Here is a 72,089-nt window from a genome sequence, read left to right as displayed (position 1 = left end):
ATGGAGAGGGAGGAGTCCAGGATGAAGCCCAGGTTGCGTGCATGGTCTGTCGGTTTGGGTGCGGTGCCCAGGGCGGGAGGCCACCAGGAGTCGTCCCAGGCGGAGGGAGAAGAGCCCAGGATGAGGACCTCCGTCTTGTCAGAGTTCAGTTTCAGGCGGCTGGTCGTCATCCACTCGGCTACCTCTTTCATCCCTTCGTGCAGGTTGGCTCTGGCGGAGGCGGGGTCGTTGGTCAGGGAGAGGATCAGCTGGGTGTCGTCGGCGTAGGAGATTATGCTGAGGTTGTGTTTGCGTACGATGGCCGCGAGGGGGCTCATGTAGACGTTGAAGAGGGTGGGGCTCAGAGATGATCCTTGAGGGACGCCGCAGGTGACTTCGGAGGCCTCTGACTTGTACGGTGGTAGGCGGACTCTCTGTGTTCTTCCGTCGAGGAAGGAGATGATCCATTCCAGCGCTTTGTCCTGGATTCCGATGTTGCTGAGGCGCTGTACTAGGGTGCGGTGGCAGACCGTGTCGAATGCCGCGGAGAGGTCTAGGAGGATGAGGGCCGCTGTTTCTCCATTGTCCATCAGGGCTCGGATGTCATCGGTGGCGGCGATGAGGGCGGTCTCGGTGCTGTGATTGGCTCGGAAGCCGGACTGTGAGGGGTCGAGGGATCCGTTCGTCTCAAGGAAGGCGGCCATCTGCTTGTTGACGGTCTTCTCGATGACTTTGGCTGGAAACGGGAGGAGCGAGATGGGGCGGTAGTTCTTGAGTTCGGTGGGGTCCGCTGTTGGTTTCTTGAGCAGGGCGCTGAGTTCGGCGTGTTTCCAGCTCTCAGGGAAGGTGGCGGTGTCAAATGATGTGTTGATGATGTCTCGCAGGTGGGGTGCGATGACAGCGTCGGCCTTGTTGAAGACGTGGTGAGGGCAGGGGTCGGTCGGTGATCCGGAGTGGATGGAGTTCATCGTGCGGATGGTGTCTTCGGTGCTGATCGGGGTCCAGGCGTGGAGGGGGTGGTGGGGGGTGATTGTTCGGTCATGGTGTGCGTTGGTTGGTTGTTGAAGCTGTTGTGTATGTCCGCGATCTTGTTGTGGAAGTATGAAGCGAGGGAGTTGCAGAGGTCTTGCGATGGGGTGATGTCGTTGTTTCCTGCGCTGGGGTTGGAAAGCTCTTTCACGATGTTGAAGAGTTCCTTGCAGTTGTGTGCGTTGTTGTCCAACCGTTCCTTGAATGCTGTTTTCTTGGCGGCGCGGATCAGCTGGTGGTGCTTCCGGGTGGCAAGCTTGAAGGAGGTCCTGTTGTCCGGTGTGGGTTCCCTTCTCCAGACTTTCTCGAGGGCTCGGCAGTTCTTCTTGGAGCTCTTGAGTTCGTCGGTGAACCACGGGGCTTTCTTGCTTCCGGGTCTGCTGGGCGGGGTCCTCAGCGGGGCGAGCTCGTCCGCGCAGATGCTGATCCACTTCGTGAGGTTGTCGGCGGCCTGGCTGGGGTTCGCTGAGCTGGCAGGAGGGTGCTGGCTCAGGGAGGTGGCGAGCTGGTCTGCTGTGATCTTGTTCCAGCTTCTGCGGGCGGCCTGTTGCTGGTGGTGGTGGGTCGTCGTTCTCTTGAAGGTGAAGTGGACGCAGCTGTGGTCCGTCCATTGAAGCTCTGTGGCGTGGCTGAAGTCGATGTCTGTGCTGGAAGAGAAGACTGCGTCGAGTGTGTGTCCGGCGAGGTGGGTGGGGGTGGACACCAGTTGCTTGAGTCCCAGGTTGGCGAGGTTGTCCAGCAGGGTGGTGGTGTTGCGGTCGTTGTTGTTCTCCAGGTGGAAGTTGAGGTCCCCCAGGAGGATGTAGTCAGCGGAGGGGAGGGCATGCGGGCTGACGAAGTCGGCGATGTCCTCGCTGAATTGTGTGCGTGGTCCAGGGGGTCAGTAGATCAGGGTGCCTCTGAGGGTGGTGTTCGGGTTGGTGTGGATCTGGAAATGCAGGTGTTCGGCGGTGGTCAGGGTGTTGTCGGTGCTGGTCGTGAGACGGATGGTGTTCTTGTGGATGATGGCGATGCCTCCTCCCATCTGGTTGGCGTTGCGGTCCCGCATATGCGGAAAAGGCATAAACAGGGACCTCCCTCACCGGGAAAGATGTATTCACCGTATTCTCTGGAACTTTTACTTGAGGAAATACGTTCATTGAGACCATTCGTTAAAGAGACCAAAAAAACCATTCAGCACCTGAATGGCAAATGGTCAGCAATGAATATTAGTGTGTCTTCAGTTGAGCCAAGAGTAAGTGGTATCCAAAAAGAAGTGTCTAAAAAAGTTTCATTGGAGGTGGAGATTGCTCTTCTAAAATGTCAAAAAGAGGATATGGAAAATAGAAATCACTACAATAATGTACCTATTTACAGTTCGCTGGTGGGACTTGAGGGGCACAATCCTATTAACCTTTTCACCTTCTGGCTACCACAATTCTTAAATATGCCACCATCCACATCATTAAATATCTAGAGAGCACACAGATTAGGGCATCTTCCAACCTCTACGTCATCTTCCATCAGGCCCAGGGGAACCATTATTTTGTTTTTGGAGTTTACAGATCTTGTGACGGGGCTTGGAGCTACTAAGTCCAAAGAATAATTACTTTGGTCAGGTAAAAAGATTTATATTACTCAAGATATTTTATAAGCTACTGCATCTCATTAAAGGAATTGTTGAACTTTCAACCTATGCTCTGCTCTATAGATGTCATATATGGTCTATTTAATCCCTGCTCATTGAAGGTAAGATATCAGAACAACATTGCTGAACCTTTGGCTGGTTGATCTGTTTGGTTACAGTAATATTTCATAGTGGTTGTTTAATCCCGTAGGTACAGGATTATATTATCTGTTTTTTGTTGTTAATTTTTTTATACTTAAGTGTGTAATACTTTCTATGTTTGACTTCTATTTTCCATTTTTGTTCCAGCGATCTTGAGATTGAACTTCAACAACTTCACTGGTCTTCCCCCCAAGTTCCATTTTACTGTGTGGGTGGCCAACCCACCTTCATGATGGGCTGTTATTGTTGAGCATTGTCACCACCCCCTTTACATATAAGAGACTTTCCCAGAAATGTTTTCAAAGTCGTCAGTTATTCGATATGTTCTTCCTATTTTGTCTTGTGCTTATCTACCCTATCCTGCTCTTACTCTTTTTCATTTCTTTCCCTGTGCCCTCATGGGATGGTTTACTCTTCCTATTTTTTTACATTCATGATTGATTCTTCCTCCTATTTTTTCTTACTTATCAGTTTTTGAAGATCATTCTTTGTTTTTAGATGTATGCTTCACAGAGTATTGTCATGGAATATTAAGGGTTTATAAATCCCATCAAACAGCAGAGAGTTTTATCTTATCTTGCAAAGTACCTTGCTATTATTGGTTTATTGCAGGAGACTCATCCTATGGAAAGTGAGGCTCTAAAACTCCAAAGAGGTTGGGTGGGTTTGACTCCCAATCAGTCAATAAGAAAAATTAAGATATTCTTTGTAACAAGCACTTAGATTTTACTTTATTGACCCATGAATCAGATAATCAGGGTAGATGAATTATAGCTTGTTAGCTAATAAATACAATTCCAATAACTGTTGTTAATGTGTATGGCGCTACTCAAGTTGATTGTTATTTTGGTCTACTGTCTAAAAAATGCCTCCAAGTTGATGATTCTTATTTTATTTTAGGGGGAGATTGTAATCAGAAATATTGATCCATTCCTCGATTAACAATCCTCTGTGAGATTTGTCCCACATAAAATACATAAACAATTTTGCTCTGCTATCTCAAAAGGAGATTTGCTGGATTCCTCAAGGGTATATCACCCTACTTCCAAAGACTACACATTTTATTCCCCTGCACATGGGTCACTCACTAGATGTAATCACATCTTTTTGAGCAAAGTTTTATCACAATGCCTTACCTTTACTATTATTGACCCTATGATACTTTCTGATCATGCTCCCTTGATAACTGATTTGGATTGAATCCCTTCTAAAAAGAAACCCAACAGATAGAGATTTAATAACTCTCTTCTTCAAGGTGCCTAATTTTCTTCTTCCTTAGTCTCATTTGCACTGAATTTAATAAGACTAATTACACTTCTGGGGCTGTATTACACATAATCACTGTTTGCGCCCCGCGCACCTTTCAAAAGGTTTGCCAAACACAAACAGTGATAATGCACCCTATTATGGGGTATGCGCTGCCCCCAGGGCAGCTGCAAAACTGCACAGCCCCGGGGGCAGCACCTTCATGTGAAAACGCAGATCAGCCGCTCCATTTTAATAGTACAAGTAGATCCCGCCTGCACTTTCAAAGGGTTTTGGAGATCCCCTTGCAGGCGGGTGCAGTAAGAGACTGGGGGGTCTGGGCTGCTGTCAGGAGGCACACTGACAGTGCCCCACGTTTTAAATGGCACACTGTCAATGCGCCTCCTGAGGGATTCTTTGACTCTGCACCTGTGGCTATAATATGGTGCGGGGCAGAGTCAAAGGAATTTCCTCATTTACATTGGGCACACCCCTATGCAAATGAGGGAACACTCTCGGTTGATAGTGCTGGTGCCTGAATTGCACCAGCGCTATCAGTATTATAAAACGGGACGCACAACCGTCTGCGTCCCCTTCCATAATACCAAAGTGCCCTGGGGGAGCGCAAAACGGGCACAAACAACCTTTGTGCCCCCGGGGCACCATCTGTAATATGGCCCCCTGAAGTGTCTCCATTGCTTTTATGGGATGCATTTAAGGCAACTACAAGGGGATTTATCATAGATTATGTTTCCGGAATGATGAAACAAGATAAAGAACACAGAATGTTGTTGTCCTCCATTAAGAAGTTAGAATCTCAATTTTAAGCTTCTGAGACTGAAGAAAACCTGAAATAGAAATTAAATGCCAAATTATGCTTTATTGAAATCTCTGTGAACCAGGCCTCCTCTGACTTACTTAAAAGCGGTGCTAGATTTTATGGAGGCCACAACAAAGCTGGAAAGTTATTGGGTAATTATCTAAAGCCCAAGAAACAATGTTCTCACATTGCATCTAAATGTAATAGTAATTGTGATTCATCATTTGGAGAAAACTGGGGTGTAGCATGTACCTTTGCAAGATCTCTGGCTCAGTAAGTTGAAAGAGCGTTATCCTCTGTCTGTAGACCTGCTCCGCCCTTCTCCAGACCCTCTCTCCTGCTGCCTGTAGCCGTAGCCGCCTTGCTATGATGTAGAATGCCGCCATTATGGTCACACTGTTGCATTTTGGGGCTTTTTTTATAGCCTGCACCTGGTTACCACCTGCTTTCAATCCATGGTAATTACCGACTCTTAAATACCAAATTTCACGAAATTCGGTATTTTAGAAGTTACCTACATCTCAAAACTCATTTTTTGCCATTTCTTATTTACCGATTCGATAAATTCCGATTCAGTAATTTCCGATTCGGTAAATTTTGAATCGGTAAATTCCGATTCAGTAAATTCCGATTCGGTAACTTACTGACTCGCATTTACCGAATCGGTCTTTTTTGGGCTCCTACATCTCAAATCAACAAGAGAATAACGTTCCGTCTCCTCACCCACGCACACAAGGCCCTCTACAAACTAGGACCCGAATGCCTCAACACACAACTGTCCTTCTACACACACACCCACCCGCCAACTAAGATCCTCCAATCAAGCCCTCGCCGCAGTTCCGCGCATCCACAGATCCACCATGGGAGGAAGATCCTTCTCCTACTTGGCGGCCAAGACCTGGAATTCTCTCCCCACTCACCTCTGCCTTACACAGAACCACATTTCCTCCAGAAAGGAACTTAAAACCTGGCTATTCGATAAATAATGCACCCCCTCCCACAAGCGCCTTGAAACCCTCTGGGTGAGTAGTGCGCTATACAAATTCCTGAACTTGAACTTGAACTATGTTCTCCAAGTTTGCATTCAGGTGCCTCATCTGGCGTTGCACCAACTGGATGGCCTTCCCCTGCATTCTTTGTATCTTGACCATGCTGCCCTCCAGCCCAAGAAAGACACTGGGACCCTCCACATGTTGTAAAGCACTGCTATGTCTGGGCCTGCGGCGTCTGGTACCTGTGCCGGAACCCTCTGCGCTGGACTACTGTGTGGCAGTGCTTCCTTCCCCAGCCAAGGTTGGAGAGTCATCCCAGTCCATATCACCTGCTGATGTTTCCATTTCCACTAGTGGGGCAACAGCATGCATCCTACTTTTTTGAGCTGCAGGTGTTTTTTGCAGCAGTGACGCAGGCATTTTCAGGTGAGGACTGTAGCAAAGGGGATTGTGAACGCTCTGGGGAGGCCTGCAGCTGTGAAGACATTTCAAGGTCTTGGGATGGTGGCTGTGTTGTTGTATCACCAGTATCCTCTGTGAGACTGTGACATACCCTGCACTTTTGCCTGCCTCCTGGCTGTCATCCCTCTGTAGTGCAGTGCCTTCCTTCTCCCTGGTACGCCTGCGAGATGTCTCGCCTGTGGACATAAAAGCGTACATTAGCTATGTGCTCCTGCCTCAATGCTCATACAATTAAATTCTTCTCACTGACACACTGTACATATTGCGTCTGCTTGATTCTGACTGATATGTGTTGCAAGACTTGTTGTTTGGGGTGCTGTCTGACATGGTAGGTCTTTCAATGACTACATCTCCCATAATGCACTGCTCCTGTATACTGCTACTTCTACTGGAGTGGGGTTAACACTGCCACATAGGGGAAAGGGAAGGTGATGGGATGGGGGTGATTGCTGTGCATGCTTCTAACATTTTCTGGCGGCAACTCTGGCTGAGCTGTCTGCATCTCCCAGTCCACAGACGCTCTTGGGTTGTATGGTGGACTCCACCAGCTCCTCCAGCTCAGTCAGGGGAGGTGCACGGTTCTTCCCTCCTCCAGTTTTGTTTGCCTCTTTGTGGAGCTCTGCAATTTTTTTCTTGGTTATGCTGCAGAGGTTGTACCACCTCTTTTTCAGGTCATCTATGTCCATTGGAGTCACTTCTACAGCATTCACTTTGGACTGTATTACCAGCCAAACCTTTCTTTTGGCAGGTTGAGCCACAGACAGGGACTGCTTTCCAAACAACACCGTCACTCCCCCTCTCTCTGAGCGAGCAGTTGGCCAATCTTGCTACGGACTATAGGCGTCTTAAACTTCTGGTGCAACGATGAACTTCGCGGGCCCCATGCCACTGATCTGACTGAACTACTATCTAACCTCAACTTTACCCACCATCTCTCCTCAGCTACACATATCAAAGGTCATACTTTGGACCAGGTGTGGAAACTAATCTCACAGTCTCTACACCCACAATTTTACTGTGCATCTGGTCCGACCACCATCTAATAAAAGTTACAGTCGCAATACCCATCTGCAGTAAGACCCCCACGATCAAGGGGGGCCTGATCAGGAAATGGAGCACCCTTAATAAACCGGACTTCTTGGATAGTCTAACTAAATTTACCCCCGCATTCAATCTAGATGTGGATCTTTTTAAAGCCAACATCTCAGCCTGGCTATTAGCAGCCAGCAACAAACATGCCCCGCTCAAAAAACTCAAACTCGCCCGCTGTCCTGAAGCTCAGAAATGGTTCTCTTTTGAGCTAAGAGCTCAAAAAACTAGATCTATGCCAACAAGAGGGGAAATGGAGACCCACCAATACCCTGGAAGGAAAACATCACTACCAGACTGCCCGCAAAGATCATAAAAAAGCCAATATCTCAGCCAAAGCCACCTGCTTCTCTGCAAGAATCACAAAGTCAAACAATAAATCGAAGGATATCTTCGCCATAGTGAGCGAGCTGTCCAATGTAGAGGGAATTCTTCCTAATCCCATTGCGACCCCTCCTAAAGAAACCAGGAGCGGACCCCCAGAATCTATCCAACTACAGGCCAAGCTGCCTCTCCCCTACTTGGCTAAGGTCCTTGAAGCCCATGTAGCAACTTGCTTCTCTAATTTTATCGAGCACTCTGCCTACTTAGACCCTCACCAAGCAGGGTTCCGCTCTGCTCACTCTACAGAGACAGTAATTCTAGCAGTATTGGATGCCCTTCTAGGAAATGCTGATAAAGGAATCCCTCAGGGTCTGGTCCTTCTAGATCGTGTCATGTCATCTTGATGGACTGTGTCGAACAGGCCGGCATCTGTGACTCAGCTCTCAGCTGGATCAGGTCTTTCCTTTGCGGCCGCACTCAATCGGTACGCTTAGCCCCTTTCACTGCACCTAAGCTATCTGCTACATGTGGGGTCCCTCAGCGATCCTCATTTTCTCCCTTGCTGTTTAACTTGTATCTGCTACCCCTGATTCAGTCCTGGAAGGAACAAAAAACTACCACTTTTAACTATGCGGATGATCTTCAGCTGATCGTCACGCTAGACAACTCCCCTGAATCAATCCTGGAATTCCAGGGCACCATGCTTCACATTTGCCAGTGGATGAAACAAATCCATCTGAAATTGAATCCCGGCAAGACCAAGCTAGTCTTGAACGGGAACAGTCAAATCCTCTGGGGCCAACAATATTGGCCAGTAGAACTTGGCTCTCTCCATCCCAACCACCTCGATCAAAAGTCTAGGGGTGATCATTAACAATGACCTATTTTTAAAAACTCAAGTAAGCACAGTGGTCTTCACCTGCTTCTTCCACCTACGCAGGATTAGGAAGATCAGTTGCATGTTCACTCACTCAGCTCTGATTCAGGTTGGGATAGCCTTAGTACTAGCACACCTGGATTATGCTAACTCTATATACCTGGGCCTACCACTCTTCCTTAGTAAACGCCTCCAGCTAGTCCAGAACCAGGCGGCCAGATTGATCCATCAGCAACCTAGATGACAATCTGCCAGACCCCTGTTAAAAAAACTTCACTGGTTCCCCAACACACAGCATTCAAGACGGCCTGCATCTTCTTCAAGTCTCTTCACGGCCGGAGCCCCAAATTTATCAAACGAATCTTACCTAGGTACACTCCTTCTCGTAACCTTCGCTCCACCAACCTTCAACTTCAGACCACCCTGTCTTTTAAGGTACATCGTCAGGGTGGTCGCAGGTTTGCGATTTTAACCCCCAGACTCTGGAACTCCCTTCCGTTAGCGATCCGATCTTCTAACAACCGCCTGAGCCTTAGGAAAATGCTCAAAACATGGCTGTTTACCCAGGCCCACATGTAACTCCTCCAACCCTCCCGGCACACACTAGAGCTAGCGCCATGAAACCTCCTGGTGAACGTGCGCTTTATAAGAAACTAATAACATAACAGACTTAAGTTAACACAGGTACTGCCAACTGATTGCCTATTATATACATTTTAATAATAATGCATCCTCCCCTGTGGCTTTACCAAAGGCCACATCATCTATTGCTAGGGCTACTTCTGAGTCCATGATTGCTACTTTCAACACATCGTATTGCTTTCTTGGTAAGAGGTTATTGGTAAGTGCCTCAAAAAATCAGCTTCCACTGTCAGGTCTTCCACATCCTCTGAGCAAAAATGTGTTTCATAGTATGTCTGAAATTCAATGAGTATGTCCCATGGCTCCCATTCTAACTTCGCAGCATGAGTACCTATTGCTGGAATGTATCTGTCTGATTCTCTTTGCCCAAGTTGGAATGCCAGCAGCCTCCCTGCTATCTCCCCTTGTTTATAGTGTCTCTGGCAGACCCTGAATACGTTTTACTCAGCATTTGCGGAATACAGTACGTACAAATTATATTTTGCTCTGAACAATGCTTCTAACAAGGTTTGTGTCAGCGAGGAGATTGGTCTCGGTGATTGGTCTCGAAGTCAAAAAGTTTCCAAATCCTAATCCACAAAGGGTCCTTGTCATTTTTTTGAAGAAAATGCTGTCTCCCCTTGGAACAAATCTGAAATTGTAGCTGCTGTCGTGGAACAGCCGGATGGGTACCTACCATAGGTTAGTCCTGCTAAGCTCTGGAGCTTTTTGCTTAAATAGTTTCTATGTCCCAAAACAGAAAGAAATGTTGACAGTTTTTCAGAGATACCGAAGCCCTTCAGTGGGAGTGAGTCCGAAAGCCAATATGGTGCGGTGCAATTGTTAGTTGGGTACTTTTCTTGGTAGGTCTGGTGTACACTTAGACCTCAGGGGGCAGCTAGAGACTCTTAGGTTATAAGGCAAATTACACTGGAAAAGTCTAGTCCAAGTTCCAGTTGCTACTACTAAGTTGCGAGGTGTAGGGAAAAAACCTCTTGCAGATTTTTGTACTCCTGTAACCACATAGGAGGTCAGCCAACTGAACCTTGAAGATGACTTATTTGTCCTGTGTACAAGGGGGCAGGACTAGTCCTGCAGAGCTTATCACATCTCACAGTCATCAGGCTCAGTCTTCAGGTCTTCCAGAGGTCCAGAAAGTATTATGTGAAAATGCTTTGGTATGCCACGTTCCTGCCTGGCACCAACTAGTGGATGGGGTGAATCCTGGGCACTTCCTAACCAATGAGGTTATGTTCCTGGGACAAACCTGCCTACTTTTTTAAAAACTTCATGTTATGCCTTACTACAAACAGGCCAACATGCCACGTGTCATGGCATTTTCCAGGTGGCGATAGTCTTTGACCACACTTGAAGCCAGCCTTGTACTACCCAGGAACCTAGGGGAAAGAAGTCTGGTAGGACAAAGAAAAGGGTCCTATAGCACTGAGACAGGGAATACATAAGAATTGCCTTGGAATCCTCTTCTCTCATAGTTAAAGTGTTACATGTGGCTCATACTGAAAAGGAGGGTAGGATTGGGCAGTGTGATGGCAAAAAGAATTCCCATCAACCTTACTCTGGATATTCGGCTGAGCTCAGAATTGTCATCTTAGCCCATTCAGGACAACGCAAAATGTAGCTCCTGTGGGAATTTCACAATCTCACACCTCATTCGCACCTCATTAAAGGCTCAGGAAACTGCTCAGAAATCTACAGCCAGCAAAATAGGGTCCAGAAAAAAGGTAAAAATCCAGAGTGCAGAAAAGGCAGATTTCCTACAGGCCCTCACTGCCCCTAGGTTAGCTGGTAAAACACAGTCATTATTGGAATGCAGACCTTAGCCCCATGCCACTGACCCTGCAGCACTGATTATAAGTAACCCCTCCCAACTTGTAGCCTTGCGGGTGCAGCGAAAACGGAGCTATTGTAGTTTGTTTCCCACTCCCTCTCACTGATGCCACACATACAATGGATACTAAGGATTCTGGGGGTGAGGGAATTCGTCAGCTGCTGTGTCAGGTATGTGTAATGTGCATCAAGCTCCAAAGCTGTTGAGGCCAATCGAGATACAGTTTTGAAAATGCAGGTCTGATCCGACTGTGGTGTCATCTTTCTACCTTTCTGTTCTGAAAAACAGGCAGGTTGGGTCAACAGTGGTGCAAAAAGGCCCTGCTTTCCTGTGTATGAACAGTCAGGGTCATGTCGCCATTGCATCATGCTGCCCGGATGTGGGTTTGACAAACAACAACAGGTACAGGCGGAGGATTGCAGTCCTACAAGCCACCTAGGCAGTGAAAGGGAACCAAGCAGTCCCATTCACCATTAATAGTAACCCCGGGCGGGTAACTATGCTCAGGCTGCGGAGTTTGCATAGTTTTGCCTATTCCACATCCAGCTGCAAATGTGGAATTCACACAAAACTATGACTCCGTAACTCCGGCTCCTCTACTCTCCCAAAGTTATTAAAAAGAATTGAAAAGGCACTTACCTGCCGCGTCTTCCTTGGCTGCCTCATCCTTGCAATGGCTGCCCTCTCCTGCCTCCTCCTCGCACTGAATAACCCCTTTGTGTACGTTTTGCAAATGCACATGCGCACGCACAACACATACATCCCCAAAAGAGCCCTGAGATCCTCCAACGCTAATTTGGCTTGTGTTTCCCTTCTTAGAAGAGCTAGAAGTGGTGGACGATCCTTCAGCTTCAATGTAGCCAAACTCTGAAATTCTCTTCCCCAGACCTTGCAGACAGTGGGCAATGAATAGTCCTTTCAAAAACTCCTTAAAACTTGGTTATTTGAGAACTAACCAGATGGAGCACACTTAACTGTCGGTTTCACAAAACCAGTGCTGGGATGCCTATGGGTCACCACACACTCTACAAATGCAAATAGTATCGTATAGTACATTTGAACTTAGTCACATTTTTGGTGTTCGGATTCTGCCAGTGGGGCTGAAGAGGTCTTCCTGAGGCCATATACCTTATCTGCGAGGTCCTGCAGAATCGAATTTGCTGGTGCAGAGAAGCTCTGTGCAGGATTAACTTGAATCTTTGGCCAGCAGCAACTCGCCATCTTTGGATTAACTCGTTAGGTTGGTTCCAGTCCTCGGGAGGTCCTTGGAGATGAAATGTTCCAGGAAAAGTTAGGAGGGGCCTTCTTTTACACCAGCTATGGATCAATGACCTGGAGGACAGCTCTTTGGGGGGGTCAAGGCTCATTCCAGCAGAGGATAGCAACAGGGTCCGGCGAAGGTAAGGTTGCAACTAGTCAGCTGGACAGATGCAGAAAAAGGACTTTTGCAGTTTGTTATATCAGCAATTCAATATCTCCAAAATGACTAACACGCCTCATAGCTGCAAACTGACTTTCTCAGGCCCTAACCACACTAGGTGAAATGGGAACAGCACTGCAACCATCTACTCAAATGGCACGGTCCTCATACAAGCCAACAACGACAACCTAGAAATCTTTGATGCTCTCTTCCCATCCCTCCGGACCTCACCCTCTCACGCACTCCTCCCCTCGCCCACCCATCCTCCTCTCCCTGAAGAACCTGACACGCCAACAGAACCCACCCACCATTCCGGTGCACCAGAGAGAGAACAAAACCCCTATACCCCCCTCCGGCAACCACCCTCTCCCAATTCCCTCCCTCCTTCCCTCCCAACCCACTTCGAACGACCTCGACACACAGTACTCCCAACCCCCTCCCCAGTCCCTCATGCAATTTCACATCTATGCCCTAACATGACCCGCGCCCCCGCACCACGACCCACCTAGATCCCACACAGACGCCTCACCCACAGGTTTAACTATCCCGCTCAGAACACCCACACTGACATAGAGACTGGGCAACGGCTCACCCTGCTTGAAAGCCAAATACCCAGCATAATCCAGGGTCTTAGTGAAATCCTTACCAACCTCTCCGCACCCCTAAAGCCACACCATTACCCTTCCTTCCCCTCTCTTGCTCAACGAGGCTTCCCAGTGCTCCCTATCTGCAAGGAATCTCTGCCCTCCTCTCTCATCAGACACAGAGACCGAAATGAATTGGAGATGACACTTCTGCAAGTGGTACAAAAGGGGATGATGGACGGAGCGTTTGAGCAAATCAAACACTCACCCCCAGTCAACTGATTTGGGTTTGCTCCATTGAATCCAGTGGCCAAGTGAGCAAGGGACTCACGTCTGAGCATACCCTGCCAACCTAGGGCGAACAAAGCGATACAAAAGGGGATGATGGACGGAGCGTTTGAGCAAATCAAACACTCACCCTCAGTCAACTGATTTGGGTTTAATCCTTGCTCACTTGGCCACTGGATTCAAGATAGCCTGGCTGATGAGGATTATGAATCCGAAACCGGTCCCAGGATGCTTGTTTCCGGTCCAGGGAAGACATGGCTTGGTAGTTCGGGCTGGACTGTTCCCATGAGGCACAGGGTCAGACTGATTTTCATATGGCCATATCTGAACTGGGGTGGCTGAGTGAGCTAAAGAATGGTGATGGATTAAACCCAGATCATTTGACTGGGGGTGAGTGTTTGATTTGCTCAAACGCTCCATCCATCATCCCCTTTTGTATCACTTCTGCGAGTGAAGCGGCAGCTCTAGCATCCTCATATGACAATCTCACTACTGCCACCCTCCAATCCAAAATACAGGTGATCCCCGGACTGGGAAGGGAACAGGCCCTTCAGAAATCCCTTAGACCCCCAGCCACACGCACCGTCATCCCCATGGTCCCCCGAACAAAAAAACACACAACAGAGACATCCCCCACTAACTGCATGCTCATAAACTGCAGATCAGCCACTAAGCATGCCACAGAGCTGGCGGAATCCATCCTCACCCACGACATAGACATGGCATTCATCACTGAGACGACATGGCTAAATGACTCCTCATTTCCACTCATGGATACTCTTGTCCCCCCTGGCTTTGTTTTTTTTTGTTTTTTTTTTTTTGGTTCAAGACGTTTATTGAGCATTGTCAGGAATACACAGCGTCTCGCCAACAACCCGGAGGCCGGCCGCTATCAGTGCATACAGAAATACAAATCATTTTCGACATGTATGTGTGATAAAAACAATTTTGCCAATAGTTCCATCTAAGTGACAAGTGCCGCGTCTTCACAGCTAAATAAATGAGTCTCGATTTTTGTGGATTTTTATATAACCATTGACATGTGCAGTGTCTATACAAACTCAGGAATGATGGGGGGGGAGGGGCACACGGGTATCTAGGTGGGCATAACTACTCTCGGTAGGCACGGTGCTGTCAGAGTGGCAGAGTCACGAGACCACAGAAGAGGGAAGGCTGAGCCACAGTATCGGAAGCAGTGGGCAGACAGGCATCCGGGGACGTCGCTGAGGATGAGGTTCTTCACATAGGGTCTTGAACGGGGGGGGCAGGGAGGGGGACAGAGAGGGGGGGGGAGGAGAGTGAGGGGGAGGGGGGGGGATGGGGGGGGAAAAAGCGGGGGGGGGAGGGGGGATAAGCAGCAAACACATCATGCCATATCTAGCATTCTAGGTGCTATAGTGCAAGACCAAGACACACCACCGGAGGAACTCTACCGCCCACCTTCAATTGTTGTCATCCTCGGGCGGATCAGCTATCAAATAACATTGTAACGGGGCCCATATGTCAGTAGGCCTAGAAGTAGGCGGCATTAGTTCAGAATAGGTATTCAATTGTTCCTGACAGTATACCATATCACTCAACCAATCCTTGAATTTGGGCGCCCTTCCCCGCCCCCATCTACAGGCCACCCTGCGTTTAGCCAGAAGCATAGCTAGTGCCACATATTTGCGGTGAGCCGCTTGAAGAGGTGCAACATACCCCAGAAGGGCCACCAATGGGGAGGGATCCACCGTCATGTGTATCATTTGGAGAGGGCCTGAAACACCTGAGTCCAGTATCTGTTTACTGCAGGACATCCCCATGCAAGGTGAAGGAAATCAGCTCCTGGGGCCCCACACCTGTCACAGGCATCTGTAGGCCTAAGCTTGAATCTGTGCAGACGCGCTGGAGTGTGGTACAGCCTGTGCAGACATTTATAGTGGATTATTCTATAACGGCTGTTAGATGATATGCGCTCAGTTTGCTGCAGGCAAAATTCCCATTGTGTGTCCGTGAAAGTCAAGGTTAAATCCTGTTCCCATTTCTGCCTAGCGGGCAGTGCAGTGTATGTCGTGTTGGCCCGTATAGATTTATAGAGTGCAGACACTAGTTTAATAGGATGATCGTGAAGCAGCATGTTTTGTAAGGGAGGTAGCACCGGGGGCTCGCAGGGGAAATCAGGCGTGATAGCTTGTAGTCCGTGTCTGAGTCTGACATAATAAAACAAGTCCAGAGGTGTCGGGTGAATGCCCTCAAATAAAAGTTCGGAAGACGCCATCCAGATACAAGTCCCCCCACGTAGCGACACCAATCTTTGTCAATAGTCTTTGAAAGCCAGTCTCTTGTAGGAGCGGCAGCTGCGGGTGGTAGGCCAGCGGCAGTTTCGGTGCGTATAAGAAGTGCAAGTTCAGCTTAGACACAATAGAGTGCCATGCCGTCACAGTGCTCGACACAGTGGAAGGGGTCTTGTCCCTACCTTCCACCTGGGAGTAGAGCGCGCCTTCAATGGGGATCGGGTGTGCCAACCAGTGCTCAGCCGCCAGTTGAGGCATGTATCTTTGCTGGCGCACCCAAAAGTACGCATAATGGGCCTGAGCAGCCCGGTAATAGAGTTCAAAGTCAGGGATGCCAAATCCCCCTTGTGCGAATGGCCGGACAAGGATCTCCCATTTGAGTCTGGGCGTTTTACCACCCCACACTAGTCGGAGCAATTCTGAACGTAGCAGACGAAAAAAATAGGATCCTGGGTGGTACGGAATATTCAAGAATAAATACAGGAGTTGAGGGAGTATGACCATTTTGACCAATGAGGCACGTCCCGCCATGGAAAGAGGGAGCGTGATCCACCTAGATATATTGCCGCTCAACTTGTCCATCACAGTGCCATAGTTTGCACGCATCAGTTCTTCTCTACTCTTTTCCACATGTATACCTAGGTACTTAAAATCCCCTGTACTCCAGGCAAGTGGGAATTCCAGTGGGAATGGAACTGTCGAGGAAGTAAGGGGGAAGATACATGATTTCTTCCAGTTGATTTGAACCCCCGAGAGAGCACCAAACCGAATGAATTCACGGAGTATAGGATGTAAGTTATCTCTTGGGTGGCGAACATAGAGGGTGATATCGTCAGCATACATAGAGACGAGTAGCTGTCTCTGAAAGCAGCGCATTGCTCTGTCCTGATGATGCTGTCGCAATTTAGCTGCCAGGGGTTCAGTGGCTATGGCAAACAGAAGGGGGGACAGGGGACACCCTTGTCTTTTCCCCCTGGTGATCGGGAACTCCGACGACAATTTCCCATTGATGAGTACTCTGGCAGTTGGCTGTGTATACAATAATTTAATCCAGGAAATAAAGAGAGGCGGGAAACCCATTCGCTCCAGAACTTTAAACACATAGTCCCATTCGAGCGAGTCAAACGCCTTGGTGGCGTCTAAAAAAATGGCTGCCATAGGGAGGTCCTCATGGACGGAGTCGTATACCGAAAAAAAGGTACGGAGGTTATGCGATGTCGCCCTTCCAGGGACAAATCCGGACTGGTCCGGAAGGATAAGAGCAGGCAGGAGGAGGCCTATGCGTGTCGCAATCAGTTTCGCAAGAATTTTAACATCGCAGTTTAATAGGGATAGAGGTCTGTAAGAGTCGCAGCTGGAGGCGGGTTTCCCAGGCTTAAGCAGCGACGTAATTAGGGCAACTCTCATGGAGGCAGGGAGATGGCCCACCTCCAATGCGTCCTCAAAGACCTCCCGCAACACCGGTGCCATGAAGTCGATGAACGTTTTGTAGAATTCTATAGGTACGCCATCTAAACCAGTGGCCTTGCCCGACTTCATGCCCATGATGGCCTCCCTGACCTCATCCAGCTCAAAAGGGGCGTTCAAGAAGGCTCTCTGCGCATCACTCAACCACCCCAAGGAGACATCTGCCAGATAGTCATCCAACGTGAGTTCATTGTGTCTGCTAGTGGAATATAGTGTACTGTAATGCCGCACAAATTCGTTAAGGATTTGGGTGGTGTCTCTAAGTACTAGCCCCTCCGCCGTCTCAAGTTCTAATATTATCGTCGGCGATCGCATCAGTTTGACCGTTGCTGCTAGAGCCTTCCCAGGCCTCTCCCCTTCTCCATACCTCCTGGCCACCCAGTATTTGTCCCGAAACTTCACCTCACGAGCAGCCTCTTCCGAGAATTCTGACAATTTATCGCGGATGGTAGCGAGGGTCGCAGTGTCGGGGTGTGTCCTAAGACGGCTTTCAGCACTGCGTAAGTCAGCTTCTATGCTGCGTAATCGAGTGAGTATGCTCTTGAGCACTCCCGAGCCCGTCGATATACATAAGCCTCGGAGCGTGGCCTTAAAGGCGTCCCATATGGTCTCAACGTCTCGGACTGAATCTTTGTTGCGTTTGAAGAAGTCTAGGCATTCTTCACGGAGTTCCTCCTGGAATATCGTGTCCAACAACATAGCGGGCTGCATGCGCCACGCCGTCACTGGGGGGCCTAGCTCCGAACCAGCCAACGTGATCAAAACGGGAGAGTGATCGGAGTACGTCCTGGGGAGATGAGATGCATGTATTAGTGCTGTGTACAGTTGTGAGGTTAGGAGGAAATAGTCAAGTCTCGCCCATGACCTAGCTTGCGCAGTAAAGTGTGTACCCTCCTCTCTAGTCCCGCAGTGTGACCGCCAGGCGTCAATGAGATTGTTACCAGCAATAGTCGCTCTAAGGACTTCGCGCCCGTTAGTATAGTGGTGTGGGGCAGGGTGCGATCTATCCAGGGGGGGGTGCAGGGTCATGTTGAAGTCTCCACCCCATATGAGGTGTTGTGGTCCCGTCTCAACTATCGCCGCCCACAGTGAGGTAAAGAATTGCGGGTCATCCGTGTTGGGCCCATAACAACAGACAAGTGTCACTGACATGTGTCCCAGCCTACCCCATAGCACACAGTACCTCCCCTGGGGATCTACCTTGGAGCCAGCCAGCCGAAAAGGTGTGGATCTCTTAATTAGTATGGCCGTACCTCGGGCATATGAGGAGTAGTTAGCAAAGATCGAGTGAGAAGCCCACCTGCCCCCAAAGGCTCGCGATTTGTGGGGCGCAAAGTGCGTTTCCTGTAGGAAAGCAATGTGAACATTATGGCGATCCAGGTAGCTCAATATTTGTCTCCTCTTCCTATGATCTCCCAGCCCTCTCACATTCCAAGTAACCACATTCAGGCGTGTGTCATCCATGTAAACGTGTAATACCATAACTGCGGGATCAGAGCAGGGAAGGCTGCCAAGCCCACCCTCCCAACAAACAGAACATTATACATTCGGACCAGTCCTATGCCCTCAAGCGGAAGCAGAAACTGAAGCAGAAACGAATCACCCCCAACTCCTCTGTCACGACTCCTGCCATAAGTAGCGCGTAGCACACCCATTTCGCCCCCGCACCCCCCGGCCATAATCACGGTGCCCTCCAAAGGGCAAATGTGTGAGTTCAGACCACAACATGCACATGTCAAACTTGAAACCCAACAGTAACCCCAGCATTCCCCTCCCCCCATACCTCCCCCGATAACTCCAGGCATCAGACCTAGTTGGAAAAAGGACAAACAGTCCACAGCATGTAACCATAAATAGCGAGGCAGTCCAACAATTCCAACGGAAGATCTACATCGCCCAGTGCTAGTCCGTTCTACCAGATAGTCTGTCCACCACCCCCCACCCACTGAAGCCACCCCAACTCGCCAGTGTCCCTGTCCCGCCCCCCACCCGTTACCCAAAACAGTGCTAGATAGCAACCAACAAACAAGCAACAAAGTCAATGTCATTGGGGAACACCCATTAGGGGTCATCAGAGGTGCACGGTCTACCACCCCCAGCCATCCCACTCCGTGCATGTCCATTCCTGGGTTCACCCGTGGAGCAGAGAGGGACGAGGGGGGGGTGGGGCCTGGCATACATTACCACCTACGGTGCAGCACCCGTCCATGGTACCCCAGGGGCAGCGGCAGCCATCTCCAAGTCGAATGAATTCCCCCCAGCAGCGAGGGGAGTGAGGACGAATCCACCAATTGCAGAAGGATGTATCCGAAGAGAGCCAGTCGCCCCCTACTCAGGACCAGATGCATTTAAGTCTTGAGCGTCCGCAGGTTGCCTGGATCTTTTGGGCAAGGATTTAATGTAGTCTTCGACCTGTTGTGGGTTGAGAAAGAAGTGCTGCGTACCTTGGTGTGTGACTCGCAGCTTGGCCGGGTATAAGAGAGCATAGTCAATGTTCAAATCTCGAAGCTTCCTCTTTACAGCAAGAAATTTCCGTCGCTGTTCTTGGACCACCGGGGTAAAGTCAGGGTATATCGAGAAGGGCACGCCATCATATGCCAGATTTTGGTTTGCTCTGGCTGCCTTAAGCGCCGCATCGCGATCTCGGTAGTTTAGGAGGCGTGCAATTATGGGTCGCGGTGGGGCCCCCGGTTTGGGTTGAGGCCCAAGAGAGCGGTGTGCACGTTCCACAATAAAGTGAGCCGAAAGAGCGTCTGCCCCGACTGTTGCTGACAGCAGTTTCTCGACATATAATTCCATCCTCCCCGTGTTGGTCGATTCCGGAATGCCCGTGACTCGAATGTTATTCCGTCGGCTCCTAGCTTCCAATTCCTCGTTCTTGGCAGCGATTACCCTCAGTACGTTGTCCATCCTGGCAAGGCGAGTGTCATGAGCCGCGGTCGTGTCATCATGTGCCGATATCCTGCGTTCCGCCTCAGATATGCGTTCTTCATGGACGTCCATCTTCTGGGCTATGCCGTCCATCCTGGACGTGAGTCTATCTACTTTGTCGACCACCGTCGCAAAGCCCTGTCGCATTTCTTGCAGGATTGTGGCCATATCTGGGGTCAGCTGGGTCGATGTCGAGGCCTCCGTTACCGGGCTTCGGGGTGGTACCACGTCTCCAGTGTGTCTTGTCGCCTTTTTCTGCGCCGCGGTCTCAAACTGCAATTTGGGTTGGCGACTGTCCGGCTTCCCCATGGTGACAAGATGGATAGGAATTGTCTGCGCCTATGTGCCGTCTGCACCACTGTTGGAGGGAGGCTGACAGAGGATATAGTGATCCTGCTCTATGTAGTGCGGTGCAGCAATGCCTATCACGCAGCTGACGCGCCAATCACTGGGGGAAGTTAGCTGTCGTTTGTCGTTTGCGGGGGGACCCCCGTGAGAAGGAGTACAGTGCAGGAGCAGACAGGCCCCACAGCGCAGGAATGGCAGCCCAAAGATGTAGCGCCTAAAGGGTAAGAGCAGGAGCGCCAGGTGCTTCAAGCCGTCTGCTCTCTGGGGCACCGGCAACAGGCAGGCTCCGAGGTCTTGTATCTTGGCTGCAAGGAAGGTTACCGGGCGTCTCAGGCCTCCCCCTGGTATCCCTCTGCCAGTTCGTTATGGCGCCACGAAGGCCCGTCTAATACGGTAATTACGGATTTCGGCCGTATTGGGAGTCCAGCGGGAGCGTCCTGCTGTCACAGCCCCCGCGATCTAATTAATGCGTGGCGCCCGTACCTTCAGCCTCCGATCGTCGTCCGCTGCAGTGTCAGCCCCAGGCGCGACGCTTACGAAGCGCCGGAGGCCTATCCGCCTCGTGGTGATCCCCGGGCTCGCCTAGTTCAGGGAGCCGACAGCGGGCTCCGTCGCCGCAGGTCCAGTTGAGCCAGGGGGGTTCCGCATGCCACAACTCCGGGGTTCCTGGGAGTAGAGCCTCCAAATTTTCACCGAGTGTGAATAGTGGCCAGCCGCCCCTCCGTGGGATTTTTCACGTGGGTGCGTGCAGTGAGGAAGGATAAATTGTGGATAGAGATGCCAGGCTGCTGGAGCCTCACGCAAGTGCGGCCATGCAGCAGTGCGCCCTCTAGCGACCCCCCCCCCCGGCTTTGTTATCACCAACAAAGATAGAAAATATCGAAGAGGTGAGGGCAACGCCGTCATCCACAAAAACAATATTTCTGTGATGGAAATAGACTCCTTCACCTACAACACTTTTGAGTGCCTAACCGCCAACATCAACACTAGCAATAATGAAACACTCACCTGCGATTTCATTTACCACCCCCAAGCAACACATTCAATGAACACCTGTCCAAACGGATTGCCCACTGCTCTCTCTGATCTATGAACCCCCTATTCTGGGCGACCTCAATCTTCACTTGAATGAAGAAAACTACCTGCTAATCCAGAACCTAAAGGAGCTGCACACAGCAACAACCTTACCCAACACTGCTTAGAATAAACCCAAAACAAAGGAGCAATCCTAGACGCCATTATCGCCCAGTACAACACTGTCATGATAGACCGCACCCTGCCAGTGGACTGGTCCGATCACCACTTAATTCTTTTCCACCTCACTCAGCCCATCAAACCCAAAACCCCCCACCCAAGACCCTCCTAAATGGACTAGCAACTTCACCCAGATTAACATGACTGACCTAGAGGGAAGAGTTAACTCTCTCCTCACTGCCTACACAGACGATCTATCCACATCAGAACTCACCACCCACTACAACACAAACATGACATCCATTCTAGATCAAGTGGCCCCCCTGGACATTAACAACGAAAGAAGACAACTAAGAGCTACAGAAAGACTATGGAGGAGCAACCCCTCCTCATGCCTACTCGAACAACTCAAAGCAGCCCGAAGAAAATACAAAAAAACACATCAGCAGCGAAAAATCCACCTTCTTCTGCTCCTTCCTGGACAACACAAAAAACAGGCCCAATGAACTGTTCAAAATCATCAGACAACAAACCTCCAAACGCCCAGAATCCTCCCTACAGGCCACCAAAGACTTGTGTGAAAACTTTGCCAACTTCTTTGAAGAAAAAAATCACCAAAGTTGAGCTCTCACTGGACATCAAAGTCAACCGCGTTAGCAAAAACCTGCCTCCAGTGACAATAGATAGCTCGACCTAGCACCCCACTAAACCTGGAAGTCCTTCAACTCCATCCCGGAAACCGAAATCCTCAAACTGATCTCCACCTCCAAACCAGCCTCTCGTGTTCTTGACCCGATTACCACTGAACTGACCAAAAAACGGAGACTCTCCATATCACCGATCTGGTGCAAGATCCTTAACCATTAATAGCTCCCTGAAAACCGGCATCATACCTGAATGCACCAAAGTTGACCAAGTCACACCACTACTTAAAAAACAGGCCTTGACTGCAAGGAACTGAATAACTTTAGACCCATCTCCAATCTCCTCCTGCTATCCAAAATCCTTGAAAAATGCGTCGTCCAACAAGTGACTCAGCACATGGATAACATCAACCTTCTTGACCCCACCAATCGGGTTTCAGAAAAGGCTACAGCACCGAGACTACATCCAGAAATCCCTCGATGCAGACCAATGCTGCCTCCTCATTCTCCTAGACCTATCAGCAGCCTTTGACACAGTTGATCACCAACTTCTCATCAAGGCCTTACAAGAAAGGGTAAGAGCTGATGATGTGGTCCTACGCTGTTTCCTCTCCTTCTTACTTCATCCCTCACAAAGGATAAAAATAAAAAACTTTACCTCTGACCTACACCCTGTCTACGTCCCCCAAGGTTCAGTGCTCTCACCTAAACTGTTCAACATATACATGGAACCCCGCACCACCCTACTCAAAAATGCTAACATCCCTTTTCATCTATCTTGAAACCTCCTCCGTTGATGACATTCACAGACTAAATGTCACTCTAAAAGAAATCAAACATTGGCTGTCGCTTAACCACTTAAAACTCAACCAAGACAAAATCGAAATACTCCTCATCTTCAACAAAGAGGAGAACCCTCATATTTCAGAATGGCTAACAGCTTTGGTTGCTCTTAGCGGCAATCACACTCTGACCCACTCTGTTAAATCATTAGGAATTATCCCAAACTCAAAACTCGACATAAAGTCAAAGTCAAAGTCAGAGGGTCTTGTATAGCGCAGCATGTCACCGTTAGGTCTCAAGGTGCTGCAGACAAGATCAGACTGACCATATTCTTTCAATCGCTTTAATTAGGGAAACAGACAGGTTTTTAGTTCCTTGCGAAAACACAGATGATCTGAAATGGACGAGATATGTGGGGGACATGGCGATCACATCAAGAACTCCGCAAAGAGTACCTTCGTCAACATGAAGTTACTGAACAAAATAAAACCATTCATCCCAACCAACGACCTCAAACAAGTCACCCAATCACTGGTGCTATCCAGACTCAACTATGTGAATGCAACCCTCACTGGTACAACAAAATCTCTCCTGGCTTCCCTCAAAACTACTCTCAACACTGCAGCTAGAAAGGTCGCTGGAACCAGGAAATAAGACCACATCTCACCAGCACTCAGAGAACTAAAATGGCTCCCAATCGAACTGCGTGCCAGTTTCAGAACTGCTTGCCTCACACATAAAGCCCTGCACAGAGGAAAACCTGAGTATTTGGCTGCCAAACTCAAGAGGGCTGGTCAGATAAGAAACCTCAGGAGCTCTAGAACCCTACTTGTCATCCCCATGAAAACACGCAAACGAAAAACTGCTGCACGGTCCTTCGCCGGAAACGCGCCCAAAATCTGGAACGCCATCCCAGTCAGTATCAGGACTATCTCGTCCTTCACAAAATTAAAAAAACAACTTAAAGTCCTTTTCCTCAACCGCTCTCTCCCGAATGGATAGCCGCCATCAAAACACGGTTCCCTGCTCACCGTCTCTTCCTGCCATTGTAGCTCCAAGACTTACCTCCTCCCTGCTATTCGACCCCTTCACCCCCCCCTTAATTGGTTCAACCCCAAGACAATGCGCATTCTACGAGGTTATCTCCGGACTCACAGACTACCTCATTGCTGCTCAGCACACTTGGACTTCTGAACCTATATGTGGAATCCTGCTTTATTATATCAACCACAAGACAATGTGCTCTCAATGAGGGTATCTCAGTGCTCATGTACTACCTCAATGCTGCTCAGCACACTTGGTCTGCTGAACTTATATGTAAAATACCATCTCCCAGACAGGCTTTAGTGAATTGGGGCTGGGTGGGTGCACTTCGAGAGTGCTTTGAAGTCTGCACTGGGGGCACATTGGGTGTCCCTGTGCATAGTCCAGTTCAAACTGGTTGCAGAGGCTACCAGCCCCTGCTCTGGTGTGAAACTGGACAAAGGAAATGGGTGTAGCCACCCCTCTTTCCAGACCCTCCCATAGGTGGGTCCCCAGAATATGTCCAACCCCTTTCTTTGGTATAAGTAAGGACACCCTGGCAACAGGACTTTAGATTACATCTGGACGAAACTCTGAAACTGAATCCTGGAACTTCAACCATCTACTAAACACTAGAGGATGGAAGAATCTCCCCTGGGGTCAAGGAGTGACTCCCCTGCTTGGCAGGCACCAAAGAATCATCTTTCCAGTTTGCATTTCCGAAGCGCCCACCGGACTCCGAAGTATTTGAGACACAGGAAGAGGATTTCCAGACTTCTCAGAGACCAACTCAAGCCCTCAGCAAAGCTGAGACCTGCAGCCTTTGTGAGTGACGTGGAAAAAGAACTCCTGGGCACCGTGCACATTTGCTCGTGCATTAACTTGTCAACGTCTCCTGAAGTTGTGCTTTAGGATACTTGTAGCCCAAGCCCCGAACACCATATGTACCGAAGATTGTGGGCCTACACTCAACGAGTTTTCCGTGAGCTCGCTTCTTGCATTTCCATTTGAGGCTCCTTTGCAATCCCTGGTCTGTCAACTGGTGGGTCCCTGTGAAGGCAACTCTTATTTTCCTTGGGCTTCCCTGATTGCTCCAGATGTGCCCTGACTCTCCACTGAGTGGTGAGTCCTTTAGACCTTGCTGGTCTGCACCAAAGCATTTCTTTGATTTTCTGCGTGGGTTGCTGTTGCCAAGGCTTGTTGGGTCCAATCCGGGCACCAATGCTGCAGCACTCAACATCCTTTGTGGGACAGCTCGAATCCAGCTCCTAGTTGTCATGAACACCTCCTGGTCCTCGTGGCTGAAGAGTCAAGCTTCACCTCTTTCACCAGAAATCCCCCAACATCTGTGGGCATTCGACTATCGTGCCCCTGGCCACTGGCTAGTGATGAAGACTCTGTCCCCTCTGCTTTCAGGTTCTTCTCATCTTCAATCCAGGCTTGGATTGCACCAGACACTTTCCACTTCTTCGGCAGCAGCACTTTATAGCAGATCGCCATTGAAAACGACGACAAAACCCATCCACCAAAAGACTCCTGTGCACCCGGCTTCCCTGGGTAAGATAACTCGAATGCTCCGTTGCTCCCGTGGGTGTTGGCTCTAGAACCCCTTAAGTCTAAAGGGGTTTGCTCAAAGTCCTCCTCTAAGTTTCCTTTACCTTTAAATAATCCAACAGCGATTTTCCCTATAGAAGTTAATGGTGATTCGCTGCTGTGTTCTCACACTGCATGCGTCCCCCGTGGGTTCCCTGTGTCACTACCTTGGGTAGTTCCTGGTGGCCCCAGCGGTTCTGCAGGCTCTAGGCTTTGTGTCTATGCAAGTCTTGGTTCTCTTACCACATTCGTATTATATGGTTTGGTATGCCCCTAGGGCTCAATGTATATTGTGCTAATTTACTGTGTGCTATAAAGTTTTCTGTATGTACTTTTGCCTCTAGCCTCATAAAGAGACGAGGCGGATGCGTTTAGAATAAATACATATATTTTATATATATACCTGGTGTGGTTCTCCTTTCAATTGGTCATTCACGAGATTATAGACTGGTAAAACAAGCTGCTTTACTTTCCTCCAAGACTTAGCCTGAAGGCTGCTCTCCACAGTTACCACCAGGATAGCTTTCTATTAAGGTTGTCTTTAACCTACCATCATTAAGGGTCGTTTGGACTGGTGCAAGGTGCCCACTAGAATAGTGGACAGCATGTGCCAGGCCAACTTCTCACACTTACTGCAAAGAATGCCATCACCCCCCTAAAACCAAGGTGCCAGAACCTTTCTTCCCCTGTGCAAATCTTGTGGCCCACTCCAGAGGTGTGGCCAGGCAAAGGAACTACCTGTCCTCTATGGGCACTCTAAACCAGTTCTGGGGCAGTTGCTCTTCCACTGGAATTGGTGCATATCTGAATAGGGGAACAATGAAAGGTCCTGCCCAATTCAGGCGCCAGCAAATATTTGCCTGTGACAGAGTAGGATTATTTCGAGTTAATCACATTTCTGGGTATAGTCCAGATGGCCAACTTGCAAGAGAAACAGACACACCTCCCCCCACCCAAGCCTTGGTCTTGCTATGGAAGCAGTTTTTACACCTCATCAAGGGGCAATTCAGCTGCCAGCAGACAGTTTGTGCTCATGTAAATGGGCCCCCAAAGGCTTTCAGCAGGGAAAAGGTAGCTTTCTAAAACTACCTTTTCCGAAATATGTATTATAAAACCAACTTCACTTGTGATTTGGGCTTATAATAAATATTTCAAAAAGTCCAAGAATTACATTCGTAGGTGTTTCCTAGCCGGAGATAGTACGGTTAATGTTAATATTGTATTCCCATTCTTTCCAATGCAACAGCCCACCATTTGGTGCTTTACCATGTATCCTGCCTTATGAAAAGTATGGCCTGCTTATGGGTGAAATATTAACATTCAAAAGGAAGATTTAAGCCTGTCAAAAGGGATTATTTTGACAGGTCAAATCTAAAGTTTTAGAACTGCACAGATAGACTACAAATGTTAGGCCTGCAGTCAGGTTTGCACTGTCACTGCAGTCGGTGGCACACTTGGTGCTGCAGCCCCCTGGCAACATTACATTACAGGCTCTGGGTGTACTTTGTACCACAGACTATAGGTGTATAAGTAAGTTAAATATGCCAATTAGGGCTGTGACAATTTTATCAGGTTGAAAGGGGGCTCTCAGGCAATTTATCACTAATTAGCAGGGGAAAAGATCATCAGGCAGCAAAGGAGTCAAGGCAAAAAAAATGATCATTTCCAAAAATGTTTTTAATCTTTTGACCTGAAAGGCCATTGGCAAAAGGTTTTAAAATAAAATTGAGTAATTGAGAGATTCCTATAAGGGAAATGATATTAGACAACATGGAAGAGGCAGGTAATCAATCAATCAAGAAACTTGTAAAGCGCACTACATACCCGTGAGGGTCTCAAGGCGCTGTGGGGGGGGAGGGTGGGAGTGCTGCTACTGATCGAAGAGACATGTCTTGAGTAGTCTTCTGATGGCCAGTAGGTCTTGGGTCTGCCGTTGGGTGGTGGGGAGATTGTTCCAGGTCTTGGCGGCGAGGTGAGAAAAGGATCTGCCTCCGGCTGTCGTTCTTCGGATGCGGGGGACAGTGGCAGGGGCGAGGTTGGCAGAGCGGAGCATGCGGGTGGGGGTGTAGAAGCGGAGTCGTCTGTTGATGTACGGTGGGCCAGTGTCGTGGAGGGCTTTGTGTGCGTGGATGAGGAGCTTGAAGGTTATCCTCTTGTTGACGGGGAACCAGTGTAGGTCTCTCAGGTGGGAAGTGATGTGGCTGCGGCGGGGGATGTCGAGGATCAGACGTGCAGAGGCGTTCTGGATGCGTTGCAGCCGCCTCAGGAGCTTGGCTGATGTCCCTGCGTAGAGGGCGTTACCGTAGTCCAGCCTGCTGGTGATGAGGGCCAGGGTGACTGTTCTTCTTTATTCAGTGGGGATCCACTTGAAGGTCCTACGTAGCATTCGGAGGGTGTTGAAGCGGGAGGAGGAGACGGCGTTGACCTGCTTAGTCATGGTGAGGGTGGAGTCGAGGATGAATCCTAGGTTGCGTGCGTAGTCTGTGGATGTCGGAGCAGTTCCCAGTGTGGTCGGCCACCAGGAGTCGTCCCGGGCCGAAGGGGTGGACCCAAGGATGAGGACCTCAGTCTTATCCGAGTTCAGCTTCAGTCGGCTGTTTCTCATCCAGTCGGCGACGGCCTTCATTCCTTTGTGGAGGTTGGTTTTGGCTGTGTGAGGGTCTTTGGTGAGGGAGAGGATCAGCTGGGTGTCGTCGGCGTAGGAGATGATGTTGAGGTCGTGTTGACGGGCGACGTGGGGGAGGGCTGCCATGTAGATATTGAACAGTGTCAGGCTGAGGGACAAGCCCTGGGGTACGCCGCAGATGATCTTGGTTGCATTGGAGTGGAAGGGGGGAGGCTGACGCTCTGATGTTCTGCCGGAGAGGAAGGATGTGGTCCAGTCCAGGGCCTTCCCTTGGATTCCGGAGTCGCGTAGGCATGTGCGTAGGGTGTGGTGGTAGACAGTGTCGAAAGGGGGCTGATAGGTCCAGGAGGATGAGGGCTGCTGTTTCTCCATTGTCTAGCAGGGAATAGCATGTGAAAGAGAGATGTGAAAGGCTGTAATATATATCACACCTTCTCTCTGACCCAAGAAGAACAATGAATTTATTTATTTATTTAGTAGTTTGTAGAGCGCTCAGCTACCTCCAACGGAGGTGTCCCGGCGCTGAAGACACTATCTCCAAAGGGTCTGAAGGGGGAGGTTGGGAGAAGGTAGAATTAGATAAGGGAAAAAAGCCAGGTCTTGAGTTTTTTCTGGAATATAGGCTCTGAAGTCAGAAATCTCAGCTCTATAGGAAGCTGGTTCCACAGTTTGGAGGTGGCCACTGCGAAGGCTCTTCCTCCCGTGCGTGCCAAGCGGAAACAGGCGCAGATCATAAGGCGGAGATGGTTGGATCTGAGGTTTCGGGGAGCTTGTGAGAGCTTCATTCTGTGACGTAGGTAGATAGGGCCTCGGTCATTAAGAGCTCTGAAAGCCAAAGTTAAGAATTTAAATTGGATGCGCAGTCTCACTGGGAGCCAGTGAAGTTTGATCAGGTGGGGTGAAATGGAATGACGGTATGGGATGTTGCAAATCAGTCTAGCCGCTGCATTCTGGACTCTCTGTAGTTTGTTTATGAGGTATGCCGGAGCCCCTGCATACAGACTGTTTGCGTAGTCCTAATGAGCGGTGATGAGGGCATGGACTATTAACCTTTAAAAAGTCTTCCCACCTTAAAGGGCTGTACCTCTACTTTGCCCTCTGGTTTGGACCCCTCTTCAGAAGAAATGGGGGGATGACTGGACCATGGGTTTTATCTGTTACTGGCAAACCCAATATTCACCTAAGCAAGATTAGGAACAAAACGAACAATTTAATATCAACTCAGTGTAAATTGTGTACTCACTACCAAAGCCCATCAGCAGAAGCAATTATAAGAGTTATGAAGTTGATACCAACAATTTCTTATGCCCACCAACCTCTTCAGTTTAAGCTCTTACAAATATGGGATACTCCACAATGTCCAAGATATAGACATTTGTCCTGCCACAGTACACCCAACAAGCACATATCGTGGTATGTAGGCCATCATTCATTAAATATTATCACCTAGTAACAAACATTAAAGCAGACACACTAAGAGGGTGATACAATAAGTTTAAACGCCAGAGAACAACAACAACCCCCATGGTCAATCTAATTAACCCCAGCCACGAAAGACCTAAATCTGGTAACGGAAGCCCTAACAACTTCCCTTAAGTATGTTGCTCAAAAAATCATTCTCAAAAGCAAGACTTTTGTACCATCAAGAAATGCTGACTTGGAAAAACTTAAATCTGCTGTAGACTTTGTCCCAATTTGCAAATAATATGAAATAAACTGCTTGCAGCTTTATTTAAGAAAATGCGTTAAACTGATCCTGCAGAAACAACATATTGCGTGCAAGATTTATGGTCTTGCCCGTTGAAGAGTGCAGAGCATCCTGGCAGAAGAGAGCCACTGTCACTGCACCCATTGTAGTTTCTTCAACTATGGAACAGAATCTACCATGCATCTACCCTGCATATCTACTTGTACGCTGCACTTTTAAACCGATGTTCTTAAAAAAATGATTTTCCTCCTGGATGGTTGTCCTACCACTTTGTTTTAATATCCTCAATGAAACAGAACTTGCCGGTTTGAAAAATACATAAACATAACCTTGAATGAAATGAAATCCCTGATGATCAACAGCTATTGCAAGGTACATATGGTTAAGCTGACCTAACCTTAACAAATGTGTATTATTGAAGGTTGATCAATCTGTCACACTGAGTTTGTAGGCACATTTTGTACAGATTGAATTCGAGGTGATGGCCAAATGTAATTTAAAAATAAGCAAAACGTAATTGGATATTTTTTTAATGAATTTAATACTGTTCTATTTAGTCAGCGTTGGTTGTATTTATTGTAGCGTTTTTAAACAATCGAATAAATGAACTTATGTATTCATTAATGCATTCATTCCATGGGTCTTATCAGGCACCACCCTCAGGGAGCACATTATGGAATGGTGCTTTTTGTAAATTTGTGTAAATCAACTTAAACGTTGTAGAGAAATCTGTGTTTAAAGAGGTGCTTGGGTGGGGCTGAAGGGGTTAAAACGTTTTTTGGGCCATGCGAGAATCCTGTGGTACTGAACATGAAAAAAACAGAGCCCTCTGATTAGCTGAGGGAGCATTTCCTTCTGTGGACCATTTTAGTACTGCAGGACTAGGACAGATCCAACGGTAGCGAGTGTTGTGATTTGCAGGCCAACTCAGATGAAAATGCTGCAGCATCCGTACAAGTCCCGGGGACTCATTCCCCGTGTCATGAAAGTTTTCAAAAATAGGGTATAAAGGGGCAGGGTAGGGACTCTCCGACTCTCAGGCACTTGTGGGGGAGTTACAGGTGGAACCCCAAAAGGGTTGGAGGTCGGAGATACCGCAATACTCCCATGGGACCCAGTGTGACCCTCCAGTGAAGTACTGCAGTAGCCTTGTGGGAGCTGCCACTAAAGCTAATATCCCATGGTACCGCAGTACAATGCAAGCCTCACTGAGGAAGCTTACAGAGTAATGTGGTACAATAGGGTGGAATCTTTGAGGTGGGCACCACCAGAGAATTTCAGCAGGTTATGCCATTCAGGCCAGGCCCTGCAGCCAAACCCCGCCCCAGTGCACATGGCTGGAGCAAAACACAGGCCATGTGAAGCAGGGAGTTGGTCACCCATGTCAGAACTGGACTAGAGACCCGCTACGCATGACCTTCAAGTTGGCCTCCCATGCACCCATCATGGCTATCTGCCTATGCCCGCATATAGCCTACCCCCCCTGCATGTGACCAAAGGCCATGTTTAGCAGGCAAGTTGGCTAAATGTGGCTAAATGTGATTAAAAAAACAAATTAACTTAAAAAAAACAAAGTCTAAAGCGATAGTATAGTAAGGTAGGGTAAATTAATCCTACCTTACGTTTAAACAAAACCAGAAATTAACTGAAAAAAACAAAGGTTAAAGTGTTGTTACAGCTAAGTGTTGAGATGAGATAAAAACGAAAAGCATAAAATTAGTGAAATTCACCAGTTCTAGTTTACTGAACCAACTATAACTTGCTTCCCTGCAATGCACTGCTTATCGGTTCACATATTACATCACTCATGACATGTAAATTGACATACATGATAACACCACTCTGTAACACTTGTCACTGGATTTTTTGTAACGTTTGAAGGAAGGTTTTTTTGTTCCAATCTGCAGATTATGCAACAGAAGACGGATTATTTGGCAAATGTGGAAAATGTATAATTATGCGAAAATTGGTGCAGCCGAACAGTTGCATAATTCGAGTGGCCCTGTTCATACCTCTAACTAGGTCCAGAAATGCTCCTCAGTAGTTCCTTCTTTTTTGTTACATTGAGTGTATAGTTTAGCTTCTATGGACACGAGGAAGACTAAACCTGAGGGTACCACTACACAACACAGACTACCATACCACATACTTACTCTCCATAACACATAATCCCCCTCTACATAATTCCTTTAAACTAAATACCACATACTATCTATGCACATAATTTCACTGCACACCATACCACATAATTCCACTACACGCAACGTACATCCACTCCACTCCACTCCAAAAAACATTAGCAAAAACCTTTTACATTTACAATGCCAATAGCTCTAACTAATGTGAAACCTATTACATTGCAAATGCTTTTTTAACTAGTAGTCGAATTTGCAGAGTGGTGGAGAAACGGGGCTTGGGCCTCTGACCAGCACTCAGGGATTCCACTGTGTAGGACTTACAGGAGGTATGAGGAGGGCTTCTTGGCCCCCAAATCCCTCAGGATTAAAGTGGACTTCATCTCCTAACCAGTAGTGTGCCAGGAGTTGTGCCAGGATGTAACAGGATGGATAGTTGACACCCCAAGGACATATTTGAGGGCCAACTACCCCTCCTATTGGTAAACATCACTTACAACGCAAGCATTACAACGCACTACCATTACATCGCAACCAATACAACGCAAACCATTACAACGCATTGCGTTGGGGGGCGCTCTAGGATAAGGAATATATTTAATTTACTATCCAACACCTTCCCTACTATCCACGGGGACTGGAGTTGGAATAGTAAATTAAATAATTCACTATCCAGCGCCTAAAAGCAATATGCGTTGTAATGGTATGCGATGTAAAAACCGCGTTGTAACAGTAGGCGTTGTAATAGCCTGCGTTGTAACATCATAGATCCCTCCTATTACCTCCAATGAGTCCCTCAAAGCAGGCCACGCCCCTTTTGCCCATCACTCTGCAAACACACTCCCTGGTGCGCTCTTGGATGGGGAGTGAAGTCCCCTTTGCTGCTGAAGTCCTTAGGGGGCACACAAGCCACCTGTTACCTCCAGTAAGCCCCACACAGTGGGATTGCTGAGAGTTGGACACAGGCCTCGCCCCTTTCTCCACCACTCCGCAAACGCGACTCCTGGTGCGCTCTTGGTGGGGATGAAGTCCCCTTGCCTCTTGAGAGTACCTGGGTTCTGGGTGCCAACTAGCCATCCTGTTACCTCTAGTAGGCCCCGCACAGCTGGATTGCTGATAGTGGTCAGAGGGCACACACCCTTTTAGACCACTCTGCAAACATGCATCCTGGTGCACTGCTGCTTGCGGGATGTATTCCACTTCAGTCCTGAGGTCCTCTGGACATAAGGGGACTCATCTCCTGACCAGCAGTGCGCCAAGAGGCACGATTGCAGAGTGGTGAAAAAAGGGGAATGACCTCCTACCATCTCTCAGCAATCCCGCTGTGTGGGGCTTATTGGAGGTACATGGTGGGCTACTTGGCCCCTAAGGACCCTCACCAGCGCAGGGGACTTCATCCCCCAGCCAGGGTGCAGGGAGGGGGTGGGGCCTCAGGCAAGTTGCCAGTTTTTTTCCCTTCATTTTAGGAAGGGTGCTGTGTGGCCCCCCTTCCCTTGAAACATTTAGTCCCAGGGACCCCATCAACTGGGCCTGAGCCATTTAAAAAAATAAATATATATATATTGAAAAAGGAGGGGGGCATCGAAAAGAAAACAAAGCACTACATACTTTATTATTTGCTCAACTACGGCACCGGGGAACCCATCCCCCGGGGCATGGCCTCTGTGTTGGGGACCATGGGGGAGCCCCAATGCCCCCACGGTACCTACTGGCTCCCTGCCTCTTGTGAGAGCCTGCATTGGTTTTGAGCAAAGGGAGCTGCTAACATTAATCGAAGCAGAAGTTTGCTAAGGCAGGACGGAGTAGTGCTCCTGCCCTTCCATAGCAAACTACAATGTCCAGGAGAATGGCACTCCGGGACATTCCTGGAGCCAGCCTTGGATGGTTGCAATCCCCAGTGCCATCTAGGGCTCCAGGAAGGGGGCAGCATGCCCCCCCCTCCCGACAGGATTAAAGCCCTGGGCAGGTGGTGGTCCCCGGGCCAGGGGGCCGCTACAGACCCTGTATGCTAGTTCTTGAATGCCCTGGGGAGGTGGTGTTGCCAGGGCAGTGTGGGGGGGGGGGGCAGGAGCCCCCATATACATTATTTATTTTTAAAAAAGCCACAGTGAGTTGGCGGTCCCCAGAGCTGCGGGGGCGCAAGGCCCCGCATTTAAATATTAAAGTCCCAGGGAGGTGGCGGTCCCCAGGGCAGTATGGGGGTGGGCAGCAGGAGTCCCCGTGCATTTTTATTTAAAAGAAAGCCCTGGGGAGGTGGCAGTCCCTGGGGCTGCAAGGGCCCCACATGATATTTAAGCATTGCCCCTGAGACCTGGCTCACCAGGGTGCTTCATTTAATGAAGGGCGGGAGACGGCGCTTCATTTAAAAAAAAAAATTGGCAAGATTTGTTGACTCTACGTAAATTCCACCGTAGAGTCAGCGAACCGTAAAATCCCACCCTGACCCCTAGGACCTGAGCAGGCCTAGGGTCAGGGTGTTTCTACCCCGCACTCTTTTCTTGTTTTTTGTTTACTCTTTCTTGTAACTAGGTTGAACAGAGTCACACAATGGCTGCCAACACTTCCTGGTTTGAAGTGTTGGCAGCCAATCAGAGTCACTCTTGTTATCCGGAGGGTTCGCGAATCCACTGCGGTCACCAGATACAATTTTTTTAAATATGAATTTCTCAGTAACTACTGAATGGATTTACACCATTTAAAGCAAAAAGTGCACTCTGGGTCAAGAGCTACCTTTCTGGCAAATTTGGTGTAATTCTGTTCAGCAGTTCGAGCTGTGGCTGCAAAAAAAAGTTCCTATGGAAATTAACATGAAGAAAACACGTTTTGAGACCCCCCCTTTTTTCACGGCCCCTGCCTCACTAATCACGCCCAAACTTTCAAGACAGTAGCTGACCGGAGAGCCCCATTAGTTTTTACAATTTTGCGAAGTTTCATCAAACGGCGCCAAAGATATTGGCAAATCAAAAAATGCTTTTTGAATAGAAACAAGGTCCTAACTAGAGCAACCTACTGGAGACCGCCAGTAGGTAATATATATGTATATAACTCCACTGGAAGTGGAGAGTGAGTTGATATATGTATACTACCTACTGACGGTTGCCAGTAGGTAGTTATAGTTAGGACCTAATTTACATAGACAAGGTGTTTTTTATTTTGCTAATAACTTTTGCATTGTTTGATGAACCTTTTCAAAAGTAGTTTGCCACGCCACGCACTTACGCTGCTGCATAGAAATTGTAGGGGTGATCTGTTAATCAGAGGTAGTGAAAAAGGGGGGGTCCCAAAATGCATTTTCCTCATGCAATTTCCCATAGGGATTTTGAACACGACTAGAGCCCGAACAACTGGTGGAATTAAACCAAATTTGGCAGAAAGCTAGACCTTAGTCCAGAAAGAGTGCTTCTTGTAATTTGATGTAAATCTATTCTGTAGTTTGGAAGTTATTAAAGGATAATGAAATATAGATATCTAGGGATACCAACTTGTATACCCCATGAAGTCAGGCCTAGTTCCAGTCTTACTGCCTGAACCATTGCTGACCGGGGGAGCGTAAATAACTTTTTTAGGTTTTTACCTTCTTCCACATCCCAGTTTTCCTTTCCACTTAGGAACAACAGTTCAGCACCATACAAGTATTGCGGGGGTACAATAGCAGCATAGGCTTTTAGCACTGGTTTATCGGTCATAGCACCATAGGCTTTGTTAAACAATTTCAGACCGCTAATCGATTCAGAGGTTCTTACTTTAGATGCCTCTAAGTGGGTATTCCATTTCAAATTCTGCTGGAACCATAACCCCAAGTATCTATACTCTGTTATTGATTCCACTTTTTCTGACCCAATCCACCATGAGAACTCAGTTTTCCTCCGGCCAAAGCTCAATGTTTTGGTCTTATCCATATTTATCACAAGTTTTTTTCTTAAGCAGTAGTCATTGAAAGCATTTAATTTTCTTTGCAAGCCAACCTCGGTCTGGTCCATAATCACCAGATCGTCGGCATAGAGTAGGCATGCTATCTGCTTGCCATTTAGTTTCGGGCTTGCCCCAGTTGTGTTCCCCAACATTGATGATAGGTCTGTTAGGAACAAGGAGAACAACAGGGGAGCTAATACACATCCCTGACGCAGACCATTTCCAATTTCTATTTTCCCTGATAGACTACCATCTATGTCTAAAATTATCTGTGCCCAGTTTTTAGTGTGGAGCATTTGTAGCAGCCGCAGTATATCATTAGGAATTCCCTGACTAATTAGGGCCTCCCACAGCAGCTCCCTGTCCACTAGATCAAAGGCTGCACGGAAGTCAACGAAACAACAGAACAACCTACCCCGCGATTCCATTGATTTCCGTGCTATGGCCCAAAGAGCAAAACAATGGTCGATAGTAGAGTGGCCGGCTTTAAACCCACCCTGTTCCGGGGGGATGGTTTGGTTTTCCTCTGCCCAATCTTTTAATAAAATTAAAATTACTTTTGCAAAGACTTTTTCCCCTATATCGAGGAGGTTTATAAGCCTATAATTTTTCGGTATTGTGTGGCTACCCTTTTTATGAATAGGCCTAATAATTGCACCCTTCCAACTTTCTGGGATGATTCCCGTATCCAGGATTACCAGGAACATCTTTGCAAAGAACTCTGCCCACCATTCAGGCCTCATTTTAATTATCACTGCTGGGAGGTTATCTGGTCCTGCGGCATGGGTAAGGTTCAAACTAGCTATAATCTCCGTTACATACCTTGGGGTAAAGTGGTCCTTTATATCATCCCTCATCCGTGGCCAACCTAAGGTTCCCGGTATTGGTTGTGTCGGCCATCTTCCATAGATTTCTTCCAGATAGCTTACCCAATCATCTTCCGGGACCATACAAGCGAAGAAACCGGCTTTACCGCCCAAACTCTCTTGGACTAATTTCCAGAACCCTCTCACATCCTTGGATTCAATCACCTCCAACATATTTGCCCAATATTTCTCTTCATACCTTCTTTTTTTATTCCGAATTAATGTTTTATACTTTAACCTTAGTTGTTGAAGTGTCTGATATAGGTCCACTTTAAACATGGCCCTTACTCTTCTCTCCTTCTGTCTTATCAGGGCCTTAGCTACCCTGCATTCTTCGTCAAACCAGGGTTTCCTATTTTATTAACTACATAGCTGCTCAGTCCTGACTTTTTTACCTTGAATTCCTTCTTGAGAGAATCTGCCAGCTTACCTATGGTCAATTCAAACCACGGGATTCCTGCATTAGAATGAATTTCTTCGTCCATCACCACCCCCTTTTCTGAATCGTTTTGTCCACCATAAGCGTGGAAGGGTATACTCAGATGTGAGTCCCTTGCTCACTGCACTATCAGGATTCAAGCAAGCCGGGCCAAAGACGGCTGAAATGCCAGAAACCGGTCCCCGGAAGCTTGTTTCCTTCCCAGTATAAGAATTGGCTTGGTAATTTGGTCTGCCCTGTTCCCATGATGCACTGGGCCAGGGACAGACTAATTTGCATGTATCCAGGTTCTGAGCTGGGATGGTGCAGTGAGCTAAAAAACGGTGATGGATCAAGCCCTGATCTTTGGACTGGGTAGGAGTGTTCTGCTTAATTCAGATACTCTGTCCATCACCACCCCCTTTTCTGAATCGCTTTAGAGTGTTGGGCAAATCCTTCCATAACTAAGGAATTTAGGGTATCGTCACACAGTCATATCTCCTGAAGGCACACAATGTCGTTACTCTTTAAAATTTTATCGAACTCGATCTGTGCCGATATTTTCTTGTAGCCATTTATATTCCATGATAGAAATGAAAGGCCATTCTCCTAATCGATTTCACTTAGAAATCCCTCCTCATCATACTCCCTAGATTCTAAGGGTGCTAGGGCTTCATATCTATTTCTAGCATATATACCTTCCCCATACCCTGCAGCTTCACAGTCAGTTACAGTGAGTGCAATATTCTCCTTATTATTCCAGTTCGAATTAATTAATCTTATCTGCCGTAACCCTAGACCAGCATGGTTCATCAGGAAATACTGTCCCTGTATTTCCTCCTTCCTTACCAGTCTGAACCCCTCCTTTTGTAACTCATTTTTAGCTTTTTTCACCGCTTCTTTCACCCAAGCAGAATGAAAGAGGACTTTAGTCGCCTCTTCTCCTGTGCTGCTTGCAACAAATCCTACTTCTTTGAGGTCCGATGTACCAATACTCCTACTTGCACATTTACCCATTATGTATAAAAGCTGAGATCGATTTAATGGGTGAAGTTTCCTAGCTTTTTTCCCCCCTTTACCACCATTTTTGGGTTTTAGGAAAATCCATAGATCGTTAGAGCCTGTTTGCCTGGCCCCGTGGTTAACCCCCTTTGAGGTAGCTTCCCTTTTCATAGACATTTGGTTCCTCTTGTTGTCGTCAATCGCGACCCTGCTGCACCTTGGCGTTTCTCGAGATCCTGAAGGCTTCCTTTTCATACTTTCCTCCTCTATAACCTCTAACTCCCTTGTTATAGGAGCCAACCCACTTTTATCAGGCTTTGGTTTTACTGATCTGTTCCATTGTTCTTTCTGTTCCAATGGTAGTAAGTTTAGGATTTTGTCTTAAGTTAGTACTGTGAATCGAGCCCAGAGATCTCACAGAGCCCCAGGACCGAAAGAACTTCCCAATGCCGTATTCAAATACGATCAGGCCTTCTGAGCATCGTATTTCACCCCCCTATTCAGTTTGGCATTCACCTCTTATATATTTCCACCATCATAGAGAGGTAGCATTCTTCACCCCATTTTTAAATCAGGCTCATGATCAAATCCTGCAAATTATAGATTAATGGCCTTGATTGACGTCGAAGCAAAACTCTATGCCACTAATCTTCTGACAGATCTGGAAGCATGGGCATCGGCTGAAAAAATCATCCCGGCCACCCAAACGGGGTTCTGGGCAGGTATGAGTTCAATCACATACCTCCTGACTCTCACCCTCATGATTGAAAAAGTTACCCACAAGGCCTCAAATCTATACACCTGTTTTGTCGACCTAAAAGCAGCTTTCAACACGGTCCCGAGAGGCCTCTTATGGGCAAAATTGGTCAAATGGGGAGCACCTCCAAACCTGCTCAAAGCCATCATTATTCTATACTCCGATACTTGAATACAAATGAAAATAGGTAAGGGGGATAGGATGACCAGAAAGATTCTCACATACATTGGCCTTAAACAGGGATGCATTCTAGCAATGCGCCTTTTTAATATTTATACAGCAGATCTGAAGTCTCGAGTAAACCTCCAAAATACGCACTAAGACCATTGGCTTGCATCGCCAAATAACCACTCTACATAGTATAATCTAATATTTAGGCCTGAAGCTTAACTACATCAAAACCAAAGTCATCTGCTTCTTGCCAAAAAACAGACAGTAAGATTTCAAATTCAAATGGAATGCTGCTGGCAATAAGATCGAATAGGTGAACACCTACAAATACCTAGGGGTGGAACTGGACTCCAGACTAAACTTCTAAAAGTATCTTGCAAAACAAACAGTTTTTTGCCCTCAATCTAATAAACAAAAAAATGGGTACTTCGTCTCAGTCATACTTACTGTAAATTATCAGCGCTAAATTGTTACAGTCTTTGACTTATGGTTCGGAACTCCTCAAGGGCAAAGACGCAACTATCCTTAACACCCAACAGTCTGTCATGTTCAAAAGGATTCACAACATACCACAAAACACCTGCCAAGCTTAAGTGCACTTGGAATTCGGACTTAAGAATCAGTTCCCAGTGAGAATGGCTTCTCTAATTTAATTGTGCTGGAATTTGAGAGCCGACCCTTCGAAGACCTTGGCCACTTTGTGTTAGGTCCGAAATGGAAAGCCAGCATACGATCAAACACAGCTGGCCAACAGTGCTCCGCCAAGCATTGTCATCTCTCAATTTACACGTGGCCTGGGAGCTAAACATTAGCCATGCAGCATTTAAAAAAACACGGCAACAAAGCTGTCAAATTAAAGTCATGGTCAATGGATAAAGGTGAATTGGCAGGTAAAAACACCGCTGGTCAATCTTACACTCTTACAGCAGCTGGGGCCCCAACCATACCTTATGTGCCACATTTCTCAAACGATCCAGCACTTTTATTTAAAAACAAGAATGGGTGCCTTTCCATCAAAAGACCAGGTGCCGCCCTGGTATCAAAGATGGCCGAACTCTCTCTGCTGACTGCGGTAAATTTGACAAAAGCGTGTTACATTTTCTGTGCATCTGCCCGTCAGTTAACTCTTTAAGATAGAAATTACTCTGCCCTGCCTTCCAGGTACTCAATATACGATCATGCTGTTTTGCAGTGCTGACATTACTAAACAGCAAATTAATTCAGCTTTCCTGCAGAGCTGCCAAGTTCCTACTACAAGTGAACACTTTACTTTCACCAAATGGGCCACCCATGAAAGACAAAAGCAGCCCCAGGGCAGGTAACCTTGAAATGATGATCTTGAAAGCTGCCAGCTGAACCAAGCGTCAATTTCCTTTTATTGCTAAATAAAAAACCCTAGTTGTCAAAATTCTTAGAGCACTTGATGAACTATTGTCTCTTTTAGACTACCATATTTTCGTAAAGTAATGAAATCATAATAATAAATTCATTATTTTCACTTGAAAATGTGTTCTTACAAAGACATTTGATGTAAATTGCAATTATTTTAATTAATCTGCAAATAAAATATTACTTACTTACTTACCTATACCATGTTAGTGGCCTCATTACTGGAGGTAGGTGCATACATACCCCTGCCAACAACCCGATTTCCAACAGTTTCACAAAACCAAACTTATATTTTTTGAGCATATTTTCTCTGAAAGGGAATGACTCCTGAACAAATAACTCACTACAGATATGTTCTACTAAAACCTAAAATTAGAGTGGTGAATATATGAAAAAATATCCCTTATAATGGATGAAACCCTCACTCACCCAAAGGTGACATGCTTCATCACTGGGTTCCCTCCGCACATCGAGTTTGTAAGGTCCCTGATGTGGGCTACAACTCCCTACTAAATTAGGTAGGTGAGGGGGAGATGAGGTGTTCTTAGACAAAGGGACACTACAAAGTGAATCTGCGTGAGTGAGGGACAGAGTGCAGTGAAATTATATATGAAGATTAAAACTATCTCAAGGCAACAAACTGTTTTATTCTGTAGTGTCTTTGGATAGGTTTAAAACGCAGAGGACAGGAGGTTCATAACAAATATACCTCCTCAGAGGTCAACATGTTTCTGCCTTCCACAGACTCCAATGGAGTTCTTAGGCATTCTTCAAGACCAAATCTTTTAACTAGTCACTCTGTAAGATATGGAAATCTAACACACTCATATGTGAAAAGATGGGATACTGGCCGTGCCGTGAAGCTGACGCTAGCGACGTGATCAATTACTACGCTTCACGATCTGAAACAATAAAAAGAGCATGATATTCTACATCATTATGCAAAATTCACCTCAAAAATAGACACCACTCTCCATGTATTACTGGAAATGCCCAATGTGAGCATCGAAGGGGGATGGGTTACCTGTATTAAAGACAAACTTTGACTCTCAGTAGCCATAAGGTACCCCTCAATCAATTTGGATCTTCAAACTAAAAATGAACACAAGAAAGAAAAACACTGATGGCAATCAGGGCTGAAACCAGGCTATTTACATCATACAGTATAAAATGCCAAGCTCAATGAAAAGATCCATTGACAGGTAAAACATGCGAAGGTGGCCTTAGAGATGAAACAGGGACATGAGGATAAAGGCAAATTCAGACTATCACGGAAAGCTAGTGTTCTGTATGTTTATCATGGGGAGGCAGCCTTCCCGTCTCAAGATGTTAGGGTTAGGGGCCAGAATAACCCGAAGGGGCATAACAACCCTTGTATCTGTGGTCAGATATCTTGAGGTCAATGTGGATTTAAGACCTACATTATTGGATTCGATAGAATAACCCCCATAAAAAAGGGCACCGCGACAGATGAGCAGTATCTCAACCGCACTAAAATCCCCATTTGGAAATACCAAATATAACATGTGCACTGGGCACTATAATTTTCCAAGTTGTTTTAATGGGGTCAGATCTCGAGAGAAAACATGAACCACTGCGTAAAGCCAGACAGACCATGAGAGTCTTAAGGGTCTCCAATACGTCAGACTCGACAGGCCTGCGCCAAACTACGATGTACAGTGCCTGAATTTTGAGAAAATATTTATAAAACCACCAAATTTACTAGTTTCCACACTCACCACAGGCCTCCGCTGAGTGTCCTGTGAGCAAGGGTCCTGGCGAGAGAGACAAGTAGTTTGTCAATCGCCATTTTCCATAAAGTGCAATGCTTCCGGTCGACATGACGAAGACACATCATTTCCTGTCCGATAAACTGGGAATTGTAGTTCCAAAAGATCAAAGGGGGAACTACTCACAAGGAATCATGATCATGTAAAGAGACTACGGAAAAAGGCTACTCTCAAGGACATCCCGCAGGGAACTGCCATTCCTGAGATTACATCGATAAAGCATTTTTTACGAAAAATAGGGGAAAAGGTAGAAAGAAAAACACATCCCATAAACAACATTGAGAGACATTTACTTTTTTGAAAAGATATATTTTGAAAAGAAACATAGTTAAAAAAATGGGGGGGAGAAAAAGGAACAACCAGAGACATATATGCCGACCAGCAAGCAAAAAAAAGACCTGCATTAAATTAGCTCGCTCAAACCACAAAATGTAACAATCATTAAGAAGAAGAGTGATTCCCGTGAAGACAGTGATTCTTGAGGATGAAATGTGTAGTCTCTCAGAAGGTCCTACGAACTAAACAATGTCATAATTCCTCAAATAATGAGGGGGGGGGGGGTGACCATGTGTCCCTGTCTTGTCAAAAATAGGTTCAGGATGCAGACTAGGGATGGAAGAGGGACCAAGCCTAATGGCGTATACCTATCATAGTACAATTGGTTCGGAGTGTAGTCTCACATTGTAAAAACAGTCTAAGCATAACAGAGGAGTTGTTTGAGGCGAAGTCTTTGTATCGCAAAAGATGTTACCATGAACTCATTTGTCTAAAGTAAGTCATGGAATCTCATCATTCAGACCCTGAGTATCGCATCTGAGCCTTTAGATCCATCTTTGTTCCGTGCGGAAAAGGACTGACTCATGTTGGCCATTCTCCTTCACATATCTTAACCTTTCAATCATTATCTAAAAAAGATCGTTCTCAGAATGGCCTGCATTCAAGAAATGTCTGGTTGATTTTTTGTTTTCCTTCTTGCAGTGAATAGTGCTGCGATGTTACCCTATTCTTACTCTGACCTTGCATGTCATCATCCCTATGTAAAATAAATCACAGGGACACTGTGAAAGATAGATAACTCCTTCAGAGTTACAGTTAGTCAAGGAGTTAAATTGCCATGGTGTCTTAAGGCCCAAGTCTATATTCATGGACTTCGATGTAAATGGACAGACTGAGCAAAAGCCGCAGGGATAATGTCCCTTAGCAGGAGTGTTGGACCACAAAGTGTGTTGTGTGGTAATAGATATCATACTGCGTGGGCGTGTGTGCACGATCATGTCTTTTATGTTCTGGCTGCGTTTCAACACAAAAAGGGGTTTGTGTTGATTGATTTTTTTCACAATGTTTGTGAGATGACTGAAAGTACTTACACATATGAAACGGTTGGTAGGATTCCTAGTCACAGTGTCCAGAAGGGCATCTTAATTATTATTTCTCGCTCATTTTTGTGCCCTGCATATTGCTTTGATGGGATATTAGCATTGTTGTAGATGGAAATAACATTTTTGTGCATGTTCCTTAAATTTGCTTATTTCAGTACAATTACGACACAGTCTTAAAAAGTGGCCCACTGGTAGATTGTTCCTCAGAGAATGAGGGTGGAAGCTGGTGTATTTCAAAAGTAAGTTGCGAGCCATCAGTTTTGTATACAGCTCAGAATAGATGATCCTGTCCCATCCTTTATATATAGAAGTAGGTCTAAGGGAGACCATGCCTGGCTCATGGGTAAATCTTAAATGAGGATTCCTAGAGTTCAGCCAGACGGAGTAAGAGTCCAAAGTGGTGATTGAACCTTCCCAGATAATGAGGATATCATCAATGTATCTCTTCCAAACCTTCAGGTTGGAAGAGTACGGATTCTCTGTCGGATAAATATGCTTAATCTCAAATTCATGCATATATAAATTCACCAGACTGGGGGTGAATGTACTGCCCATTGACATGCCCATAATCTGAAGGTAATGTTGTCTCCATTTTGGAAAAAGTTCTCTTTCATGTCAAGTATATCACATTCTAGAACAAAGGGGGTTGGTGTCAGGTCTATTCGTATTCGTTCCTGCAATAGGGTCCTTATTGTATTGAGGGATTTATCCTGTGGTATATTTGTATAGAGCAACTCTCATCAAATGTGGCCAAGATGTCGGTCTCTGGATCAAATGGTATATCCCTTAATGTGTTCAGTGCGTGCTTAGTGTTCTCCAGCTATGATGGCATCTCTGCCATGAAAAGGTACAAGCATTGTTATCCACTTGCCCTCCTCAGGATATGACCATGCTGCGATCCTTCTTAGGCATGGCCAGCTATTGCTCCAGATATATGTGTGACTTTGCCACGATGAGTTCCCCATTAACCACATCAATGCTACAGCAATTCCCCCCCTGTGCTGAGGAATCTTAAACTTCATGGATCATGACGAGCTCAGCTCGTCATAAGCACACAAGCAGTGTACTGCATGACGAGCTGAGCTCGTCATGAGCATGGAAGGTGTTAAGAGAGTTGCCAAATAAGACTTTTCCTTTCCAGTGGTTCTCTGAATGTGACCAGAGTTTTAAGAAAATCAAACTCAAAATTAAAAATGCAATGGAAATGGCCAATTTTTGATCCAAAGTTACATATTGAGGTCATAATAGATGCAAGCCTGGTGGGGTTGGGCATGATCCGGTGTCGATACAGAGAACATCCAAATGCTCAGAGACACATTGTGGCACAGCTAGTAGAAATTTATCTCAGACTAAACATGCCTATTCTCAGCCAGAAAAAGAGGCCCTGGCTTTGGTGTGGACTTGTGAACATTTTCATGTGTTTCTGTATAGAAAGCATTCCACCCTTGTTACTAACCACTAGGCATTGCTCAACATTTTCGGAAATCCGAAAGTTAGATGCCCTCTCGCATTGATAGGTTGGTGTTTAGATTGTAAGAGTATGGCTATAATATTATGCATCAGCCGGGGAAGGTTCAAACCATGCAGATTACTTTAAAAAAGTGCTGTTATAGCGTCTCAGTGCAGCATCTGAAGCATATGTCAACTTCCTAGTAAGGTCTAGCACTCCTGTAGCTCTATCCACTGAGCAAATCATTGCTGCTACTAACTTAGACAGTAACATGTTCACACTCAAGGATATCATTGCAACACAGTCATAGAGGAAACATACTTGACCTCTCACAGATGACATTGAATAACAAAAAATCTAAAAAATGAGTAGCAAATACTTACCATCACAAAGGATGGTATTATACTAAGATGCATGAGAATTGTCATACCTGAAAGCTTGAGGCAACAAGTCATTCAACTGGCACACAAAGGACATCATGGCATTGCAGCCACCTTAGTGGAATATTTATCATTGACTACCCATTGACAAAGTCATCGAGAAGCTGGATGTTATTTTCACAGCCTGTGGTGTCCCTTCCATTCTCAAGTCTGAAAATAGTACACCCTACAATAGCAGAGAGTTTAAGAACTTTCTTAGTTGCTTGAATATCAAGCATCAGAGAAAAGAACACCTCTCTTGCCACAGGCCAACAGCATTGTTGAACGATTTATGGGCACCTTGAAGAAAGTAGTTCAGCACGCTGCTTTTGATGGAATCGATCTTCAGTCAGCCTTATGTCCAACCCTTCATGTCTATTGGTCAACTCCCCATTCTACATCAGGTGAAAGCCCTGCCAACTTGCCGTTTGGGAGACCCATTGGGACCACAAAGGACCATGAGTAGTGCAATAGACACTAACGAGATTTGTGGCATGGGCACCTCTCGCAAAAGTAAGATAAAAGCCTATGTAGATGAGCACAGATGCGCTTTGGACACAGTGTTCGAAGAAGGAGATTGGGTTCTAGTCAAACCAAAATAGAAATGCAAGACTGACAATTTGATGCTGATCCATTGAGAGTTGTGACAAGTAAGGGCATATGGTGACTACTCAACATCCCCGAAAGTCCATCACGAGATACTCATCATATTTCAAGCATCTACCTCGATGTTCATTAGTGCCAGACCTTGTGAGTGAGACAAGCCCACCTGAGTGCCCAAGTCAAGTATCTGAGTCTACATCTATGATGCCAGATGGCAGTGAAACTCCTTCACCTCATATGACTCGATCTGGAAGATTGATGAGAGCACCTAGACGACTAACTGAGGAACTTTAATGTAGATATGCTGTCCATACTTTTTATTTAACAAAGGGGAGATGTAATGTTGTGTGATCACGTGAAGCAAGACCAATGTGGTCCTCAACAGACTTCTTGCAAAGTTACATAATCAGTCAGGAGGTATTTATGTGTGTCTGGGTGTGGTCAGTATAGTCTGTGGCATATTGCGTTGAGTTAACGGTTACATGCTAAAGAATAAAGACGTGTGCTACAGAGCTCATGTGTGGCACAATCATGTGCGTGATCCAGAGCTGGGGTGGACGCGACAAACACTATTGAAGATATATTCAGTCATTCAATGCATTTGTGAAGCTTCCTGCAGCCTTAGCCCTCAGTTGACATGCACGAGACCTAGGTGGAAGGAAAGGCTGTTGTGAACTATAAATCCAACCGAATTCACATCATGTACTCTATCGTCTTATTGGCACACCTGCATAAACCAAAAACTAACTCTGTTCTGCAGATTAACAGTTCAGAGGACCCCCAAAAAAGCCCTCCCTATCAGGGGTACATGATGAACTTGATTTGCTGGCCATGAGTCTGAAGCAGTGGTCGAAGTGGGCAGGATCAGCAGGGCACGGCGTGCTCCTAATTCTTTAATTCCAGAGATTCCATTCCCCAACTTTTTTATTTTGAACACGCGTCCCTGGATGGCCGAAATAGCCAAGGCCTATAGATAGGGCTTGGCGTTCGTGGCCGTTCGGGGACGGGCGGGGTGGGCAGAAAACGAAAAGGACTCTGTCTTCCTTCCTGACCAGTGGTTTAGAAAGTAGGGGACCCCTATATAACGATGCACTAGCTATACATAGGGACATTTTTATTTTTTATTTTTTTTTATTTTGAAAAGGTCTATAACTAGTGAGTAAATCTAAATGGATAAATACCTCTATATCATAAGCCCACTAACTCCATACTAATAACCAACTACATAGGTGTATTCTATATCAATTTTATTTTTCACATATAAATATATATATTTTTTATACATTTTTGTAGCTATTTTGAAGAGAATAAATATACACTTCATACATGAATTTCAATATATTTGATAATCAATGAATATTTCTATGGTGTTCACAAACAAATCTAAAAATTACATGACAAACACATGAATGAGCATACGACAAGGAGTGATGGAGGCAACATGGTAGTTAGCACACAGGCAAAGCGGTGGGTTACACACTACGCGCGTTTCGGCTTTGGAAGCCTTCATCATGGGGACCCGTCTTTGGCAATTCCTTACTGACCAGATAATACAACAGTATCCATTTCTGATGTATTGCTTCAGCTGCCGCCCACCTCTTATTGTCTTCCTCATATTCCCTCTCTTTCTGTCTAGCAGCTCCTCCTCACTTACTGAAAACCATGACTTCAAGAAACGGTTCTCACCCTTTCTTTCCTCCTTCCGTTTATTTGTTCCCCTGTGAAATTGATCCAAAAATTAAAAACACCTTTACTGGAAATGTCATCTTTTTCTGACATTTTTCTATTCCAAAGTGCTGCCTCGGGAATAAAAGGTTCAAAATATGAAAAAATAAATACATAACTTTATAAAGCCAGACAGAGAGGCAGCAAAGTGGCCAAATTGATTTTGTACACACCCACACACATTTGCACGACTCTACAGAGTTTGCCAGTGAAGTGCTATTTTTATTTTCTTGTCTTTCTTTGAATAGCATTGTTTGCCCTGGCGGGGAACTAATGCATCAATCCTGGAGGTACTGCAACGTGTGGATTGGAAAACAAGATGTGATATTTTTACCATACTGCTTACGTTTTGTAAAAATATAAGCAAAATATAAGCAATGGACTTTGAAATGGGTCCATTCCATGCCCTGTAGTCATGTCCTTAACTTTTCAGTCAAAAGCACTCACTGATTTCTGAATAGTGAGTGTAAAAGCTTTAAAGTAACCAAGTTGTTCCTGCTTCCATTTCACATGATTTACCTAATTCTGCATTACCTATGAGTGTTTGCTTTCTCCAGGATGCTGTTTCGTTTTTTTTGTAGGCCGCATATTGCTCTTGTCTAGTGCTTAATTTAAATTGAGCCACATCCAGGTGTATATAGCAGGGCACAATTGGGTTGTAGTTGAAGGCAGTGCGAGTTTCTCTCAGTGGGGCAGTATGGTGTTCAGTGAGGGAAATGGTTTGTCACTATGGTGAGAGTTCTCGAATTTGGAACTGGGGAACCATGTTAAGCCTTTATGACCAGTCCACCAGACCACTCTCCTGAGGAAGCACATTCCCATGCTAGACCTTAGTAGGCCTGCAAGATCTTAGAAGCCCTGGTGTCTTAGCACCAGCAAGTCGGCCCTAGGGTGGCAAGTGTGGGTTAACCCTAAAGGCCTGTCCACCGCAATCCATACATAAGTTCACCTCCAGTCTTGCCGGACAGGCCTATGAAGCAGCACACCCTACAGCAAAAGTGTCTCTGTCACTGAGGTCACAGGTCCCTTGAGAAAGGCTGGTTCTAGGGCGGTGCAACCGGTGTGACCGCACCCGGCTCTGACTTTGGGTGGAGGCATCGTGCTTGCAAGTATATTATGGTTTTAAAAGTGCTTGCTGCCTCCTTCCTGGCTTCCAGCAATTTTCAGCAACAATAAAAATGTCATGATAACTCCAGTGATTAATGTTCTTTCTAGAGAGAAGTCAGAGTTTTATCTAGTGGAATGTTTGACTCATGGAAAGGTAGCATCGAAGGTTAATGTGCCTGCTGCACAGGCCATGCACCATGAAGATTACAAAGTGTACATAATGTAAATAGGTCAATACTTTTGTCAGAGAGATCATTTTGTTACTTGCAGTTTATCAATTAACATCCTATCACAGAACAATGAGCTATTAACTGTCATATAAGAGCTACATACAAACTGAAAGGAATAAATTACAGCCTTATATTTTTTCTCCAAATCTTTGGATAGAAATCAATTCTGATTAATAAAGAGAACCCCCAACCATGGTATTACTTTTTAAATGCTTAGCTTGTATTTCTCCAGACCAAACACTATTCAACTGTACGGCCCACTTGGATCGTTTGTCATGTAACTTCTACACTTTGTGGTCCTTAGTCTTATGTAAAATATTCTATACAGTGATTAACACATTTATAATTGATTGTCTCTGTGTAATGTGTGTGATGCAAAGTGCTCTGACACCCTACACTGGTATGAGTGGTGCTGTAAATCAAATTAAACTCATCTGAGAGAGAGTATGGTTATTGATGCTTGAGGAGCACTGGTAAAGGGTGGCAGTGATGGAATCCATGGTGTAAGTGGTCATTGGAGGGCACTAACAAACCTTGTTGCACAGGGATCCACCAGCGCTAAAGCAGGCTCTGCCCTCGAGGCCAGTCCGCCTCACCCATTGGTACCCCCATTGGCTTTGTTTCACCAGTAGTAGCTGCAACTCACCACGGATCGGCAACGCAGGATTTGCACGCACACCAAACTAAGTCCGCAAACTTCAAAGTCTCTCTGCTTCATTCGCAAGCACCCTTAACCTGTGCTGCCTTCTTTGGGGCCACTGGACTTGACTAACTTGACTAAATTATGCCGCAAAAAAAATAGCTTTAGCGTAATGCCGTTTATTTTCTGATATGTTATTATTTTGACATTTGTACACATGGTAAAAGTCTCTGGATAGATGTTTCCTTATTAGTACTAGTGTAACATATAAATACAGCAGTGAGAAAGGTGATCAGGCAACTTTTACAAAGGGCCGTCCACTTCGCAGCAACACAACTTTTGATCCGTTTGAGCTACAAACAATGCATTAGTTCTTCCTCGCTAAGACCTGGCTTTTTTCTCAGTGGTTAGCTTGTTACTTACTTAGCCTGCAGAAGTGGACACGCCGGGAAACCCTGTTAGGGTAGATGTGCGCATTATAAATTTAATTAACAATAATAATAATAATTAGTTAAAATTGTCAGATTATGCAGAAGATCTTGTATTATGTGGCAAATATTGCAGAGCCATAATTATATAAAAAACATTTCCAAACTAGGATATTTTGCTGTTCATGTTTGAACTGCTCTTGTGGAAAAAGGGAGAAGTACTGATGATAGAAACTCAATGGCTCAGAGACAAATGGCTTGGGCTTCCACTTTTAAGAGTATTTGGGACATTCTGTGATTGGAAACATATCCCACACTGTGAATTTATTTTAATGTCAAAACTCATAATAAACCTTAAATATTCATGTGTATCCATTGGTTGAATTAAATAACATAATAAGCTGTAACTGGGCAGTAAAATGCCAAACAAATACTAAAAATTGAGATTTTTGATGCCTTCTGGCCACATCACTGACTCCGCCCACTGATCCAATCCTTGGTTTATTCCCACCCTCTGATTCTCCGCTCACAGTTCCCCTACTTTGTTTTCTCCACTTCGACCACTGGTCTGAAGTGACTCTCCTTTTTGAGGGTCTGACCAGCATTTTCTACTCCTTCTGGTAGTAGCTCCTAATTTGGAGGCTCTGATATTTCATGACAAGACCGTTTTATTTCATGAAAGTGATCACCTTTAGTTTTGCTAAATAAACTTTATTCTTACGCAATGATAAACTTATTATGGACAGTAAAATTAAGTATTTTCATAAACTGAAAGTTGCTGTTTTGGGACATATGATTTCATAACCACAAATGTATCTTAAAAGCTGCTATTTCTGTGATAATTGTTGCTTTTGCCAGACCATGGGCTGTGTTATAGGTATAACCTTATCTGCTGTCTGAACCGTCAAATCTCTGTAACCTGAGCAAAAGCACTGATGTATGAGTCTGTAAAATCTGCAGTTCGTCTATCCTTGGGCTGAAATTGTGAGATTTGTGTATTCTTTTTCTACTTTGCTCTTTGCAAGTAGATTGGTTTATATGATGCTGCCTTGCCCTTTCTAAGGAGATTGATGCATGTGATGCTTCTCTAGAATCTGGTGATTTTCCTAGGCAGTGAAGGTATATAATATCTGTTGGGAAGTAGTGTTTTTTACTACCTGAGAGAAGGCAGTTTCCTGAAGAGGAGAAGGCAGGTTCAGTGGGATAGGAACAGTGATAGACTGGGGAAGCTTGTTTTGGAGGTTGTGCCATCCATGACGGATTTGGTAAACCCAAGGCCGGACTGGCTGTAGTAGGCACCGGGCAATCCCTTGGTGCGCCGCACGGGTTGGGGCCGGTTTGGGGCCCCTGGGCGCCGTTTTTGCAGCATAGCTTCAAAATCGGCCCTGTAACAAAATCGGCTGAAAAACGGCCCTAGCAAAAAGCCCGGCGGCACCCACAACCCCCTGGGGAGGGGGGCCGGTCAAGCACTTTGCCAGGGCCGGTTTTGGTTCCCAGTCAGCCCTGGGTAAACCCAAGTTTCAGCATGCATTAAACACATGGACACAGGAGGTGCTGAATTGAAAAACAGGTGCAGAAACATATATTTGCCTATATGATGTGTCATCAAATAGTTGAACATGTGTTTCGAGGTAAATGTAATTTTTTTTTATATGTGCAAATGTGGGTGACAAATAAACTGTGCAAATTGGTGATTTTATTGATGCATATGGTTGCAACAGTTGAATCAATGCAAATGCACTTGAAATGATTGCATAAGGTGGGTTAGAGATGTGATTTATAATGTAAAATAGTTATACAATATTTTCATGCAAGATTTCATTTTAATAGACTGGATGAGGCTTCTGATGTTCTGTCCATCCTGCTCCTGTTCACTCCCTGCTCCCGATCAGAGACCTGTTGTGAGTCTTACTTTCTCTGGTTGTGGGTAGTGATGTATTAAATAGAAAGGAGTACATTACATATCCTTGATGTTCTGCAGCACATCCTTGATGTTTTTGGCTCCCGACCGAGCATGAGTTCCCACAGCTTACTCCCTTATCCAATCAAGATGCTGCTCTCATGCTTTTAAGCAGCATAAGTGAAGCATCTGGATTGGCAGGACTGGACTGGCTCACTGCTCCGAAAGGCACTGGAGGCCTATGCCTGATCTCCAGAGGTTTGAATTGCTCATGCTGCACTGGCCGTAGCAAGGTAGCCAGCCAAAACCAACATGCGCACTTACAACTGAAGTAACCACTTCTCACTGCAGCCAATCAACGGCAGTAATGCACTTGCCCCGCCCTCACACTCCGTTTGTTGGCAGGGAGTAAAACATAAAATGGTAACAGAATCATTTTATTACCATATTATTTTTCATGCTCTCCACGCAGCAGTGTGGGGGGGAGCGACGCTCTTCCGCTCCTAAGGAAGAACCACCACTGCCCTCCTCAGTGTTTCTGAGGAGGACGGTATGCTTTGATGTAAAAGCTGATTGCACTAAAAAGAATGTACTGTGAATGAATCTTTCCTCCATGGACTCAATGTACAATTTTGAAATATTTACGCCAGAAGTTCTGATATAGGCGAGGAGAAGAAAATAATTCTATGACCTATTGTTTGAGAAATGTTTCATATTCTATTGTACATCACCAAAGTGTTCTGCTGAGGAAGCAAGCAGAAGATTTTTCTCTTACCGTAAAAAGAGTTTTAGTTATTACGAGTCTGTTTTTGATTTGCCAATGGGATCAAACCATGACTATATTATGCTGAATCTGCTGTCTTGCTAATGGTTTATGCATAAAATGTATATAAAACCCCTAGTTTTGAAGGTTTGGGGGCAACTTCTCTTTTTGCTCCTGAGACTCTCTTCAATTTATTTGTCTTTCTCTTCTCCCTTGGGATGCTGTCAGTTGTCTTTGTGAGTTTGACATCAGGACAAATGCAATTACTAAATATGGAATGTATTATAGTTTTATGACTCAGTGTTCTGTATCTGAGCCTTTATGGCAAACTACGCATTTTTCTATATCATTTATATCAACATTTCTGTAATAACCGTTTTTAAACCGTTTTCTTGAACTCAGTCTTTCAGATTTCTATTTTATATTTTACTCTGCTAATTTTCGATTTTTTGTTGAGGAGGGTGGTCTCTTGCCGCTAGATCAATGAGAAGAGCCAAGATACCTGAGGTAAAATATTGGGGTTCACTAAATTATTGAGGTTTGATTCACACACGCAGTTTCAGTTATAATGCAGAGTTAGCTTTGCTGTTACTCATTGAGAGAGCATTGCACAGTCTGTTTTTCCCAAAGGTGTAGCCAAGACTCACTCAAAGAGGCTTCAATCGAATAGTGTCTAACTTTATTCATTCCACTGAACAATTCATGGAAGTTTATAGGAATCATCATCTGAAATTGACACTGTTAAAATTGATGGTAATGGTGCTTGTTAATTCATTTTTTGTTTGCTTTTTAAATCAGCTTCATTGTCAGGATTTCCTGTGATCTGCCCTGCTGCCCATCATCTGTGCTTTTCTTTTCACTCAAAAGTAGTAATGTACATCAAAAGAATGTGCAACGTTGCATGTAAATAGTCGCTACAGTGTATTTCCATCTGTCAGGGAGTCAGCAGTGTTTAGGCTGCATAGGACCATGCATTAAACAAGTGGATGGAACTACTGGACCACAGAGTAACATAATACATTTTCTTGATTTCTTGCAAATTACCTACTTGATGGATATTTCAAACCAAGGCAATTACATTCCTTTTCGGTGAAAAGAACTCGGTGTTCTGCATGTAGGACAATGTCCGAATACAGGGGACAGTAAATTGATGGAAGGGTTAGGATACTGTTTCAAAGTTCATTGAAGGCAAGGTGGCACAGAGGTTTCTTTGCCCAGAATTGATAGAAGATATTTTGTTGTCCATTCCCACCGTGACTGGGTGTTTGTTTCTTTGCTGATGAAGAAGGCTGAAAAGTCACCTGTTTGGATACTGCTCATTCACCCTCACTGCGAGTCACCATTAAGAGAGATTTGTGATGGATCCCATTGACCTCCTACCTTTCAAATCAGAGTCCTATTAATATCAGTAATTTAGAAAATTGTGATCCCCCTTGAACTCATATTCTCTTTTCCATCAACCTTTCTTCACCTCCTCATACTCCATACTGTATGCCTCCTTTTTAGGTCTCGCCTAGGCAGCACATGCGTTGTCTCTTCGATGCTGCTGTATCCAGTGTATGGGGTTAGAGCACACCCAAAATTTCTGATTTGTTTCTTTGTGACCTCTTCAAAAAACCTTGCATTTCTGTGGTGCATCACTTACATTTGCCCCTCCTCTTGGTGCATTGTACCGCCCATGGCTAATGGCCCTGTTACTTGTAGGCTCTCACAGCTGGCCACTTATATGTTCCAGAGCACAATTTGATTATTTTGCTTCTGCTCATGTTATAGGTTTGTCACAAAACACCCTCAACTTACCCTGCAAGCCACCTCCTTATCTCGTTTCTTATTTTCCTTCTCCCGCCCTCGGCGTCTTTGATGACTCAGCCTGGTCCCTCCTCCTTCTCCTCTTGTCAATGTCAGCAGCCAGGGCCGTTCAGCCACATCCTCTAGCCAATTACCATCTTTATTTCAATACGATTTGAACTTGTTTCATGTGTGCTAGTGATCGGAGATGGGGGCTGCTCTTAACTAATAATTTTGGTGTGAATTCTAGCTCAGTGCTATCGGGCATCAAAAAAGAGGTGGACTTTTATGTTATCACCAAGGTAATCTCATCACTACTGTAGTTGATAGCAAGTATTCTACCAGACTATCAAATGGCCCTTGGCCACGACAATGCCTAATTTGTGCACAATGACGTCTGCCTGACTATCAAATGGAAGCAGTTTTATTTTAGAGCGGATAGGTGCTATATGGCATGTTCTCAGCGAAGCATGGGAAATATATGGTATGCAAACTGTAGCTCAGTAGAGAGGAAGAGAGTTTACTCTGTGCCAAAAAAGAATCTAACTAAATCAATAACATATTTATTATCGGCAGCCTGACAATAAAATATCCCTTGGTTTGGGAACTCCCTTCCGGAATTCCCTCCCCTGGGAGGCGTGGCTAATTTGGGTGTTTCCTTCTGTATTGCTCCATGAATGCAATATTGAAACACATGCGAAGAAGCGGTCCTGTTTGTTGGTAATAGGTGCCCCCTGCAAAATGGCTCTTTGCATTCACTTGCTACTGGTTGGTCAACTGCTTTTCTCAGTGTTGCTTCTGCACTGTGTCTTCCACATCTTCTCTAGCAACAAAAGCACTGCTGAATGGACCGCATCGTACTCTGTGACTGCAGCCCTCAACACCCCCACCGAGCGTAGGCTAGACAATGAGTACCCAGACCCCGTCTGGTAGGTAGGTGAGTTATTGTTTTAACCCTGAAGTCCTTCTATTACAAGCAGTTCATAAATTGTTGCTTCATCTAAAAAATGTATTAGCCTGGCTAAAATTATCAGTGATGGTGGCATCCGCCATGCTTGCATTCTTATAGGGAAGGGCGTTGCTTGTTTATTACACAACTTCAGTGCTTTTCATATACATATGGCTGTGTTCAAAATTAGGGAAGCTCATCTAGCTTTTGTAACCTGCCCAAATCCCTGTGTTTCCCTCGTTTCATTCCAGGAATGTGTTAGACCCGGTATCCCTGGTTGGCTGAGGTAGGTACCTTAGGGCAAGTAGGGACCCGCGTTTCACCATCAGGGAAAGGAAGGTCACCTTCTTGGATAGCCCCGCTTACCCCCTCAGTAGCTTGGCATGAGCAGCCAGGCTTATCTTCAAGGAAAATGTGTAAAGTATTTGCAACCACGCTCACAATAATCCAATGATGACACCACAAATAGATTCCAAACCACTTTTATAAAACAAGTATAAACTTTATGTAAAAAGATATACAATAAGACCACACAATATAAAACCAACATATGAGGTTGTGTAATATTTCTCCTGGCCAGTTGTTAGGCCAGCCAGTCCTTGTAAGTTCTGACGATGTCAATGAGCACTTCTAAACATTTTCCTGTACTCCTGATATCATGTCATACAGTTCGTAATGCTAGAATCAGGCACTTTTACAATGGAAAAATACTGCAATGCATAACGTAGCAATCAGACACTCTGAAATGAAAAGAATGCAATGCGTAACGCAACAATCAGGCACTTTGCAAGGTAAAATAATTCAATAATGCAAGATATGTCGCTTTGCAAAAATAAGGCAATGAGTATACACTAAGCAGGTAATTCGTTATGCAGGAATAATGCAATGCGCAATACGCTAATCAGGCAGTTTGTTATGCAGAAACAAGGCAATGCGTTGTACGACAATCAGGTAGTTCGTTATACAGAAATGACGCAATGTATAATACTTCAGTCAGATTCTCTGTTCTGCAGAAATGGAATACTACGTAGTACACTCAGGCCCGATCACCGGGCCTTAGGCTGCCTCTCCGCCTCTCCCTCTAACCTGCAGTCGGCCTCTCACAGTTACCCCCAACACAGTACGATGTAATCCCAAAGTGCAGCTTCGCACTCCGGCTCCTGTACCGCCACTCCCATGGTAATACGGGCCGCGATACAAGCCGAAGCAGAGGCTCGGGCTGCCAACACAAGAGAGAGGCCGAGAGCGTCTCCCCCCGAGCCCGTGCCCCGCCCCAGGAGACGACACACGTTACCTGGGGGGCACAAACCCACTCTCCTCTCCTCGTCCTGTGGCTGGGCCTCCAATGCAGCTTTGTGAAATGGCAACGGCAGCTCGGGCTGGCAACTCAGCTCCTCCGGGACTGCAGGTCCGGGCCGCTTCACTTACGAAGATCTCCGGCTGCCCCAAAGAACACGCACACAGCGTCGCTGAGTCTTTCTTCACTCCGGGTGCACGATCACTAGGCCCTCCACATACAGGTCTCAGGCTGCACGAAGATCACACGCACAGCGTCACTGAGACTTACTTTACTCCAGTGCACACAATAGCGCGGTGAATCCTCATGAAAGTCTCCCGGTGCACAAAGCACCTGTACACAGCAGCGATGAGACTCACTTGGATTCCGGTGCACACGATAACAAGGCAAATCCTCACGAAGGTCTAACGGTGCACAATGCACATGCACACAGCTTCGATGAGGCCCACTTGGATTCCGTTGCACACGATCACTGGACAATCCTCACAACGGGGTTCAGGCTGCATAAAGCACATGCACACAGTGTCGCTGATCCTTGCTTGAATTCCAGGTGCCCACGATCACAGGCCGATCCTCATGAAGGTCTCAGGTTAACAAAGCACACAGCGTTGCTGAGACTCACTTAGACTCCAGGCACCCACGATCACAGGGCAGTTCTTACGAGGGTCTCAGACAGCAACAGGCACGCTCACACAGCACCGCTGAGATTCTCCTGGAAACTTTTGTGTGTTCCTGTGTTTCCGAATAGGGAGACAGCTCACTTCAGGCACTTGGTGATAAGTTACTTCAGGACACATTGCAGGGCAAAGTTCTTCAAGCAGGGGGACAAAGCACACAGCAAAGTTCCTTTAGCCTTTCCTTGGTTAAAAAAGCAAACTACAGGCCAGGACCAGAACACACAGCAAGGGTCAGTTTTATCCTTCAGTCTCTACAGTAGTTTCTTCCTTGGCAACGGCCCTCTTGACCACGAAGTAGCTCCAGTCTTGTTCACACTTGATCAAGCCATTCTTCCAAAGTTCTGGGGCTTCAGCTCTCATAGTTATACCCCTCAAAGGCTTTGAAGTCTTTGTGTTTCAGGGGGCACTGACCCCTGTTCAAACCAGTTCTGGGTGCCTCCCTGCCAGTGACACCTTTCTTCCTTTGATTAGTGGGGGTCTGGATTCTCAATCACTCAGCAGGAGATGAGCCAATTATTTTATAGCAGCAACCCAGGCCTCTTCACCTCTAGGGGCTTCTCCTCTCCCTACACTCCAGGTGCACGTCGGCCGCTTACTGTCTCGCCTCCTCCCCTGGGTCAAGACATTCCCCAGATCCTATTGCTTTCAAATCCAGACAGTCAATCCACAGCCCGGCAGAGACACACAGAAATGTTAGAGTACAAAGACTCAGCCACTTCTAAAAGAGTAGCTTCTGAACACACAATGCCAAAACCACCTTCATAAAAAGATGTGTTATTACATTGTGAGTTCAGACATACTAAACTTCACCTTTCTATCTTAAGCCTTTGGGAAGATAGGCTGCGAAACATATTACACAGCCTTCCCATTCTATCCTATGGGCAAGATGGCCTTTCAACAGTGAAAAACAAAAATGAAGATTATTTCACTGTCAGGACATGGCACACACCTTAGTACATGTCCTTCCTTTCACATGCACTGCAACCTGCCCAGGGGGTACCCTGGACCTACTATAGGGTGTCTCATGTGCATAGAAACAGAAGGGTAAGGTCTGGCAAGTGAGTTTAACAAACTGCGTGCAGATCCTGCAATGGCAGGCCTGAGTTCCTTTTTTAAGGCTACTTGTGTGGGTGGCACAATCAGTGCTGCAGGCCCACTAGTAGCAGCTGCATTACCAGCCCTGGCACACATAGTGCACTTTACTAGGAATTTTACTTAGTAAGGCAAACATACCAATCATGGACAACCAATTACCATTACACTTTATACAGGAAACGCTTGCACTTTGACACTATTTAGCAGTGGCAAAGTGTCCAAAGCATCTAAATTGGCAAAACTATATCAGAAAAAAGGTCTCGGGGGGGGAAAGCAAAAAGTTTAGGGACTTTAGCCAAAAAGGGCCAAGTCCTACAGAATGTATTCTACAATTTCTATTGAGCAGAGTTAAACAAGTTGCAAATTGCAGCTTTTAATTGCCTCCCTCATCCAAATGCTACCATAAGTTAGAAACATAGGTAACCGATTTTTTCAGAATGTTCCTTTTTTTGTATAGTGTGCACTTGTTTTCTAAATCAATACTCCACTGCAAACACAAAAAAAATCAATAAAAAACATTGCCGTTTACAACACCAATAGCTCTAACTTTCAAAAATGACACTTTCTCCATTACATATATGTTCTAAATAGTTTTCCCTTTCTATTTTCTTCCGTTCCTTTTAGTAGGAATTTAACACACAAAAAATGCTATTTGTTGTATGGTGCAAAATACTGCTTTTCAATGCCTATGTTGACGCTAGGCAGGAAATTATGCGCCAGCACAGGTGAATAGGACATGACTGCCCCGCATTTCATAAATGCAGTGCATTCCTGCCCTTCTACGTTGGCGTAGATCAGCGCAGCAAGAAGACTTGATACTGAGTCCTCAGTTTTGAAACACCTGGCCCCACCGCTCCTGCTTAGCATTTTATGCGCTGCCTTAGACATCGTCTGCAAACAGCGATGGCGCAGTTTGAATTTATCTGTTACTCGGCAACTCAAAGCAAACACAAGAGAGGGCTGGTAGCTCGAGTGAAGTGGCTTATTCGGATTGCATGACACGGGAGGCATGTCCTAGAATTCTGATCACTGTTTAACCAAGGCAGCCAATCTGTTGACAGAATTAAGAGACGAACTGTTCAAATGTTGTCACTCCACAGTTATGAACGCAGGTCAGTCAAGGGAGCAACGTGTAGACGATGAAATGCGCACGTGGCACAGAATCTCTCAGACGATTTTCAGATCATTGGCACAGCCGAAAAATATTAAGAGAGTATAGTACTGGTGAAAAAGAACATTTTGAAATAGTTCTCGTGGAATACAGTACACCTTCCAATTTCAGCCAAGACGTTTCTTTACTAGGAGTGTCGTTTGTTTATTATTGAAATAAATCAGATGCATGCTCAGGATACATGAAACTGAAAGAAAACCCACTCAGTTTTGCAACAAAAACTGAAAATCCTACATGACCCCAGTCTCTCGATCTTTTATTAGCAGTTTGATCTGTATACACACATGCCAACATTTGGAAGGAGTAGTTTTTAGCAAATACATCGGGGGATTTATTATATTAATTGACTCGCATTGATACGGAGGCAATTTTCGGCGGGAGAAAGCTAAAATAAAGCCATTGTGTACTTTAAAAGTGGTGTTTCTCCTGCATGAATCAGATGTGCTGGCATGCTGGCCTGGTTCATAGGTTAAGTAAACCAATTGTGCTCACTTGTTTGGAGGAAATAATAGAACTTGTCTCTGCGGGGCCATACCAATAGGGCAGAGCAAGAGCACAACATGCCTCTCAAAACATGGTAAAAAAAGAAAAAGCAGCGTAATAAAAAATCAGTAAGTTTCTAGTCAGCGCTTAATGTGTGCTGGCGGTCGACTATGAGCGCCACTGGCACTTATTTCAGGGGATTGGGACTCAGCTTCCTCATACACAGTGCTCGTTTGAAGCTGATTTGCTGAACATAGCACATGGAGACAGATTATTTCTCTTATTTGCACAATTGGCCTTGAAAATAGTAAAAAGGGTAGCAAATACATTCTTCACCATTCAACGTATTGGCCTTCCCTCTTGTATTTCTACAAAGAAAGAAAATGCAAGCATTGGCAAGCAATGCCAATAGGTCAGGCTCATGAATGCACTGTCAAGCTAGACCTAAAACCCTTGTATGTTAATGACTGCCACCTCCCATCTGTGCTGCAGCCAGATAGAAACATCATAAACTATCTAGGTATCTAGAATCCTTAAATAACATCGCAATGGCATGTGTGTGCCATCAAAAGTTCAAGCTCAGGCAGCTGGATAAATAAAAATGATCAAAGATGTGTGGAGGGCAAGCACTTTTTTTGTGGAAGCACACTATTCTGCTAAATCCAAACAGGTACTCAAAGCCTCCAACGTGTGGGTGGAGCCAAAGCCAATCTCCTGGTGATATTCATATATTTTTCTGGCTAAAGCTGTGCTGTCAAGCGAGACCATAAAAAAGAGGCCAGCTCACCTCCCAGATGGTGGGCCTGCTGGTCTCCGGCCAGGCAGGCTGACTGTATAGCTGACAAGTAAGGATCTGACAGAGTTTAGGGCCAGTAATTATCATAAGTTAAATAAGAACAATCCCTATAAATCCTCCAGTGACATAAAAACATATTTCGGAAATAAGTAAAACATCAAAGTGCTACGCTCGAACATTAATCTTGAAAATAGGTGTGCAAAAAACATTAAAAAAAGGACAAAACTATTGGAGTAGTAAAGTTCAACTGTCCCTTCGTACAAATGTCAATCGTTGCGTTCGAATCATTCCACTTGAGATGATATGTTCTCTGTCTCTGCAATGGTGTTTCCTTAGAAGGTTTAAACTTAAATGCTGGGGTGCAAGCTCTGAGGCGATAGTGTTGCAAAGCAATTGAATGAAAGTTGAGCAACTGCACTCCTTCCCTTTTACTTGTAATTACTCTTATGTTCCAGTTCATATGATGAAGTGCGTGAGAACAGTGCCCATGTATCACCGCTTCACGGCTAGGTTAGAAACAAATCTTATGAGGCACAACTCTCCTGCACCCAACTGTCGCACTGCGTTCGCGTGTGTATGTCACTGGACGAGTTATAGGGATTGTTCTTATTTGGAGTGTGCATATTATTTCTGATCACAATGTGGGGGATTATGGGAGATGAAGTTCACTGATGCAGCTCACGTTTAAACAACGAGGAAGGGTGGGGTGGTTTACAGCTAGATTGCTCACAGGTGTGAGACTTTCCCCTTTAAAAATGGCACGAGCAAGAGGGAAATACATTAACACCTTGGCTGCTAGAGGTTTTCCCCCCCTGTGCTGAACTCCGAGAGTTCCCATTGTTCATGACGAGCTCAGCTCGTCATCAGCACAGCTCAACCGTGCCTCATGACGAGCTGAGCTCGTCATGAGCATCGAAGGGGTTAAGAATTGGTTGCCAAGAGGAAGTGAAAAGAGGTTATGTTGCCGGCTACGGTACAGAGAAGGTAAATGGGTGAGAAGGGTAAGTCATAGTTTAGTGGGAATTGTATAGCTGTGAGGGAGTCGAGATGTGCTGAAAATATTGCACGAAATGGTGACTGACGTTTTGGGAGAGGGGAGGGTTTGAGCACGGAGGGAGAGTTATACGTAGTGCTAACATCTGATGGTTTTTTTGTTTGGTATGGTTAAGGGTAGAGGTATGGCTTGCAGTTTTAGTTATATGTATAATGGTCGGGCAGTTAGCTCAATTGTTTCTTTATTTCATTTGCAGTTATTCCCCTGACAAAGAATTTTAAATTCTAAATGCATTGGGAGCACGTTGATGTCATTCGATATACACTGTTGAAACATGTTTGTTCTCACATGCCTCCGCCAAAGCCCAGAATGGCAGCGTCTGGTATTTGAAAATGATGAATACATGAATTCAAAGTACAAACATGCTGATCCGTAGTGGTGTAATTAAGGAAGATGCACGAGTGAAGATTTTTGATTAATATTGATAATCAGATTACAAAGATGAATTTATGGAAGAAAATTTTCACGAAGGAATGATTTCCGCGAACGCAGTGCGACAGTTGGATGCAGGGGAGTTGTGCCTCATAAGATTTGTATAACACATATAGAAACATGTCTTTTCTTGTACAAGCTAGTCAAATAAGTGGTGCATATCTGTGAGAAAATTAAACTTGTCTTTCCTTTTTTACTTAGATTCCTGAGACCGCAATATTGCAGCTGCTGGTTCCTGATCTGAAGATGGTAATGATCCACTGGAAGAGACTCCAAAATGCAGTGCAAGTCGGAATGCGGCTCTACAGCACAGGTACTTCTTTCCAAAAACCCTTCAGGCAAAGTAAGGGTCCTATTGTGGGTGTAGTATTTATAGGTATTGTGCTCATGATGGCTGTAGACAATTTAAGTTCTCTTTAGATCTTGGTTGAAAAGGTGAATACTGTGAGAACTTGATCAGTTTCCTAGATCTTGACTAGAATGGGCTCGATCTTTTAGCCAATGATCCTGTAGATGAATCCATTTATACCAAGATATTTCTGGCATGGAGAGGGCAGGCAAGTCATCAACCATATTGTTAGGACAGATGAGGGCATTGGGCTGAGAATGTATGAATGTCTGTGGAGCATAAGAGACTGCATCCTGATGGTACCCCACAGGCTCCATCTGAATGTCACATTTTCAGATCCCATGAATGCTAGGCAAGATGTTCAAGTGGATGCCACTGTATACCAGGTGAACAGCCACCCAGGCTCTTACCACAAGTAGACTTTATCACAGAAATGCAATCTACTTTGGAATCCCAGCTTCGCTGACTCCAAACAACCCATAATGCTGCCACCAGACTCATACTGAACATCCAGCAAAATAACCAGATCTCTCAGATCTCAACAAACTCCACTGACTTTCAGTCCAGATCTCTTGGATCTCAACAAACTCCCCTGGCTCCCAGTCCAGTAAAGATGTAAGTTCAAGCTATTCACCCTTGCCTACAAAGCTCTCCACAACACTTGTCCAGCTTACATAAATCACCGCCTCAACTTCTACCAACCGACCAGACACCTTCAGTCTTCATCTTAGGCAAGAGCACACCTCTCACGCAGCAAGAAGACAAGAAGTTGAGGACGCTCCTTCTCAACCCAAGCAGCGAAGACCTGGAACGACTTCCAGAAACATCTCCAACCCTTCCCCTCCCTCATGGACTTCCGAAGGAACCTGAAGTTATGACTCTTTCAAACGAAACAGACCTGATCTCCTCCTCCCCTTTAGGCCTCTCTACTCAGCACCTGGATACCCCCACGGGTGATTACACACACCCTACAAATTCACGTACCATAGCATGACAAGCACAAGGTATAAGTTAGTCTCCTTAAGGTATTCGACGGGTCTGGTGGCTCAGTGGACTAATGCGTCCACTTCAGGGGCCTGTGTTCGACCTCATGTTCACAGGTTCAGATCCCGGAGAGTCCACTCAGTCTTTCATCCATCTGAGGTCGATAAAATGAGTATCATTGAGTTGGGTAACAAAAAACGTCTGTTATTCAGCGCCAAGATACCTCTGGGTGAACATGCGCTTTACAAATACACATGTTATATATTGCTGCTCTGGTATTCTTTCTTGAATTTAACCCTGAAAGACCGCATTGCTAATAAGCCATGATGAAAGCCAATTATTAATAAATAAGTTTTGTTTACAATCTAATAAAATATTTTTTTACAAGCTTTAGAAAGCGCTGAGTTAACATACAACACTGCTCCAAAAATATTACCTATAGACTGCATACTGATTTAAACCAATTTAAATTTTCATTAGCTCTTGTGTTTTAGGTTCAAAATTTCAAGTTATACGTTTAGAAAGCATCATTTGTATCCTCTGCCCAGGAAGAGAAGTCGGGCTGGCAGAGGAAACTGAAGGGATAGATGAAATGTGTTGTTGTCTGGTTTACACTCTTCTCAATGTCTTTGACGTGTCACGGGGTGGGTTCAGATTCTGATGCTTCCCAGCTCTTGACACCATATTGTGAGTGGTGCTAGTGGTCGCTGCACAGCAGAATTTTGTTCTGGGCTCACTAGGAGAGGACACAAGGAGATGGACAATCAAGAACAAAATGGGCAACCCAAACTACCCTTGAGGGCTCGGGCAAAATGAGATGATAGGGAAAATGTGCCTTCAAGGGATTTATTCAAGTGTTTAATTTAAATTATTTATATAATTAAATTACAAGGCCAGACAAATAACGTGTTTTAGAATAAATAGTAATTACTTTTGTTCTACGTTACAATAAGGGTCAACTATTACAATACTTACCAGTCCGGAAGATGGTCTTGTTTATGAAAAAGTAGAGACCGAAACGTCGACCTACGCTTTTTCTTCTGATATTTGTTTTAATTCTCATTAAGAAGAAAGGTGTTAACAATTGTTACAGTGAAGGCTTCAAATTTACACTGCTACCTTCTTGTCACATTGTTTGTATATTTTTTTAAAGCACCCTGATTTGATTCATCAAGATGAAAAGTGAATATTTTTCTATATACACCTGTCTTTGTGCTATTTTCTGCATGCTTTTGCACTTATGATTCATATCTTGCTTGATAATTAATGTTCTTGCTTGTGATTCTAACACACTACATGAAGATATTGCACTGAGGTATTAAGTTGATGAAATTAACTAATGATCAAGGTAATCATTTGTCTGGCCTTGTAATTTAATTATATAAATAATTTAAATTAAACACTTGAATAAATCCATTGAAGGCACAAGGAGATAGAGGCACGCAGTTGGGTCGAACACATTAGGTCATTGCAAGCAGGTATCATTTTGTCTCGAACCATGCTGCCTGATAGTACATCCGTGTTAGCAATGAATATGTCATAATAAGGGCTGACTGGCCATTTGTTCCTTCTCTAGAAAAATATGCCAGTTTATTGGCTCTTTATCTTGTGTTCTGCTTTACCCAGACATATCATATTTCTTTTTCCAGATTTATATAGCGCAAGCTCAACCTAAAGGTATTGGAGCGCTTTACAAGAGCAGTAGTTACGTTACAAAAGGACACATTTGTTTTTGTTGGTTCGAATAGTGAGATTAAGTGATGTGCCCAGAATCACAGAATGTGGAGTCGACCCCGAGACTTGAACAATGGTTTCCCAGCTCCAAAGTCGGCAGTCTAGACGTGAGACCAAATTCTCTCCTCTTCAGGTCTTTGAATGTATACAGGTACCTGCTGTGTGTTTTCCAGCATAGAGTTTAACACACTTTAATACTTTAATATATCTGTCCATTTTACATCAGTAGACTATCGATAGTAGCTTGCATATTGAGATAGATTTTTCAGTCAAAGTGATAGAGGATCTTATGTCAACCAACGTGGCTGGACTCGCCTCTTGTATTTAGAGCTTACCTGGTTATCTCTTTGCCTTCTGCGGAACATCTGTTGCAGCTGTGCACCAAAGGTTTTTGTTTTTCAAAAACAAATTCTCAAAGCAGGAGTTTGTTCTTGAAAACAAAATAAACTGATGACTCCCACACCGTAGGAATCGTCTCCAATGGAACATGGTCATTGTTCTCTTTTTTCTGGCGATGTTGCTGTTTTTTTCTGGTGGTGAGAGACATAATAAATCAGCCTGTCTGCTCTAAACTGGGCATGCAGTCTGGTCTGATGTCCTTACTTTTATAGCTCATAGGGCTGTAGGAGTAAGATTTCTGAGGACAGAGCCAGCAAGGAACCGTTGGAAGGATGATGGTTTGCCTGACTCTAAATAGGGCAGTAGATCTTTGGTTTGGTGGACAGGGTACTTCACCATGTCTTTAACTGGGTACCCTTTCCACCAACTCTAAATCTGGCCTATTGTCTAGAAGGGAGACTAGCTACCTTCGGAAGTTATTAGTCAGGCAAAAATAATTTGGATTGGGAAAAATCCATAAAAACAATAACATAGTTACATTTTCATACATGTACAGGCATACACGTAAAACACCAAAAATGAATTGAAGGAACATATTCTAATACTTAATCAAAAACCGTGGCAAAGATTGTTAACCATATTTTAACCACTGCCTTTGAGACTCATTCTTGAACTGAATATGAGTGAGACTTCCCTGCTTGCTGCACTACTGCCAGTCAGAACATTGGGCATGATGCCTCCAAGGGTCTTAAACTTCTGATCCAACATTTTTCTCCAGGACTGGTGTCATCAATCACCTGGTTCAAGGCCCTGCCAAAAAATACATTCCTGGCTCTGTGAAACTTCCCACAAAATGTTGGGTGGTACATAAGCACCTTAGACTGAGGAGGCTTTTGTTTCTCTGAAAGACATCCAGTCAACATGTGAACTGAACATTTCTTGTTGACTTGAAAGCAGAGCTGTTGGAGCTCTCCTGCTAATGGACAAATTGGACTGGAATCTATGGAGCATGCCTTTAAGTTTTGAAGAATTGTCTGCAAAGTATGAGTGCCACAAGAATTTACGCAAAAGTCTGGACTTAGACAAGCCCACCAAAAAAGTACACAACTTCTGCTCCGTTATTTGGCAGTTTTGCAGCTCTAGGCTCTTTGTCTGGGGGTTTTGGGCTTCTGTGGGATCGTTCTATCATCACCTTGAGATTTAGTCAGCAGAAGATATTCTACTTTCAGAAAAGTCCCAACATCTGAAAGATAAAAAACTGTTTGGATCAGCCACAAACGTGTGTTCCAATACTGTAACACGTGGGTCAACTACAGGTGTGTAGGTTCCAGTCAATCATAGGGAGGGCATTGTCATTTCTTCACTTTAAAAAACATTCTAATACGATAAGTTTTTTTTTCCTTATAGCATTTAATCCCTACGTCCTAAATGTTAATCTCCTATCAAGACTGTGTCTTCTCTCCAGATGCTTTGGCACTCTGCTTCCCTACAATGTAAAGATTTTGAACCTTCGTTTACCATTTTATTCCGTCGTACATTGGTTCTTACTTTACAATTCCCAACACATACATACATAAATACACCCAGATACACAAGTACATACACATATAGCTGTGGCTTGTATCACAAGAGTGGAATATGCTACAGTAAGCCTACAGGTAGTTGCAATTGGTGCTTTTATGGAATGTAATTGTCGTTCCCTTGGGAATTGTACCAAAAAGTATGTAAAAACAGAAGGAGAAACACTCAGCCGCTTTCCTCGGTTTTTGAGTTTACAAGGTCACCGCGAAATGTGTCTACTTTCAAATGAAAACGTTGCGAGTGGAACTTTCAACAAAATCTTTTCTGACATTGGGTATTTGCATTGGGAATACGCTCTTTGATTGCGCGCTCCCTGAAATAACAAAGTGGTTAAGAAATAACAATGAAAGTTGATGGGATTTGTTGACAGTGGAAACAGAACAGCGTCATGAGAATTTGCAGAGCGCCGTGCAATGTTATTATTAACTGCTTGCATTTCTGACTGCTCCTCTCCCAATCTCTAATCATCTGTCTGTGGGGGAGGAGGAGCTGCTGATTACAGGGGCTACCGTCTGAATAATGCCACATCTAGATTCACAGAATATCTGTCTTCAGCAGGAGATTTCACTTGTATTGTTCTTCCTAGAAATGAAATGGAGTGAGGCATCCACCTACTAAAATACATTTACGACACACAGGGTTTATCTAGTGACAGGCAGACATTAGGATGAAGGAGGGCACAATTCTATTTTGTCCAAAGCAGAGGAGAAGTTTTATTGCTAAATGTCGAATGTGTTTCAATTGGCTGGAGCACAAACAAACACTCTCTCAGCACAAAACAACCTCGCACCACAAAACAACGTGGCTCCTGTACTGAGATAGTCATTAATAAAAATGTTCACGTGCGAAATTAAATGAAAAACTGAATGCATAGAAAAATACTGAGGTGTTCCGAAGTGACTTTTGGCGTAATTATTCTCGCACCGAGGGAAGAAAAAAAAAAGGATTCAGTGGCCGTTCCATAGACGAAACTAACGACAAACGCACATTTGCATCCAGACGCACCACGGGCACCTGTGCACACACTGACACTAATGAGAAAAGATAGCTCCAAGAAATTGTGTTATTGATCGCAAAGAATATGAGTCCTTCACAAGTAATAAGTCCATAATTGTCTTTTTCACTGGGAACCAAGTACCCCATTGTAGCACTTGTCTCTCTCAGGGTAGCAAAGCAGAGCAGTCTAAGGCCCAATAAGAGGAGGTGGTGTGGGCTGGTAATCCCAGTCCACCGACAAGAAACAACACTGAATAAATCATTGTCCAGCCAGTGTTTTTTCCTTTAAAAAAGGAAAAATACTTTGATTACACACACAGTACTAAAGGCTATACATCAAGTAAAAAATATCCACATTCAGGTAGACGGAAACAGTCATATCACATTACATTGTTAGTTGGTATCGAAACCTGTAATCACAGTGCCCCACCTACACGAGCTGAAGCATCGCAACATTAGAGGTATTCGTTATCAATGGGGAGAGGATGTAGCCTAACAGTTAGGGCGGTCGACTTAAAAACTGGGGAACCGGGTACAAGTCACGGCAACGACGCTCAACATCCTGTGATTCTGGGCAAGTCACTTAATCTCCCTATGCCTAACAAAAATGAATGTATCCTCATGTAACACAACCGGGGCTCTGATACCTGATTTCGGGTCAAGTTTGCTCTATATAAAACTTTGGAAAAATAAGAAATGAGGCTGGCCTACTGGCTTCGCAGGGCTGTTTCTCTGTTCTTGTGTAGGGCCTATTTGTATGAATCTTTAGTTTGCTTTCATACTTTTAGCCAGCCTCATCCATCAAGTGCATTGTCTTAGGTCTCCAGGCCTCGAAAGGCACTTTTTGTTGGGGGGTGGGTTTTGAAGGGCTCCCTTTGCCTTATCTGTTGCTTCTTTGACAAGGGATTTTTAAGTCTGGGTGGAAAGTTCTAGAAGCCAGACAACCCTGGCCAGTTCTAGGATGCCACATGAGACTCACTCACAGTATAAGGCTAACAACTGGGAAGCCAATTGCAATATAAATCCAGGGGGACTAAATTGGCAGAACCCATTGACTATAATAGTTAATTTTGTTGTATGTACATTACAAGTACATTACTAAAACTAAATTAAACTAAATCATACATGTTAGTTCATTCATAAGATAAATTGTAACACAGGGACTGTTAGACAAAAAAAGAAGGAACAGGTGAACACTCAAGGCTTACTGATGCTTCCCCTGTCAGAAATTTTGAAAAAACATAAACAACTCCTTATATTAATTCTGAATATCTTCTTTTATCACATCTGTTGGATTGTGCAACATAATTTCAGTTTGTAACTTTTAAAAATAATTTAGGGCCAGATTATAAAAAGGTTCTGCTGTTGCATACCTTCTAATAGGGTGATATACAGGCGTTGAGACTGCAAAACCATTTTACATATCTATTAACCCCACTTTGTGATTCAAAAAGTTTTCCAGAATCACAAATCACTACTGAACCACAATTTGGAAAGGGAGTGGTAGGGAAATTCTTTCCAAATTACGATTTGGTAATCTATCTATCAATGATTTGCCCCTGTAATTCAGTGAGTCACAAAGGGAAAGAGGTAATGCTTGGACTCCTTCTGTTAGACCTGTCAGCCTTAGGGTGATCTCCCTCCCCCAACTTCTTGCCTTCCTCCTCCGTTTAATTCTGACCTCATTTTGCTGGCCATAGGACTAACCAGTGCTAAAGCGCATGTGCTTGGTAATATTGGCTTATATCCAATTGACATATTTAATTTAGTTATAAGTCCCTAGGAAAGTGCTCCTATATGTACTCCGGGCCTGTATATTAAATGTTACTTGTGGTCCTGCATCACTTATTGTGCCACCCACCTTAGTAGCCCTTTAAACTGGGCCTGGGCAGAACTCACAGAGTTTTGCTCCATGGAAGTCCGTGGAGTTCCAAAACACTCTGCAAGATTCCACAGAACTGTGCCAACAGGCATTAGAATGCTCATCCATCCATTCACACTGCTTTTTCAGGCCTGTAGCATATTCCACGCTGAAAAATCAGCACAAATAGAACCTTGCTTCCCATTTTATTTTACCTGCTTTCAGTTCTGTGCATGGTGCTTGGCCTGCATGTTCAATCTGATTTTAATCTTTTCCAGTCCTCCCCCTATCTCACTCACCCACCCCTCATTTACCTTTTTTAGTCAGTGCGTGTCTTTCTGTGTGTGTATTTCCTGTTTAAAAAAACTTTTTCGATGCCTTTTTGTACTTTTTTTGTTTTCACTTTCTTTCTTATTTTCTACTTCCTTTAGTTCTTCCTTTCCGCTTGGCTGTTTTCTTTTTCTTATTTCTTCATTTTCTTTCACCCCAGTGCCATGTATAAACAGGCAGCAAGCAGCAGCACCAGTGTGGCTGCAACAAGCCGCACACCTTGCTGTTGTTGGTGCCTCCAAGGGTTGCAGCCCTGTCCCATTTTTTCAGAGGTGGAGGTAGCAGCTCTTGTTTTTTGTGTGCAGCTTTCCTCCCCTCCATACTGGCAGCAGGCCTGGGAGAGGGTCACACTGTGGGAGCGTCAGATGCTGGGGGGAGAAAGCGTGGAGTGTGCACTGGAGCACTGAGGTGCAACGCACGACACAGCAGCTGATGCACTGCTGGGTGATGCTGCTAGACTGAGAACAGGACCTGGTCGAACTGCCGGGTGTCAAGGTTGCAAGGCTCGGTGAGTAGTTATTGGTTTTTATGTTTTCTAAACATGCTAATATTTTTTTTCAAATAGCATGCTGCTCACACTCAGAGGTAAGTTAAGGTTACGTTATGAAAAACATCTGATCCAGTTTGATTTAGCCAGGTGCTCGTCACTACCTACTCGTTGGTGCTTGCTTGGGCTGATTATTTAAGAATTCATGCTGACTCATCTGTCCTGTCACTCAGACAGTGTTAGTATATCAGTGAGTTGGCATTCTCTGTGCCTTCCTTTATGTAGCTCATGCAGTACCAATCTCCCAGTGATGTGTAGTATCTATTCATTGAAAAGGGACAATGAGTTGGCCCATCAAAGGGAGTTGAGAAGCAAAGATCATTTGCTGCAATGCATTAGTAGCTCAAAATGAGGTTTAGGTTTAGGAATTTATGAATAGGATTTAGATTAAGGAAATTAGGATTAGGTTGGCTCAATGCTAGTGCTATAGCCAATCTGATTTAGAAAATTGCAATGCTACTGCATCTACCTGTCAAAATATTTCTGAGAAGATTAACTGGATCACTAATCTATTTTTTTGTCTTCTTTATTTCTTACATCAGTAACCAAGGGCAAGAGGGTGACACAGACAGGTGACGGGTATCCCACCACCAGTGTCACGGCAG

The sequence above is a fragment of the Lissotriton vulgaris genome, chromosome 4_1 (assembly GCF_964263255.1).
Source record: "Lissotriton vulgaris chromosome 4_1, aLisVul1.2, whole genome shotgun sequence".
NCBI lineage: Eukaryota > Metazoa > Chordata > Amphibia > Caudata > Salamandridae > Lissotriton > Lissotriton vulgaris.
This window is presented reverse-complemented; position numbering follows the sequence as displayed.